Below are 69748 nucleotides of genomic sequence, written 5' to 3' on the forward strand. Positions count from 1 at the left end.
TGAGAAGCTCAGCCATCCGTGAGGAACTCGGATTAGGAGACCTCGGGGAAGACCCAGGACTAGGTGGAGAGATTATATCTCAACACTGGCCTGGGAACGCCTCGGGATCCCCCCGTCAGCGCTGGTCAATTTGGCCCGGGAAAGGGAAGTCTGGGGCCCCCTGCTTGAGCTGCTCCCCCCGCGACCCGACCCCGGATAAGCGGATGACGATGAGGATGAGGACTAATATATTATATTATATTAGTAATATTCTATAAGTAATATTATATATACTAATATATTATATTATATTAGTAATATTCTATAAGTATTATTATACTAATATATTATATTATATTAGTAATATTACATGGTTAATCAATGCATTTTTTGGCAGTACTATATTGTGTACATAGCTATTATATATTGTACATAACATATGGCCATATCAACCAGTTGTGGCACATAATTCCTATTTCCTTCTTATTCGTTTTCTTTCAGGACTTCGTTGAGTCCACTGCCACCAGCCCCCCCCACCTGTCGCTCATGCTCCTCCACCCCAGGCACCTCTGCCAAGAGGAGAGTGCCAGGGGGCAGGCGAGGCATGAGGAGAGCGAGGCAAAGTTGGCGGAATGGTGGAGAAGATGTGATTCTCCACCATTCTCTCAAAAGCTGAGAGAGAGTGTGTGTGTGTATTTTTAGGTGTGTGTGTGTATTTTTAGGTGTGCGTGTGTGTGTATTTTTAGATGTGTGTGTGTGTATTTTTAGATGTGTGGTTCAGTGTTTCTTATTTAAATAAAGTGTTTCTTCTAAAGTGTTCTTGTTCATAACCGATTATTATCTAAGGGTGCACTCACACTAGGCCATCTGGCCGTGGCCGTGGCCGTTTTAGCACCTAACCGTGCTCAAATCTGCCAGTGTGAGTGTGGCCAGTCTGGCCAGGCCGGGCCAATTTGGCCACTTGGGAGAGGTGTGCTGCTACGGCACGGGCCGCTACGGTACAGATGCTAATGAGCCGACACGCGCTACGCAACCTGAGCTGGATGACGTATAGTCAATGCGACGACCACGGACATAATAAAGGCGACGAGCCTTCTTTCCCATTAAACGGTAAACATCGCGTCAAGCGGTTCAACTGTTGGTGTGTTCTCTGTGTTGTTGTCCATTGTTGTTAAAACTCTGACTGGCGGCAGACTTTATTATGGTCCATGCAGCGGACGCTTGGTGATGACGTGTTACGACGTGATGACGTATGTACAAGAGCCTTCCGTGGCCAGGCCACAGCTGCGACGGCCAACGGCCACGGCCAGATGGCCTAGTGTGAGTGCAGGCCAGAGAACAATGGGGCCATTTGAGCATGGTTAGGTGTGAAAACGGCCAACGGCCACGGCCAGATGGCCTAGTGTGAGTGCACCCTAATACCACCTTTAACATGTAGCTAAGTGACATTCAAAATAAAGGTATATTACGAGGGACAAATAGTATTATTTTTTTTTTAACACTTAATTTAAACATGCCAATTACAAAATATAAATACCATTTCAGGTTAAACATCTTTACAATGGGTCTTGCTCGTTGCCCGAGACAATGGCAGCCAGTCTGTCTCTTGTAACATTACCAGGGGTCTGGTTATCTGCTAGGGGGCACGGGGAGGCCATGATGACGTCACAGGGTAGGGTTGTCCCATTTGGTAGGGGATCGGTTAGGGGTAGCAATGAGGGGTAGCAATGAGCATGAGCAATGAGGGTTAGGGTTGAGATGTAGGGTTGAGACAGTGAGCAAAGAAACGGGATTGGGCCTAGGATGGATGATAGCACACAGGGTGACTCTGAGAGTAGGATGGATGATAGCACACAGGGTGGCTCTGAGAGTAGGATGGATGATAGCACACAGGGTGGCTCTGAGAGTAGGATGGATGATAGCACACAGGGTGGCTCTGAGAGTAGGATGGATGATAGCACACAGGGTGGCTCTGAGAGTAGGATGGATGATAGCACACAGGGTGACTCTGAGAGTAGGATGGATGATAGCACACAGGGTGGCTCTGAGAGTAGGATGGATGATAGCACACAGGGTGGCTCTGAGAGTAGGATGGATGATAGCACACAGGGTGGCTCTGAGAGTAGGATGGATGATAGCACACAGGGTGGCTCTGAGAGTAGGATGGATCTAAGCACACAGGCCACAACTAAAACAAGCGTTCTGAGCCAAGGAAGGACGTGACCACGGGCCCTGGACATGAACCAGCCATGGACCCCTACCAACACGCAAATACACGCACTAGCACACCGAATTTGGTCGCACATTCTAACTCCTGCAATCCACAATAAAAAATGTTGAGATGGATGGTATTTTTTTCAAAAATAATATATATATATATATATATATATATACATATATATATATCAAGGGCTCCCCCTTTGGCCAGGGCCCCGGACATGTGCCCACTTAGCCCTTGCGGTAATCCGTGATTGCCGAGCCGGAGCAGAAACTCAAAGGAGAAGTTACTAGCCATAGCGTTGATGTCAGAGTAGCAAGTATTGATATTTATGCATGTTTCCTAAATCTTTGATGACATATTATGTTTTATTATATTATTTTATCCCTCATTCGATTTAAATGGTATTAGGTCAGCCTCAAATCAACATATTGAGCGTATAATTCTGGATTATACAAGCCAGTGGAAACATGTTCAGACGATGGGAACACCAGTTGAGCACTAAGCCATATCGAATGACACACCAAGCTCTTCAGATATTCATGTGTTGACCAGAGGAACTGAACATGTATTCAATTTAACTTTTATCAATAAGAAATTGTAAATGAAACATGTTCATGCGATAATCTCCCATTTCCAAATTGCAAATCAGTATTTTGAAGATTTTGACCAGATTTAAATTTTTGAACTTTAGACGTGATCATGGTTTGTATTTCTAAACCAGTGACCACATTAGGGTCAGTACAAATTGAAGTGCATCTTTAGATAATTTGACTTGTGTCTACAGCTGTGGAAATGACTGGTTTACAAGGAGAAAAGGCAAATTTTATGCAACATATTTATTGTATTAATGGTTATACTGTATACGCTGCATGTTAGATTCAAGAGCTACAATTTGAGCGTGATTTGTTAAGGAATGCCATTTCCTTCCATTAGCTGTTAGTGGGTGAAAGTGTGAATATCTGTTCCTAGTTGACAATAAAGCCCACTGTATGAGACCACTAAGATTTTAGTATGATCCTGGCTCATTACTGACCAATCAGGGCATCTCTTTCCTGACTGGCGAGAGGAATTCATTTTGCCTGTCTGTCACATTATCTTTACAACTCTTAAATCAGACCCACTAAACCATTTGACGCGAAAAATTGACAAAGTTGCGTGCAAATAATAAAAGTAAAAATGAACTTATCCTACACAAATATGTAGGATTTCACAAAATTTATTATGCATGGTGTATATATATGAAGATATTAAAAAGTGTAACTATAGCTATAACTTCTTAGAAAGAAAAATATTTCTTTCTAAGATAAAAAATAAATCGGTCTCATTCCCGATTGGTTAGGGGGATCCAACCTGCCTGTCCATCACGTTTGTGCACACAGCCTTATCATAACTCCACCACATGTGTGTGATTGCAACACTTCTAAATCGCGCAGAAAATAATATTTTTTTTTGCATTTCATTCTTTCTAAACCACGCCCTCTTGTGCTCTCTAACTTTTAAATACGACCCACAACAACTTTTGAGGGGAATTTATAGACATAATGTTACGTGCAAATAATAAAACTAGAAAATGACAGATCATGCACAAATAGGTAGATTCACATTAAATATCATTCATATCAGTATATTTGAAGTTAGTAAAAAATTATAACAATACCTTCTTAGAGCAAAAGTGATTGCCACAGATCTGTCTTATTTTCGATAACCTCAGTCCATAAATAATAGGGTTAAAGAGTCCTTGGATGGTTACCAAGTACAGCGATAAAACAATACGTATTATCCTGGGAACACTTGTCACATTGAATCTACTCTGAAATATTTCAAAACAACACCCAAAAGAGAAATTGATCAGGGAGGCGATGTGGGGGGTGCAGGTACTGACTGCTTTCTGTCTGGTCTCTTTAGAACCAACAACACAAACCCTGAGGATCTTGGTGTAGGAGAACAGGATGGGGATGAGAGGAACTAATACACTCAGAAATATTCCATAAAGCCCATAGATATTATTTAGTGTGGTATCAGAACACGCCAGCAAGACAACATCGTAGTTGAAGCAAAATAGCCGGTCTATGACATTCCCACAGAGCTTTAGACGGAGATTCAGACAAAGAGTTATTAGGAACTTGATAAAAGAGTACAGCCATACGAGAGCGATCAACAGAGCCACCTTGTTAGAGGTCAGCCGAGCCTTATAATGCAGAGGACAGCAGATAGCAAGGTACCTATCATAGGACATCACAGCCAGGTTACAAAACTCCACCGATGCATACGTGTACAAGCAGTAGATCTGAAGGAAACACATGGATCTAGATATGGTGTGACTGTCTGAGGTGATCTGCAGCAGGAGGAATGGAAATAGACCAGCACTACCATACAGCTGATTAACCAACAGGCTACACAGAAACACATACATAGGCTCATGTAGGCTCCTCTTCATACAAATAGTTACAATGAGAAAAGCATTTGCAACCACAATCACAATGTACAGCATCAAAACAATCACAAAATATAAGTACTTCAGATAGCCCATGTCCAGGTAGGCAGTCAGTATGAAATATGGAATCTGGCTTGAATTGACCATGATAACTTTCACTCTCAGAAGAGATTTATCACAGGAGATTAGCCTTTGTTCCGGTTTAAGGACAAATGTTCGTGTGGTTATCAATGAGAAGAATATTCCTACATTAATTCCTTCAAGCTGAAAAAAAAGACTCATATCTGATAACGTCTCTCATCTTGGACATCAGAGGACACTTTCCATGTGAACATTTAGTGTGATCCCAACACCTGACTGCCACACACTTACCACTCCCTCTCTGAGCCTAGAACATGACCTCCACATCGTTAAAACTGTTTCAAATGAAAGAGGGAAGATGTAATAGACATTGTGGCCTCTGGTTTAACCAGGACCTCCAGTCCGTCAGACTGAGCTAAGGCTCTCCTCTGCTCCTATAAAGCTTCTCTCAGCCCCAGAAACCATGGGAGCAGGACCTCTGACATCATCAACCAGGGACCAACTGGAACCTGCTACATCTTTTACACGTGCATTGGTGCATAACTTCTTTATTAACTTTTATATTACAGCAATTACTCTTAAAAAACTATATTTAACACAGCTGTGTTCGACTTCAAGTGTTATCATTGATTCTAAGTTATACGTATGATTTTATGATAAATATACCTCTAAAAAATAGCTATATTTGTTCGCTCTGGGCGTTAACCTTAAAGGAGCATTTCACCGGTGGAGGCATGAATATGTATTGAAATTGGGTCCTATATGTAGTCGAATAATAAAATAAAATTCAAATTTGGTGCCGTCTTGACCGAGAAAAGGCAGAAAGTGACTTTTTGGCGCTTCTGGATTGAAGACAACTCCCACCATGCACCACGATGCACAGCTTCGCTGGCCACTCCCACTGATCTAGATCTCCGCCTATCGGACACCTCGCTGTTCCTGATACCGCAAGACTGCTTGAAAATCATTTCACACACATTTCTAGTGAAGGGGTATTAGTTGGTGAACTCAGTGAATTACCGGATTCGCCGGCCCCGTCTGGACGGTTGGCCGAACGGACAAGACTTATGCGGTTTCACCAAAAAATCGGCTTCGTGTGGACGGGGCCTTAGAAGGCGAACACACGTTCACCAAGACGGGGAGACAGCGCCAGGCGACTTACGCCACTATCTGCCAATGGATCGTGGATGCCTGGGCTGATATAACAGTCTCAACTGTGGTCCGAGCTTTCACGAAGGCAGGAATAATCACTGAACTGCCAGTCAACAGCAGCGACACTGACTCGGATAATGACGAGAGGGATCCGGGCATGTTGGAGGCCGTACTCGCCCAACTGTTCAATTCGGACACTGAAGAAGAAGAGTTCGAGGGATTCGTGGACGGGGAATGAACGGGAAAAAGTGAGCTTTACGCGTTATACGTATCTGAACAATGTTGAGTTATGCACTAACGTTTGAATTAGCGGTATCAGACTGTGTTTCTTTTACGTGTTTACAACTGAACAAGGCTGGGAGATGTTGTTAATATGCACATTAACGTTTGAACATCGTTACCATAGGAGTGAACAGAGTTGTCAGAACGCTTAATAAAGTTTGACTTTATCTGACTGTTTTGTTGACATTCCCTTTAGCACAGCTCCATCTAGCCGATGCATAACGCAACCCCAGTCAAACGTTTGACTGCAGTATCTTCTATTCTATGCGCTTTATAATCCGGTGCGCCTACATGAACAGTTCTAAAATTGGCCATTCATTGAAGATGCGCCTTATAATCCGGTGCGCCTTATAGTGCGGAAAATACGGTAGTCCTTGTTTGTATTTCTTTTGAAATGGTGAACTTTTGCATGGTGCCATCTCCTATGTCAGATCCAGTACCCTCCGCCATTGTACTTCAGATTTATCAACAGCCTCTGTTTATTAGCTTAGCTTCAGACGCTGTGGATGTTAGTTTCTGCTGGTGAAGTCCCACCCACTGGCACTGCTCTAATAGGTCTGTAGCGTCAGTGGGTCCCACCCCCTAGAGGGGGACTAGTGGTTGTAGTCTTACGAGAATCATCCCCTCTTACACTTCCTATTTTCTTGTACGCAAAAATCGTCATATTGCGTCATTGTAAACAGGAAGTGTTGGAGATTGAAACGGATCTCTCCAGTCTCTCCAGAAAATAAGGGAATGATGCTCGACGATTAAAAAATATGAGTGGGTTTCTAACGATACAAAGCTTAAGTGAAATGGGTGAAGTTGCCCTTTAACTGACTAACCCTAACCTTCATCCTCTCCCTAACCTTATGCTAATGTTATTGCTAATTATATTTCAAACCTGGTGTTTGACATGCTATAGGTCCATGACCTGGTGTTGAACATGCTATCAGTCCATGACCTGGTGTTGAACATGCTATCAGTCCATGACCTGGTGTTGAACATGCTATTGATCCATGACCTGGTGTTGAACATGCCACAGGTCCATGGGAATCATCATGCGATTTAAATGGTAGACGGTCAGCATAAACTCAACATATTAGTTGTATAATTCTGGATTATACAAGCCAGTGGAAGCATGTTTAGACGGAGGGACCAACAATGGAGCACTAAGCCATATCGAATGACACACCAAGCTTGACAGATATTAATTTGTTGACCAGAGGAACATGTAAAAAATGTTTGTTCAGTTCAACCTTTATCAATAAGAAATTGTAAATGAAACAAGTTCATGTGATAATGTCTCATTTCCAAATTGCAAATCAAGATTTTGAAGTTCTTCAAAATATACATATTTAAAAACAGGGATTTGTGTGGTTTATGGTTTTTGATCCAGGCAAACATATGAAATCAGCTAACATCTTGGTTTGTGTCTCCAATCCAGTGACAACAGAAGGGTCAGTACTATTTGGAGTGGATCTATAGTAAGTTTGACTTGTGCCTACCGCTGTGAAAAACACTGGTTTACTAGGAGAAAAGGGTAAAATATAAGACAACATGAACAATATTGTATTTATTTTATTAATACATGGTTAATCAGGTTGTAGTTCAGTTTCCAAAGCTACAATTTCAGCCTGACTATTTAAGGAATGCCATAGCCATCCATTAGCCCTTAGTGGATGAAATTGTGTTTTTTTTGTTCTAGTTGACATTAACGGCTATGAGACCATTACCATTTAAGACTGATACGGGCTAATTTACGGGCATCTCTTTCCTGATTTGCTAGAGGCATTTATTTTGCCTGTCTATCATATTCTCTTTACAACTCTTAAATCTGACCTACTACACCTTTTAAGGCAAAATCATGGACATAAAGTTGCGTGAAACTAATTGCAAATAATAAATGTACAAAAGTGACCTATCCTACACAAATATGTGGGATTCACATTAAGTATCATTCTGATCAATATATGTGAAGTTATGACAAACCAATAACTATAACTTCTTGCAGCAAAACTGATTTCTACACATCTGTCTTATTTTAGATAACCTCAGCCCATAAATGATAGGGTTAAAGATTGGTTGGATGGTGAGAAAGTACAGCGATAAAACGATACGTATTATCCTGGGAACACCGGTCATATTGAATCTACTCTGAAATATTTCAAAACAACACCCAAAAGAGAAATTGATCAGGGAGGCGATGTGGGGGCTGCAGGTACTGACTGCTTTCTGTCTGGTCTCTTTAGAACCAATGGCACAAACCCTGAGGATCTTGGTGTAGGAGAACAGGATGGGGATCAATGGAACAAAAATTGTCAGAAATGTTGTAACAATTCCCCAAATATTATTTACTGTGGTGTCAGAACACGCGAGTTTGGTCACATAGTAGTTCTGACAGTATAGTCGGCCCATGACGTTCCCACAGAGTTTTAAACGGAAAGTCAGAAATAGAGAAATTAGGAACTTGATAAGAGAGTACAGCCATACGAGAGCGATGAGCAGAGCCACCTTGTTAGAGGTCAGCCGAGCCTTATAATGCAGAGGACAGCAGATAGCAAGGTACCTATCATAGGACATCACAGCCAGGTTACTAAACTCCACAGATACATAGGTGTACAAGCAGTAGATCTGAAGGAAACATATGGATCTAGATATGGTGTGAGTGTCTGAGGTGATCTGCAGCAGGAGGAATGGAAATAGACCAGCACTACCATACAGCTGATTAACCAACAGGCTACACAGAAACACATACATAGGCTCATGTAGGCTCCTCTTCATACAAATAGTTACAATGAGCAAAGCATTCGCAACCACAATCACAATGTACAGCATCAAAACAATCACAAAATATAAGTACTTCAGATAGCCCATGCCCAGGTATTCAGTCAGTATGAAATATGGAAACTGGCTTGAATTGACCATGATAACTTACTGAGTTAATCACAAAAGATTGGTATTTTACATTCATTCCTTCAAACTGAAAAATAAGGCCCATATCTGATAACGTCTCTCATCTTGGACATCAGAGGACACTTTCTATCAGTGTGATCCCAACACCTGACTGCCACACGCTTACCACTCCCTCTCTGAGCCTAGAACATGACCTCACATCTTTAAACCTGTTTCAAATGACAGAGGGAAGATGTAGCAGACATTGTGGCCTCTGGTCTAACCAGGACCTCCAGTCCATCAGACTGAGCTAAGGCTCTCCTCTGCTCCTATAAAGCTTCTCTCAGCCCCAGGAACCATGGGAGCAGGACCTCTGACATCATCAACCAGGGACCAACTGGAACCTGCTACATATTTTACACGTGCACATTTGTGGCTTGTGGTGATAAATCAGAATGACCTACATCTCACGCCTGGGGAACATCAAAAGATGAAATATTGTTTCTGTACTATTTGATCCTTGTTTTTGTAAATTCTTAACTACTTTACCAAAGACTATAATAATAACTTCTGATAGTACTAAAAACTACTTCTTATTGTACATAATCACATATTGAACATATAAAGATATAATTAATTTGCTGCTCTTCTCGATGTGTTATTGGAGGAAACAATGGAACCCTCCTCTTCCTCGTTTACAGCCCCCACATCTCTGTGGAACCCTCCTCTTCCTCGTTTACAGCCCCACCTCTCTGTGGAACCCTCCTCTTCCTCGTTTACAGCCTCACCTCTCTGTGGAACCCTCCTCTTCCTCGTTTACAGCCCCACCTCTCTGTGGAACCCTCCTCTTCCTCGTTTACAGCCCCACCTCTCTGTGGAACCCTCCTCTTCCTCGTTTACAGACCCCACCTCTCTGGGGAACCCTCCTCTTCCTCGTTTACAGCCCCACCTCTCTGTGGAACCCTCCTCTTCCTTGGTGGTACTGGGGGTCTCACTGCAGTGTGGTGGTATTGGTACTGGGGGTCTCACTGCAGTGTGGTGGTACTGGGGGTCTCACTGCAGTGTGGTGGTGGTGGTACTGGGGGTCTCACTGCAGTGTGGTGGTATTGGTACTGGGGGTCTCACTGCAGTGTGGTGGTGGTACTGGGGGTCTCACTGCAGTGTGGTGGTGGTACTGGGGGTCTCACTGCAGTGTGGTGGTGGTGGTACTGGGGGTCTCACTGCAGTGTGGTGGTGGTGGTACTGGGGGTCTCACTGCAGTGTGGTGGTGGTGGTACTGGGGGTCTCACTGCAGTGTGGTGGTATTGGTACTGGGGGTCTCACTGCAGTGTGGTGGTATTGGTACTGGGGGTCTCACTGCAGTGTGGTGGTGGTGGTACTGGGGGTCTCACTGCAGTGTGGTGGTGGTACTGGGGGTCTCACTGCAGTGTGGTGGTATTGGTACTGGTGGTCTCACTGCAGTGTGGTGGTATTGGTACTGGGGGTCTCACTGCAGTGTGGTGGTGGTGGTACTGGGGGTCTCACTGCAGTGTGGTGGTATTGGTACTGGGGGTCTCACTGCAGTGTGGTTGTATTGGTACTGGGGGTCTCACTGCAGTGTGGTGGTGGTACTGGGGGTCTCACTGCAGTGTGGTGGTGGTGGTACTGGGGGTCTCACTGCAGTGTGGTAGTATTGGTACTGGGGGTCTCACTGCAGTGTGGTGGTATTGGTACTGGGGGTCTCACTGCAGTGTGGTGGTATTGGTACTGGGGGTCTCACTGCAGTGTGGTGGTATTGGTACTGGGGGTCTCACTGCAGTGTGGTGGTATTGGTACTGGGGGTCTCACTGCAGTGTGGTGGTATTGGTACTGGGGGTCTCACTGCAGTGTGGTGGTGGTACTGGGGGTCTCACTGCAGTGTGGTGGGGGTGGTACTGGGGGTCTCACTGCAGTGTGGTGGTGGTGGTACTGGGGGTCTCACTGCAGTGGTGGTGGTGGTACTGGGGGTCTCACTGCAGTGTGGTGGTATTGGTACTGGGGGTCTCACTGCAGTGTGGTGGTATTGGTACTGGGGGTCTCACTGCAGTGTGGTGGGGGTGGTACTGGGGGTCTCACTGCAGTGTGGTGGTATTGGTACTGGGGGTCTCACTGCAGTGTGGTGGTATTGGTACTGGGGGTCTCACTGCAGTGTGGTGGTATTGGTACTGGGGGTCTCACTGCAGTGTGGTGGTATTGGTACTGGGGGTCTCACTGCAGTGTGGTGGTGGTGGTACTGGGGGTCTCACTGCAGTGTGGTGGTATTGGTACTGGGGGTCTCACTGCAGTGTGGTGGTGGTGGTACTGGGGGTCTCACTGCAGTGTGGTGGTATTGGTACTGGGGGTCTCACTGCAGTGTGGTGGTATTGGTACTGGGGGTCTCACTGCAGTGTGGTGGTGGTGGTACTGGGAGTCTCACTGCAGTGTGGTGGTGGTGGTACTGGGGGTCTCACTGCAGTGTGGTGGTGGTGGTACTGGGGGTCTCACTGCAGTGTGGTGGTGGTGGTACTGGGGGTCTCACTGCAGTGTGGTGGTGGTACTGGGGGTCTCACTGCAGTGTGGTGGTATTGGTACTGGGGGTCTCACTGCAGTGTGGTGGTGGTGGTACTGGGGGTCTCACTGCAGTGTGGTGGTATTGGTACTGGGGGTCTCACTGCAGTGTGGTGGTATTGGTACTGGGGGTCTCACTGCAGTGTGGTGGTATTGGTACTGGGGGTCTCACTGCAGTGTGGTGGTGGTGGTACTGGGGGTCTCACTGCAGTGTGGTGGTATTGGTACTGGGGGTCTCACTGCAGTGTGGTGGTATTGGTACTGGGGGTCTCACTGCAGTGTGGTGGTGGTGGTACTGGGGGTCTCACTGCAGTGTGGTGGTATTGGTACTGGGGGTCTCACTGCAGTGTGGTGGTATTGGTACTGGGGGTCTCACTGCAGTGTGCTGCAGGGTTCCTGTGCGGGGCCATGGTTCCTGATAAGGACGGGGTGAGTGCGGCCGTGGTGGTGGCAGAGATGAGCTCCTACCTGCAGACCAAGCAGCTCAGCCTCACCCAGCAGCTGCACTCCATCTACCAGAGGTACGCACCACACGGTGTGTGTAATGGTGGGCGTTGTGTAACTGTGTGTAACGGTGGGCGTTGTGTAACTGTGTGTAACGGTGGGCGTTGTGTAACTGTGTGTAACGGTGGGCGTTGTGTAACTGTGTGTAATGGTGGGTGTTGTGTAACTCTGTGTGTAACGGTGGGCGTTGTGTAACTGTGTGTAACGGTGGGCGTTGTGTAACTGTGTGTAATGGTGGGCGTTGTGTAACTGTGTGTAACGGTGGGCGTTGTGTAACTGTGTGTGTAACGGTGGGCGTTGTGTAACTGTGTGTAACGGTGGGCGTTGTGTAACTCTGTGTGTAATGGTGGGTGTTGTGTAACTCTGTGTGTAATGGTGGGCGTTGTGTAACTCTGTGTGTAACGGTGGGTGTTGTGTAACTCTGTGTGTAATGGTGGGTGTTGTGTAACTGTGTGTAACGGTGGGCGTTGTGTAACTCTGTGTGTAACGGTGGGCGTTGTGTAACTCTGTGTGTAACGGTGGGCGTTGTGTAACTGTGTGTAATGGTGGGTGTTGTGTAACTGTGTGTAATGGTGGGCGTTGTGTAACTGTGTGTAATGGTGGGTGTTGTGTAACTGTGTGTAATGGTGGGCGTTGTGTAACTCTGTGTGTAACGGTGGGCGTTGTGTAACTCTGTGTGTAATGGTGGGCGTTGTGTAACTGTGTGTAATGGTGGGCGTTGTGTAACAGTGTGTAATGGTGGGCGTTGTGTAACTCTGTGTGTAATGGTGGGCGTTGTGTAACTGTGTGTAATGGTGGGCGTTGTGTAACTCTGTGTGTAATGGTGGGCGTTGTGTAACTCTGTGTGTAATGGTGGGCGTTGTGTAACTCTGTGTGTAATGGTGGGCGTTGTGTAACTCTGTGTGTAATGGTGGGCGTTGTGTAACTCTGTGTGTAATGGTGGGTGTTGTGTAACAGTGTGTAATGGTGGGCGTTGTGTAACTCTGTGTGTAATGGTGGGCGTTGTGTAACTGTGTGTAATGGTGGGCGTTGTGTAACTCTGTGTGTAATGGTGGGCGTTGTGTAACTCTGTGTGTAATGGTGGGCGTTGTGTAACTCTGTGTGTAATGGTGGGCGTTGTGTAACTCTGTGTGTAATGGTGGGCGTTGTGTAACTCTGTGTGTAATGGTGGGTGTTGTGTAACAGTGTGTGCAGAGTGTCTAACAGTGTGTGTTGTGTAACAGTGTGTGCAGAGTGTCTAACAGTGTGTGTTGTGTCACAGTGTGTGTAGTGTGCGTTACCTGCTGCCTCTCTCTCCAGGTACGGGTTCCACGTGTCCAGGACGTCCTACCTGCTGTGTGACCACGCCCCGACCGTTCTCCGCATCTTCAGTCGGATCCGGAGCTACGAGGACGGCTCGTACCCGCGCTCCTGCGCCGGTCACCGGGTCGTCTGCGTCCGGGATGTTACCGTGGGTTACGACAGCAGCCAACCAGACCACAGATGTGTAAGCGTCTCCTCATGGCTGTAGTTTGGAATTTAAATGGTTCTGTAGTTTGAAAGTAGTGTTATGTTTCCTCCAGCTGGATATAGCTGATATAGTGTTACGATTTCTGTAGTTTCATTCTAATATTATGCTTTCTGTAGTTTAATTCTAGTGGTATGCTTTCTGTAGTTTAATTCTAGTGGTATGCTTTCTGTAGTTTAATTCTAGTGGTATGCTTTCTGTAGTTTCATTCTAGTGGTATGCTTTCTGTAGTTTAATTCTAGTGGTATGCTTTCTGTAGTTTAATTCTAGTGGTATGCTTTCTGTAGTTTAATTCTAGTGGTATGCTTTCTGTAGTTTAATTCTAGTGTTATGCTTTCTGTAGTTTATTTCTAGTGTTATGCTTTCTGTAGTTTAATCCTAGTGTTATGTTTTCTGTAGTTTATTTCTAATATTATGCTTCCTATAGTTGAATTCTAGTGGTATGCTTTCTGTAGTTTAATTCTAGTGTTTTGCTTTCTGTAGTTTATTTCTAGTGTTATGCTTTCTGTAGTTTAATTCTAGTGGTATGCTTTCTGTAGTTTAATCCTAGTGTTATGCTTTCTGTAGTTTATTTCTAATATTATGCTTTCTGTAGTTTAATTCTAGTGGTATGCTTTCTGTAGTTTAATTCTAGTTGTATGCTTTCTGTAGTTTAATTCTAGTGGTATGCTTTCTGTAGTTTAATCCTAGTGTTATGCTTTCTGTAGTTTATTTCTAATATTATGCTTTCTGTAGTTTAATTCTAGTGGTATGCTTTCTGTAGTTTATTTCTAGTGTTATGCTTTCTGTAGTTTAATTCTAGTGGTATGCTTTCTGTAGTTTAATTCTAGTGTTATGCGTTCTGTAGTTTAATTCTAGTGGTATGCTTTCTGTAGTTTAATTCTAGTGGTATGCTTTATGTAGTTTAATTCTAGTTCTATGTTTTCTGTATTCCTGTCTTTTGTTTTTTTCCTGTAGTTGATTTGATGTTGAAGGCTGCTTTTTTCTTTTAAGACATGTATAAAGACATTATCTCTTATATTCTCAAATGGCTGATCCATTTTGAACCTGTTTTTTCCTTTATAACTAGGATAGGAATTTATTTTCTTTACATCCTGACGGCAATCTTTAACCACTTAGTCTTCGGGCCATTTTTGGCCATTTTTTTGTTTTTGCACTGGGCCTACTCTAGAGAGCACTGCTCCTTCATAGTATGACCTCTAATCACATGCTTGGTCTCTTTGGAAAGCTGAGAACCTGTAGAATTTGATGACATTCTAAGAATAACTGTATAATGTACTCTCACAGTGCTGGGAAGACTACAATATTGTTTTTCCTGCCGGCCGGTTACACACAACTCCAAAACCAAGCTGATTGTAGTACCCTGGGTAACTCCATATCCCTTGGAAACACTACTGAGCCCTAGCCCTAGGTCTTGTGATGCTTTGTTTAAAAGCAGATCAACAAAGCATAAAAGATGAAGCCTCCAGCTCCTTTTATGTAATGATATGTCCATTCGTTCTGGTCAGGGTCCTTTTGTAGACTCCAAAAAAGACCTTTGGCTACCCAAAATGCATACTGTAAACAAAAGTGAACCCAAACATGTAGAAGCATAATCTTGGTCTCAAATGAAAGGTTACCCTCTGGGCTTTCTTTTGAACCATTTAGATAGCATACCAGATGTTCTGATATGTAATGAGGCAGGTATAATCACACAAAAATAAAAAATTTAGCTATCCAACTCTGGGGAAGAGCCTGCTAGTTTACGCACGCCCCTTGCGCATTTGTTTGCTCAACCACACGTGAGACGTTGATTGACATGCTGGATATCATCAGAAAGGTATTTTCATTGTCTATTAGGATATCTAAGGCCCGTCCCCGACCTTTGCTGTCTGCTGGTGTAGCTGTCAATCAAAGTATACATGCCCCGTTTTGATAGTGATCGCCTCATTGGCTTGTAAGGCTTGTAAACAAGGAAGTATTGATCTTACAGACATGTGGGAGGGCTCTATGTCACCGAGAGACCTTGGCGAACACAGTGGATTCAATGAATCAGACGACATTAGCGGAATTTAAACCCTGAATCGCAGTTTTCTACAAAACAACATAGTAGCGTTTCGGTTTTCTATTTTTCGGCTGCTTTGTATAAGATGGCTTGTGCATATACACAGTGTAATTACACTAAAATAATATTGATATCCGGTTTCTGCGGACTCTTATGAACATTTCAAGACCCAACATGAAGTATCAACTCATTGCTAAGGATATCCACAACGACGATAAAGTTAGAATGCACCAAGGGAGGAGGAAGGTGAGGGGGGCTATTTTGACCTAAGACACTAGGATATTTTTGATCTATATTTGCTAAACATATTTATTCCACCATATGGTTGACATTGGATGACATTCCTGAGATTCTAAGCTTTCAAACGGTGTATGACATGACCATAACACTCAACTGTATGATGCCGAAAATTGACCCAGCATGTTGCAGGGGAAGGGCTGGTGTAATGAAAACTTGCCCGCCGGCGGGATTTGTTAAGTGGTTAAGTCAACCTCTGGGAGCGGTCTGGTCGAGCGTAGCTTCAGGCCAGATAGACCTAACCCTGTCGTCTTCCATTCCAGACGCTTCCAGTCACGAAGAGCAGCCAGATGATAAGCTTCACTTTAGCTAACGGTATCCGAGCAACGCTGAGGACCAGTGGAACCGAGCCCAAGATCAAATACTACTCCGAGTTCTGCGCTGAGCCCGGAGAAAGGTGAGCCGTCTGTCACTAGTGCGGTCATTACAGTTATAAACCGTTCACTATTACACCTATTACAGTTCTCTAGGACACGTTTAACAGTTCACTAGTACACGATGAACCGTTCCCTAGGTTAAACAGCTCACTAGGACACAATATACAGTTCACTAGGACACGATAAACTGCTCACCATTACAGTTATTACAGTTCACTAGGACGCAATATACAGTTCACTAGGACATGATAAACAGTTTGGCTTATTTCTGGTCCGAGGGTTAATATTTTCCTGACCCCTCTCTCTCACTTCTTTCTCTCGGCCCTCTCTCTCACCCCTCTCTCTCACCCCCCCCCCCTGCAGGGTGCTGTCTTGTTTGGAGGCGGAACTCGAGGAGGTGACTCGAGTTCTGGTGGCGGAACTCCTGGAGCCTGAGAAGAACCTCCTGATTGGCCGATTAGCCTGATCGTATCTCTCTCTGTCTCTGTCTCTCTATGTCTGTGTGTGTGTCTGTCTGTGTGTCTCTGTGTCTCTCCCCTCCCTGTGAGGCTGAAGGATTATAATAGCACTGGGCTCATAGAGCAGGTAAACCTTCAGGGTCCTGATGTAGTCACAGAGCCCTCCTCCACCTCCTTCAGGGTCCTGATGTAGTCACAGAGCCCTCCTCCACCTCCTTCAGGGTCCTGATGTAGTCACAGAGCCCTCCTCCACCTCCTTCAGGGTCCTGATGTAGTCAGAGTCCCTCTCCCTCCTCCACCTCCTTCAGGGTCCTGATGTAGTCACAGAGCCCTCCTCCACCTCCTTCAGGGTCCTGATGTAGTCACAGAGCCCTCCTCCACCTCCTTCAGGGTCCTGATGTAGTCAGAGTCCCTCCTCCACCTCCTCATGGTGGTGTTGTGTTTGCCGTAGCGCTGCTCTAGCTGTCCCTCTAGTTCCCCTCCTGCCTCAGACTGTCTGAAAGGCTTATTTATTTTTCTATGTACATATCTAAAGCACAAGGCGAGCGCTGGGCTGTTGTTTAGATCGCTGGTCAATGTGGGGTCTTACCCTAATACAGAAAATATGCATCAATGTGTACTCGTAAAAAATGTAACTAGTTCCATTTGGTCCTTTGTTGATGATGTCAGAGGTCCTGCTCCCATGGTTCCTGGGGCTGAGAGAAGCTTTATAGGAGCAGAGGAGAGCCTTAGCTCAGTCTGACGGACTGGAGGTTCTGGTGAGACCAGAGGCCACAATGTCTGCTACATCTTCCCTCTGTCATTTGAAACAGTTTTAAAGATGTGAGGTCATGTTCTAGGCTCAGAGAGGGAGTGGTAAGTGTGTGGCAGTCAGGTGTTGGGATCACACTAAATGATCTGATGGAAAGTGTCTTCAGAAATATGATGGGGGTCTTGTTTGTAACTTGAAGTGATCAATGTAGGGACATTCTTCTAAAGACAACAAGACGAATAATACTCCTATAACAGGAACGAATGCTCAATAATCTCCTGTGATGAACTTCTTCTGAGAGTGAAAGGTATCATGGTCAATTCAAGCCAGATTCCATATTTCATACTGACTGCCTACCTGGACATGGGCTATCTGAAGTACTTATATTTTGTGATTGTTTTGATGTTGTACATTGTGATTGTGGTTGCGAATGCTTTGCTCATTGTAACTATTTGTATGAGCCTATGTATGTGTTTCTGTGTAGCCTGTTGGTTAATGAACTGTATGGTAGTGCTGGTCTATTTCCATTCCTCCTGCTGCAGATCACCTCAGACACTCACACCATATCTAGATCCATATGTTTCCTTCAGATCTACTGCTTGTACACCTATGCCACTGTGGAGTTTAGTAACCTGGCTGTGATGTCCTATGATAGGTACCTTGCTATCTGCTGTCCTCTGCATTATAAGGCTCGGCTGACCTCTAACAAGGTGGCTCTGCTCATCGTTCTCGTATGGCTGTACTCTCTTATCAAGTTCCTAGTTTCTACTTTTCTGACTTTCCGTTTAAAACTCTGTGGGAACGTCATAGACCGACTATACTGTCAGATCTACTATGTGACCAAACTCGCGTGTTCTGACACCACAGTAAACAATGTCTGGGGTCTTTTTGCATCATTTGTGACCATTGGGGTTCCATTGATCCCCATCCTGTTCTCCTACACCAAGATCCTCAGGGTTTGTGTCGTTGGTTCTAAAGAGACCAGACAGAAAGCAGTCAGTACCTGCACCCCCCACATCGCCTCCTTACTGATCTGTTCCCAGGATATTGCGTATTGTTTTATCGCTGTACTTTGTAACAATCCAAGGACTCTTTAACCCTATAATTTATGGACTGAGGTTATCTAAAATAAGACAGATTTGTAGAAATCAGTTTTTCCATAAGAAGATATAGTTATCTCTTTTTGATATCTACATATGTATTAGATGTATAATACCTAATCCTAACCCCTACATATTTAGGTCATTTTTTACTTTTATTATTTGCAACAAGTCGCACATAACTTTATTCATGTGATTTCCCCTTAAAAGGTGTAGTAGGTTAAATTTAAGAGTTGTTAAGAGAATGTGATAGACAGGCAAGATGAATTCCTCTAGCCAATCAGGAAAGAGACGCCTTTATTGGTTAAAAATGAGCCAGGATAATTCTTTTTTTTGTATAATTCTTTTTGTTTGATTTAAGTTGTTTTTTTAAGAACAAGCAAATAAACAAAATAGACAAGAAATAAGAGAAAAAAAAAGCACAAGTGTATATGTTGTTCACTGTTTGATAAAATGCAGAAAATAATCAGTAATTTGATTGCATGTTCACACACACACACACACACACACACACACACACACACACACACACACACACACACACACACACACACACACACACACACACTGTAGTTCCCCACCTTTCCTAGCGATGCCACAAGCATTATTTCTCACAGTGCCTCATAAATGTGTTTCCATAGTTCATTAAATTGTTTTGTTCTATTGATATCCTCAAACAATGTATTTTCTATGGTTAAACAATATTTCATAAGTTCTTTCCTGCTCTTTAATGTAGGTGCCTCTGCTTCTTTCCATTTTTTTTAAGATGAGCTTCTTATAAACAAGGGAAGAAAACCTAATCTGCCATCCCTTAGGGTACCTTACACCCTCGGGATTCTGAAAAATACACAGCTGAGCTGAAAACTGCAGTTTTGTTTTACAAATACTTGATGTCCATTCTTGGATTTCCTTCCATCTTTTGTTCACTTTCATACAATGCCAAAAGGGGTGCATGTGGGAGTCTAGAGAGCCACACTTCACAAACTGGTCAGAGGAGTCCGAATAAAACGTGTGTGATTTATCTCTAGTGCAGTATATTCTGGTCATCAATTTATATTGCATTAACCTAAGATTTTCATTTGTGGTAATTTTATTGGTGAGATACAAGCATTTCTTCTGTTTTATGTTGGCTTCTTTGAATTGGAGATTACTAAAAGATAGTGGAAGGCCTTCGGCATTCCTTACATAGTGACGCTCAAGTGGTAGCATTTGAATCCGAACAACTTTAAAGAAAGAATAAAACTTAAGAAGAACAATAGTTCAGCACTGCATGCAGCACTCCACTGATTAATGATGATGAGACTTTTAGTTAAATACAGCTGTGTGAAATATCTGTTTTCAGCATTAATAGCTGTAATAAAATGTTAATAAAGAAGTTATGCCTCAATGTGTGCGTCTAAAAGATGTAGCTGGTTCCATTGGGTCCTTTGTTGATGATGTCAGAGGTCCTGCTCCCATGGTTTCTGGTGTTGAGAGATGCTTTAAGGAGGAGAGGTGAGCCTTAGCTCAGTCTGATGGACTGGAGGTCCTGGTTAAAGCAGAAACTGTTAAAACAGTTTTATCGATGTGAAGTCATGTTCTAGGCTCAGAGAGGGAGTGGTAAGTGTGTGGCGGTTACTTAATGTATCCACACTTATTGTACGCACTTGTTGTACTTATTCATAGTACTTAATTGTGTAGCATATGCAGTAGCTGCTATCACTGCTGTATACAGGGAATTGGTTAGCCTAGAGATTGTTAGTACTTGCACTAGGTTCTGTGAACATCTTTACTGCACCGACAGCGATATATTGTTTCACCTTTTATGACAAATGTACTTATTGTAACTAAGTCACTTTGTATTAAAGCGTCTGCTAAATGCCCTAAATGTAAATGTGTGGGGATCACACTAAATGTTCCGATGGAAAGTGTCTTCTGATGTCCGAGATGAGAAACGTTATTATCAGATATGAGACTTATTTTTAGTTTGAAGAGAATCATGTAGGGACAATCTTCGAAAAGACAACAAGACAAATAATATTCCTAAAACAGGAACATAGACCAATCTCCTGTGACAAACTTCTTCTGAGAGTGAAAGGTATCATGGTCAATTCAAGCCAGTTTCCATATTTCATACTGACTGCCTACCTTGACATGGGCTATCTAAAATACTTATATTTTGTGATTGTTTTGATGCTGTACATTGTGATTGTGGTTGCGAATGCTTTGCTCATTGTAACTATTTGCATGAAGAGGAGCCTACATGAGCCTATGTATGTGTTTCTGTGTAGCCTGTTGGTTAATCAGCTGTATGGTAGCACTGGTCTATTTCCATTCCTCCTGCTGCAGATCACCTCAGACAGTCACACCATATCTAGATCCATGTGTTTCCTTCAGATCTACTGCTTGTATACGTATGCATCTGTGGAGTTTAGTAACCTGGCTGTGATGTCCTATGATAGGTACCTTGCTATCTGCTGTCCTCTGCATTATAAGGCTCGGCTGACCTCTAACAAGGTGGCTCTGTTGATCGCTCTCATATGGCTGTACTCTCTTATCAAGTTCATAATACCCCTTTATCTGAATCTTCGTTTAACGCTGTGTGGGAACGTCACAGATCGGCTTTACTGTCATAATTACCACGTGGTCAAACTGGCATGTTCTGTTACCACAGTTAACAATATCTACGGACTTTTTGCAACATTTCTGACCGTTTTTGTTCCATTGATCCCCATCCTCTTCTCCTACACCAAGATCCTCAGGGTTTGTGTCGTTGGTTCTAAAGAGACCAGACAGAAAGCAGTCAGTACCTGCAGCCCCCACATCGCCTCCCTGATCAATTTCTCTTTTGGGTGTTGTTTTGAAATATTTCAGAGTAGATTCAATATGACCGGTGTTCCCAGGATAATACGTATCGTTTTATCGCTGTACTTTCTCACTATCCAACCAATCTTTAACCCTATCATTTATGGGCTGAGGTTATCTAAAATAAGACAGATGTGTAGAAATCAGTTTTGCTGTCAGAAGTTAAAGTTATAACTCTTTAATAACTTCACATATATTGATATGAATAATACTTAATGTGAATCCTGCATATCTGTGTAGGATAGGTAATTTTTTACTTTTATTATTTGCAACTAGTCGCACATAACTTTATTCATGTGATTTCCCCTTAAAAGGAAGTAGGTCAGATTTAAGAGTTGAAAAGAGAATGTGATAGACAGGCAAGATGAATTCCTCTAGCCAATCAGGAAAGAGATGCCTTGATCGGTCAAAAATTTGCCAGGATCATTCTAAAATCGTAATGGTCTCATGCAGAGGCCTATGTGGTCTACTACGAACCAATTTTCACACTTTCACCCACTAAGAGCTAATGGACGGCAATGGTTTTCCTTAAATAGTCACCCTCAAATTGAAGCTTTTGAAACTTAACTACAACAACTTTTACCATGAATTAATAAAATAAATACAATATTGTTCATGTTGTCTTTTATTTGCCCTTCTTTCCCAGTAAACCAGTGGTTTCCACAGCTGTAGAGACAAGTCAAACTGTCTAAAGGTCCACTCCACATAGTACTGACCCTTCTGTGGTCACTGGTTTAGAAACACAAACCATGATGTTAGCTGATTTCATCTAGTTGGATCCAAAACTATTCCCTGCAGGTTTTAAATCAGTATGTTTTAAAGTACTTCCAAATCCCGATTTACAATTTGGAAATCAATATTGTATGAACTTGTTTCATTACAATTTCTTTTTTGTGATCAATGATTTATTGTTTTTCAAATGGAGGGGGGTGGGGGGGGGGGGGGTACAGACATATCAAAAGTCATATGTTAAATTAAGAAAAGTAGAAAAGAAAAAGAAAGAAGAAAAAATATCAGGTTGGTAAGACAATACATAAAGCAACAAAAACATGTTCAGCAGGTAAATCACAACAAAGATTGCCTAGTTCTTGCTGTCGTCTTCCCTATCCCAAGAGATCATCTTGGATGAGAAAGAGTACCAAGCTTGGACAGTCATTGGTCGGGCCTTATTAAGTCTGACAGTTGTGTCTTCAAGATTGACAATGTTGACCAGGCTATGGATCCAGAATGATTTCATTCACATATCTGGAGTAAACCAGTTGTTCAAAATTGTTTTATATAAATCAATAGCAAATTCAGTTCAAAATGATATTCGCAGGGTTTACCTCTGCAAAGATCAGAATTATCATTAAGCAGACAAAAAACAGGATTAGGAACATAAAAATTATCAAGTATATCCGCTAAAACTGAGTTTGCATCAAACCAGAACTTAGAGATAACCGGACAATCCCAAAACATGTATTTACACTTTCTTATTGATAAAGGTTGAACTGAAAACAAATTATTTTTACATGTTCCTCTGATCAGCAAATAAATCCCTGTCAAGCTTGGTGTTTCATTCAATATAGCTTGGTGCTTCATTGGTCTTCCCATCAACTGAACATGTTTCCTCTGGCTTGTATAATCCAGAATTTTGTGCCCAAGATGTTGAGTTCAAGCTGACCTACAACCATTTAAATCGCATGATGATTCCCACGGACATATAGCATGTTCAACACCAGGTCATGGATCAATAGCATGTTCAACACCAGGTCATGGAGCTATAGCATGTTAAACACCAGGTAATGGACCTATAGCATGATCAACACCAGGTCATGGACATAAAGCAATCTTCAAGATACGATTGTGTTGATTTGTTAAATGTCTGAACAAAGGTTAACCATTACAAATTTAAAGTTTGAAGCCTAAGTAGTTGAAGTGTCAGAGAATGGGTTTCTCTGTGCTCCCATTGACTTCCAAGATAAAAAATAATATTTTAAAGTAGAATATCTTAAACGGTTAAAAATATTTTTACATTTCCATTTTGAATGGAAGTGCACGATTCCAAGCTAGTCTGTTCATTAAAAAACTGGTTTGGTGTCTCTCTGTGTACATTTGTGGAAAGAGAAAGGTCCCAAACTTTGAAGAGAATACGAAAGAAAGAAAGAAAGAAAGAAAGAAAGAAAGAAAGAAAGAAAGAAAGAAAGAAAGAAAGAAAGAATACACCTTAAGAAGAACAATAGTTGAGCGCTGCATTCAGCACTCCCGTAATTAATGATAAGACTTTTAGTTAAATACAGCTCTGTTAAATATCTGTTTTCAATAGTAATAGCTTAATTAAAAAGTTAATAAAGAAGTTATGCACCAATGTGTACGTCTAAAATATGTAGCGGGTTCCATTGGGTCCTTTGTTGTTGATGTCAGAGGTCCGGCTCCCATGGTTACTGCTATTGAGAGAAGCTTTATAGGAGCAGAGGAGAACCTTAGCTCAGTCTAACGGTCCGGAGGTCCTCGTTGAAGCAGAAACAGTTGAAACAGTTTTAAAGATGTGAGGTCATGTTCTAGGCTCAGAGAGGGAACCGTGTGGCGGTTACTTAATGTACACACTTATTGTACGCACTTGATGTACCTTGTACTTATTCATTACATCCATCACATTACTTAATTGTGTAGCATATGTAGTAGCTGCTATCACTGCTGTATAAAGGGAATGGGTTAGCCTAGAGATTGTTAGTACTTGCACTTGGATCTATGAACATCTTTACTGCACCGACAGCGATATATTGTTTCACTTCTTATGACAAATGTACTTATTGTAAGTCGCTTTGTATTAAAGCGTCTGCGAAATGCCCTAAATGTAAATGTGTGGGGATCACACTAAGTGTTCCGATGGAAAGTGTCTTCGGATGTCCAAGATGAGAAACGTGATCAGATATGAGACTTATTTTTAGTTTGAAGAAAATAATGTAGGGACAATCTTCAAAAAGACAACAACACGAATAATATTCCTAAAACAGGAACATATACCAATCTCCTGTGACAAACTTCTTCTGAGAGTGAAAGGTATCATGGTCAATTCAAGCCAGTTTCCATATTTCATACTGACTGCCTACCTGGACATGGGCTATCTGAAGTACTTATATTTTGTGATTGTTTTGATGCTGTACATTGTGATTGTGGTTGCAAATGCTTTTCTCATTCTAACTATTTGTATGAAGAGGAGCCTACATGAGCCTATGTATGTGTTTCTGTGTAGCCTGTTGGTTAATCAGCTGTATGGTAGTGCTGGTCTATTTCCATTCCTCCTGCTGCAGATCACCTCAGACAGTCACACCATATCTAGATCCATGTGTTTCCTTCAGATCTACTGCTTGTACACCTATGTATCTGTGGAGTTTTGTAACCTGGCTGTGATGTCCTATGATAGGTATCTTGCTATCTGCTGTCCTCTGCATTATAAGGCTCGGCTGACCTCTAACAAGGTGGCTCTGTTGATCGCTCTCATATGGCTGTACTCTCTTATCAAGTTCCTAGTTACTCTTTGTCTGAATCTTCGTTTAACACTATGTGGGAATGTCACTGACCGGTTGTACTGTAATAACTACTATGTGGTCAAACTGGCATGTTCTGTTACCACAGTTAACAATATCTACTGACTTTTTGGAACATTTCTGACCGTTTTTGTTCCATTGTTCCCCATCCTGTTCTCCTACACCAAGATCCTCAGGGTTTGCGTCGTTGGTTCTAAAGAGACCAGACAGAAAGCAGTCAGTACCTGCACCCCCCACATCGCCTCCCTGATCAATTTCTCTTTTGGGTGTTGTTTTGAAATATTTCAGAGTAGATTCAATATGACCGGTGTTCCCAGGATAATACGTATCGTTTTATCGCTGTACTTTCTCACCATCCAACCAATCTTTAACCCTATCATTTATGGGCTGAGGTTATCTAAAATAAGACAGATGTGTAGAAATCAGTTTTGCTGTCAGAAGTTATAGCTATAACTTTGTAATAACTTCACATATATTGATATGAATAATACTTAATGTGAATCCTGCATATCTGTGCAGGATAGGTAATTTTTTACTTTTATTATTTGCAACTAGTTGCACATAACTTTATTCACGTGATTTCCCCTTTAAAGGAATTAGGTCAGATTTAAGAGTTGAAAAGAAAATGTGATAGACAGGCAAGATGAATTCCTCTAGCCAATCAGGAAAGAGATGCCTTTATTGGTCAAAAATTGGCCAGGATCATTCTAAAATCTTAATGGTCTCATGCAGAGGCCTATGTGGTCTACTACGAACCGATTTTCACACTTCCACCCACTAAGAGCTAATGGACGGCAATGGCATTCATTAAATAGTCTCCCTCCAATTGAAGCTTTTGAAACTTAACTACAACAACTTTAACCATGCATTAATACAATTAATACAATATTGTTCATGTTGTCTTATATTTTCCCTTCTTTCCCAGTAAACAAGTGTTTTCTACAGCTGTATACACAAGTCAAACTGTCTAAAGGTCCACTCCAAATTGTATTGACCCTTCTGTGGTCACTGGTTTAGAAACACAAATCTTTATGTTGCCTGATTTCATCTAGTTGCCTGGATCAAAACCTATTCCCTGGTTTTAAAGCGGTATGTTTGGAACTTCAAATTCCTGATTTGCAATTTGGAAATGGGGACTTTTTTGCGTAAACTTGTTTAATTTACAATTTCTTTTTGACAAACGTTGAACTGAACAAAAAACATTTTACATGTTCCTCTGATCAACAAATGAATCTCTGAAGAGCTTGGCATGTAATTCGATATGGTTTAGTGCTTCATTGGGGGTCCCATCGGCTGAACATATTTGGCCTGTTAAGCACCTTGAGACTGCAATGGTGATTAAGGGCTACACAAATAAAATTGAATTGAATTGAATGAACATGTTTCCACTGGCTCTTATAATCCAAGCTGACCTGCTACCATTTAAATCACTTGATGATTCCCATGGACCTATAGCATGTTCAAAAGCAGGTCATAGTCCAATAGCATGTTCAACCCCAGGTAATGGACCTATAGCATGTTCAACACCAGGTCATGGATCTATAGCAATCTTGATGATACAAGTTTGATGATTTGTTCAATGTTTGAACGAAGGCTAACCGTTAACATTTTTAAGTTTGAAGACTAAGAACTTCAAGTCTCAGATAATGGACTTTGCTGTCCTCCCATTGACTTCCATTGTAAAAAAATATATATTTTCACGTAGAATATCTTAAAGTTAAAAATACTTAAACTTTTTGAATGGAAGCATGCGATACCAAGCTAATCTGATCATTAGTCCCTCTGTGAAACTTTGTGGAAGGAGAAAGGTCAAAAAGTTCGAAGAGAATAAGAAAGGAAGAAAAAAAGAAGAAAGAAAGAAAGAAAGAAAGAAAGAAAGAATGAAAGAATGAATGAATGAATGAATGAATGAATGAATGAATGAATGAATGAATGAATGAAAGAAAGAAAGAAAGAAAGAAAGAAAGAAAGAAAGAAAGAAAGAAAGAAAGAAAGAAAGAAAGAAAGAAAGAAAGAAAGAAAGAAAGAAAGAAAGAATACAATTTAAGAAGAACCAAAGTTGAGCACTGCATTACTCACTTAATTAATGATAAGACTTATACTTAAATACAGCTTTGTTAATTATCTGTTTTTAATATTGATAGGTGTAATAAAAAAGAAAATAAATAAGTTATGCACCAATGTGCATGCCTAAAAGATGTAGCAGGTTCCAGTTGGTCCTTTGTTGATGATGTCAGAGGTCCTGCTCCCATGGTTCCTGGGGCTGAGAGAAGCTTTATAGGAGCAGAGAAGAGCCTTAGCTCAGTCTGATGGACTGGAGGTTCTGGTTAGACCAGAGGCCACAATGTCTGCTACATCTTCCCTCTGTCATTTGAAACAGTTTTAAAGATGTGAGGTCATGTTCTAGGCTCAGAGAGGGAGTGGTAAGTGTGTGGCAGTCAGGTGTTGGGATAACACCAAATGATCTGATGGAAAGTGTCTTCAGAAATAAGATGGGGGTCTTGTTTGTAGTTTGAAGTGATCGATGTAGGGATATTCTTCTAAAAGACAACAAGGCGAATAATATTTATATTGCAGGAATGGATGCTCAATAATCTCCTGTGATGAACTTCTTCTGAGAGTGAAAGGCATCATGGTCAATTCAAGCCAGTTTCCATATTTCCTACTGACTGAATACCTGGACATGGGCTATCTGAAGTACTTATATTTTGTGATTCTTTTGATGCTGTACATTGTGATTGTGGTTGCAAATGCTTTTCTCATTGTAACTATTTGTATGAAAAGAAGCCTACATGAGCCTATGTATGTGTTTCTGTGTAGCCTGTTGGTTAATGAACTGTATGGTAGTGCTGGTCTATTTCCATTCCTCCTGCTGCAGATCACCTCAGACACTCACACCATATCTAGATCCATATGTTTCCTTCAGATCTACTGCTTGTACACCTATGCCACTGTGGAGTTTAGTAACCTGGCTGTGATGTCCTATGATAGGTACCTTGCTATCTGCTGTCCTCTGCATTATAAGGCTCGGCTGACCTCTAACAAGGTGGCTCTGCTCATCGTTCTCGTATGGCTGTACTCTCTTATCAAGTTCCTAGTTTCTACTTTTCTGACTTTCCGTTTAAAACTCTGTGGGAACGTCATAGACCGACTATACTGTCAGATCTACTATGTGACCAAACTCGCGTGTTCTGACACCACAGTAAACAATGTCTGGGGTCTTTTTGCATCATTTGTGACCATTGGGGTTCCATTGATCCCCATCCTGTTCTCCTACACCAAGATCCTCAGGGTTTGCGTCGTTGGTTCTAAAGAGACCAGACAGAAAGCAGTCAGTACCTGCACCCCCCACATCGCCTCCCTACTGATCTTCACCTTTGGGTGTGGATTTGAAATATTTCAGAGTAGATATAATATGACCAGTGTTCCAAGGATATTGCGTATTGTTTTATCGCTTTACTTTGTAACAATCCAAGGACTCTTTAACCCTATAATTTATGGACTCAGGTTATCTAAAATAAGACAGATTTGTAGAAATCTGTTTTTCCGAAAGAAGATATAGGTATCACTTTTTGATGTCTTCATATACGTATATTCGATGTATAATACCTAATGGGAATCCTACATAATTGTGTAGGATAGGTCACTTTTTTACTTTCATTCTTTGCAACTATTCGCACATAACTTTATGTCTATGATTTCCCCTTAAAAGGTGTAGTAGGTTCGATTTAAGAGTTTTAAAGAGAATGTGATAGACAGGCAAGATGAGGAGATGCCTCGATTGGTCAAAAATGAGCCAGGATCATTCTAAAATCGTAATGGTCTCATACAGAGGGTTTTGTGGTCATTTACGAACAGATGTCCACTCTTTCACCCACTAAGAGCTAATGGACGGCAATGGCATTCCTTAAATAGTCACGCTCATATTGTATCATTTGATTCTGAACTGATTCTGAACAACTTTAACCATGCATTAATAAAATATAAACAATAATGTTCATGTTGTCTTGTATTTGCCCTTTTTCCCAGTAAACCAGTGGTTTCCACAGCTGTAGAGACAAGTCAAACATACTAAAGATCCACTTCAACTAGTACTGACCCTTCTGTGGTCAATGGTTTAGAAACACAAACCATGATGTAAGCTGATTTCATCTAGTTGCCTGGATCCAAAACTATTCCCTGGTTTGTTTTGAAGAACTTCAAAATCCTGATTTGCAATTTTAGAAATGGGACAATATTGCATAAATGTGTTTCATTCTTATTGATAAAGGTTGAACTGACCACAAAACATTTTTAAATATTCCTCTGATCAACAAATGAATCTCTTTCAAGCTTGGTGTGTCATTTAAAATGGCTTAGTGTTTCCACTGGATTAATTTACAATATCTTATTGATAAAGGTTGAACTGAACACAAAACATGTTGAGATATTCCTCTGGTTCATGCCCTAATACCATTCAAATCGCATGGTTATTCCCATGGACCTATAGTATGCTCAACACCAGGTCATGGACCTATAGCATGTTCAACACCAGGTCATGGATCTATAGTATGCTCAACACCAGGTCATGGACCTATAGTATGCTCAACACCAGGTCATGGACCTATAGTATGCTCAACACCAGGTCATGGACCTATAGCATGATCAACACCAGGTCATGGACCTATAGAATGCTCAACACCAGGTCATGGACCTATAGTATGCTCAACACCAGGTCATGAACCTATAGCATGATCAACACTAGGTCATGGATCTATAGTATGCTCAACACCAGGTCTGAAGTATTATGAGCCTCAGCATAGGCGTGGGCCTGGGGTTAGGGTTAATGTTAGGGTTAGGGTGAATAGAGAAAAGAAGAAAAAAATTATTAATGAATGCCTTAGTTAACATGAACACCACTGCCTCAGTTGACATGTACACCAAGAGTAAAGATGAACACCATTAGTAAATGATTACTGGACCATTTGTTAATTGTTAGTGATTGCTTCTTAACTGCATAATGTTATTTGATGGTTCAATGTACATAAGTTACAAATGCACTGTACTGAATCATATAATTAGCATAACATGCCAACAAAAATTATTGGAAATTGCATAAATGGAAATTCTGGCTTCTCTGACATTACCCTACAGCCAGTAACTCCTCTTTTGAGATTCTGCTCTCGGTCGGAACGCTTTGTTTAGTTGTGGCCTGTGTGTAATGATCCACTATTCTCAGAGTCACAGTTTAGTAGATTAAGGGTTAATAGGAGTCGAGTCATGGTAGTTTATTGTAGTTTATAATTGTAGTGTAACTAATTAATATAGTACATATTAATACTTAATCAGTACATAAGAGCTATATCACTACAAAAATAAAATACAGAACTTTACTTTGTGCAATCCCTCCTCACAACATCCCAAAAGATTGCCTGCCTCACTAACTTCCCCGCTGGATTACCGCGTCCACTGGGATTTCCTCCATGCGGTCAGAAAAAGAAACAGAGAAAACTTCATTTTAATTTTAATTTTGGGGCGTGCAACGTGCGCACCCTTCTTGACAATGACTCCAAAGAACGGCCAGAAAGACTCACAGCCTTCGTAGCAAGAGAACTGCAAAGGTTCAATGTTGACATTGCAGCCTTATCCGAGACCAGAATGGCGGAAGAAAGGAAACTGAGAGAGGAAAAGGGAGGATATAACTTATTTTGGAAGGGCAGGCCTGCTGGTGAACCAAGGTTTGCTTTGCCATCAAAAGCAACCTGGTAAGGCAACTCAATGAACTGCCCCAGGGCATCAGCGAGCGCCTTATGACAGTCCGGCTAAAGCTGGAAAGCAACCGGAAGGCCACTGTTGTGAGTGCATATGCTCCCACTCTGGACTCACAAGATGTCATCAAAGAAGCCTTCTATGCCAGCCTAGATAACATCTTGTCAGCCATCACAAAAGAAGACATAATCATCCTCCTTGGGGACTTCAATGCCAGAGTGGGTCGGGATTATACAACATAGAGTGGCACCTTGGGAAAAGAGGGAGGAGGGAATATCAACTCCATGCGCCCTCGATCCAAGCATTGGCATCTGATCGACTACGTCATTGTTCGAGCCAGGGACAGACGTGATTTACATCTCACAAGAGCAATGACCAGTACGGATGGACGTTGAGAGTGTGGTGAGGTGTGAGGAGATACCATCAGACCTCAGGGATGCACTGATTGTCATCCTTTTCAAGAAAGGTGACAAAGCAGATTGTGGAAACTACAGGGGAATCTCACTCCTATTTACCAACGGGAAGATCATCACCCGCATTCTTTTTAAGAGATTCCTCCCTCTATCAGAGGAAGTCCTCCCTGAAACACAGTGTGGCTTCCGTTCTGCCTGTGGCACAACTGACATGATCTTCACAACCAGACAGCTACAAGAAAAAACAAATCACTATGTATGGCCTTCATAGATCTAACAAAAGCCTTTGATTCAGTAACCGCCAGGCCGTTTGGACAATCCTATCCAAGTGTGGATGCCCAGAAAAGTATATCAGGACATCACAACATGTCAGCAGCTGTCCTCTGCAATGGCTCTGAGACTGAACCTTTCAAGGTTGAAACTGGAGTCAAACAAGGCTGCATTATTGCCCCAACCCTTTTCACAGTCTTTATAGCAGCCATCCTCCACCTCATTGGTAACAATCTACCCACCGGTTTCCAGTCTTCAGAACAGATGGCAAACTGCTCAACCTAAACAGATTAAAGCCAAATCAAAGCTCTCCCTCTCTTGGAGCTGCGATATATGCATATGACAATGCTATTGTGGCCCACACAGAAGAAGATCTACAGATCACATTGAATGCTTTTGCTTGGGCTAACAAGCTCCTTGGACTGACCCTGAACATCAAAAAGACCCAGGTTCTCCATCAGCCTCCACCAGACAATAACAATTGCAAATGAATGCCTTGTGAATGTGGACCACTTCCATATCTGGGTAGCCACCTCTCCTAAAAAGCAGACATTGACGGTGAAGTACAAAATAAAATCTGCTGTGTAAGTGGAGCTTTTGCAAAGCTCTGCAAAAGGGTCTGTGAGAATCCAGATCGCTTGCTAGGACTAATTTGTTTGTATATGGAGCAATCACCTTCCCGCACTCCTCTATGGTGCAGAGACATGGACAACATACAGCAGGCATCTAAGATCTTTGGAGTCCTACCATCAGAGACACCTCAGAAAAATCCTGCGTGTCAGCTGGGATGAGAAGCGGACAAACATCAGCATCCTGGACGATGCAAACATACACAGCATCACCACCACTATCACAAAGCATCGGCTGCGATGGACAGGCCATGTCATATGGGTGCCCGATACTCGCCTCCCAAAGCAGATACTCTACTCCTAGCTTTCAATTGGCCACCGTGCACCTGGAGGCCAGAAAAACATCACAAGGACAACATTAGGACAAACCTCAAACTGCACTACACAGATCCACCTGGAGAAACGGCCTGAGAGGGAAGGTGCCACTTTCTATGAGGACCAACTTCGACAGGCGGCAAAACTCAAGCAGCAGCAAAGGAAGGAGGGGTTCACCACAAAACAGAACCCCCCAATCCCTCCCCCTTGCACCTCACATCCATGCCCACACTGCAGTAGAGCATGTGGCTCCAGAATTGGCCTCTTTGGTATAGTCCATGCTGAGACCGAGGAGCTGCATGACCAACGCTTAGATGAAGTGTTGAAGGTCATCAAGGCGGTGGGGCTCAAGCTCAAGCGATTCTTAGGCATGGTGAATTATTTAGCCAAGTTCATCCCAGAGCTATCAACAGTGGCCCATCCACTGTATGAGCTACTGAGGGGAGATACAGAGTGGACGTGGGGTGCTGCACACTGTGAAGCTTTCAGAAATCTAAAGAATGCATTAGCCACTGCCCCGGTACTTACCTTCTATGATGCCAACAAGCCCACCATCGTGTCAGCAGATGCCAGCAGCTACGGGCTGGGGGGCGTCCTGCTCCAGCAGCATAGAGAGAGCTGGAAACCTGTGGACTACTGCTCCAGACGATTGAGTGATGTGGAGAAACGGTACGCCCAGATCGGGAAGGAGTGCCTTGCCAGCGTTTGGGCCTGTGAACGCTTCGACAAGTACCTGTATGGACCGGACAGTTTTAGACTGGTGGCCGATCACAAACCACTGGTACCCCTCATGAACAGCAAGGATCTGGACTGCGTGCCAATAAGGTGCCAGAGGCTGCTGATGAGACTGATGCGGTTCAACGCCACTGCAGAGCATGCACCTGGTAAGACATTAGCAGTGGCAGATGCACTGTCTAGGGGCCCAGAGCAGTGTCAGGGGGATGGGGTCTGTCATGAGGAGGTAGCAGCACACATTGAGGCTGTTATGGACCAGGTCCCAGCCACACCAATGATAGGCAGCTCCAGTGCCCAGTGAGCTCCCATCCAGGCCATCGCAGAAAATTGCTATAGATCTGCGCGAGTACAAGAAGCACAACTACTTAGTAGTGTCAGATTATTACTCCAGATATCTAGACATTTTGAATCTGCCTACAATTCCTACCCAATTACAATTTACTATTTACAATTTACACCATGTTGTACCTAAGATGAAAGCCACATTTGCACGTTTCGGTATCCCCGAAGTGATAGTGAATGATAATGGGCCCCAGCTAGCTTCAGCAGAGATGAGGGAGTTCAGTGAAGACTATGATTTTGTACATATCACATCAAGCCCTAGCTACCCCTAGAGTAACGGGCAGGAAGAGAGGGCAGTTCAGATAGCTAAGTCTATATTGGGACAGAAAGACCCCCTCCTGGCACTAATCACATACAGAGCCACACCCACCTTGTCGACAGGAATCAGTCCAGCAGAACTGTTGATGGGCAGGAAAATTAGGACCACCTTGCCCATCTTGCAGGACAATCTGGGACCTAACTGGTCCAACGAGGACGGGATCAGGAAGGCTGACGCTGCAGCCAAGCAGCGGCAGGCCTATTTCTACAACCGCAGCAATGGAGTCAAGGTCCTACCACCCCTGAGCCCGGGGGACTCCACACTAATGAAACTGGATGGACAGAAACAGCGGACAACGCCTGCCGTTGTTCATAGCTCTAGCTCCACTCCAAGGTCCTATAGCGTGGAGACCGCACAAGGTGAGCGCTACAGGAGGAACAGACGCCACCTGCAGTCTCCGCCTGTCAGTGAGAGTTCTGACCAGGTGACTCCAGAGGTCACGGATACTGACAGTGGGGACACACAGGGTGCGGGGTCACAATAAACTCCCACACGACCACAAGGGACTGAGATCGTCACTCGTTCTGGCAGAGTGAGCAAGCCTCCGGTCAAACTGAAGTGGTGAACAGGGACTGTGGGGCTGTTTTGGGGGAAAGACTCAGGGTCAAGAGACTTTGCAGTATGGACTTTTGGGGAGAGAAAAAAGAAAAGAAAAAGAAAGGGAAATGTTTGAGCAATGAATGATTTGTTTGATTAATGAATGATTTTTGTTGCAGAAAAATTCACTTTCATTATTTCTGATTTACATTAACAGAAAATGCACTTTTGCTATTTCTGATTTACATTAATAGGAAATTGTTTATTGTTTATTGTTTATTGTGGATCCCCATTAGTTGTCGCAGAAGTGGCAGACTAGTCTTCCTGGGGTCCAATTAAAATCAGAACATACAAACAATTAATCATCACTCAAATACAGTAAAAGTAGTGACAAAACTACAAATACATAGCAACAGTCAAACAAACAAACATAATTCATTGAGCGCCAAGCCAAGTCAGAGTCCCGAGTTCATATTTAACATAAATAAAAATAGGATTTAATTTGCCTCTTGAATTCCCTCTTCACAGGTATAACACGAATGTGCGAAGGGAGTATATTCCACAAAGAAATGGACCTATAGAAGGATGTCCTCCTCATTGCATTACTCCTACAGTGTGGGAGCACAACTAGCCCTGCTGTTGCAGATCTAGTACCGTATGAATGAGCATCAGAGCAAAAAACTATTTCATTAAAAAGAGCTCTAGGAACATGAGTGGAAATTACATTCTTAATAAATATCAAGGACCTAATGGATAACCTAACAAGAGCTTTAGGCCACTTGAGATCAGAATGCATCTGATCTACATTTGATCTGTAAGATCTATCAAGGGCAAGTCTAGCAGCCCGGTTTTGTACAGTTTGTAGTTTGCTTAGGTCAGTCTTAGAGGCAGAGGCCCAAATAACAGAACAATAGTCGAGATGGCATAATACTAATGTTTGAACAACCTGTCTCCGTAAAGTAGCTGGTAAGTAGGTGGCACATTTCCGGACCGTAGCAATGCTCCTACTCATCTTGGCAACTATCTGCCTAACATGATCAGTCCAGGACAGAGTGTTACAAATAGAAAGTCCCAGAAGCTTTAACTTGCTCTCCTGCTTGACTGGCTGACTAGAAATCTGCAGATCAAGCATAGGCTGACTGGCTACATTATGCCGAGATCCAAAGACAATGCTGACAGTTTTTGATAGATTTAAAACAAGTCTATTTGCAGTAACCCAATTGACCACTGCTTTCAGATCTTGTGACAGAACGGACTTAAGTTTACAGCATGAAGATGCAGAATAGTACAGTGTAGAATCGTCAGCGTATAAAACCAAAGTGGATTCTTGAATAACAAGCGGGAGATCATTCGTAAAAATTGAAAATAAGAGCGGACCCAAACAACTTCCTTGCGGCACACCACAGTCTATGTTAATGCTGTTGGACAGAGTACCATTCAAGAAAACCTGTTGAGTTCTGAAAGATAAATAATTTTCAAACCAAGAGATTGCCATAGGTCCAAAACCATAATGCGTGAGTTTTTCAATCAACAACTTATGGTCAATTAGGTCAAATGCAGCGCTGAAGTCCAACATGACAGCACCAGATAACAATGAATTGTCAATCCCCCTTAACCAATCGTCAGTCATTTTTACCAAGGCTGTGCAGGTGGAATGACCCTCTCTGTAGGCATGTTGTGCATTACTTATCAAATCATTCTTAGACATATAATCATGAATTTGGTTACATACAATCCTTTCTAAAATTTTACTCAAAACAGGTAGGATTGTTATAGGTCTACAGTTAGGACCACTGAATGTTGATTTGGTATCTTTTGGTATGGGAATAATTTTTCCTTCTTTCCAGATTTTAGGACAGGTTCCATTAGATAGACAGGAATTAAATATGTGACATACAGGAAGAGCTATATAATCAACAGCTATTCTGAGTAATTTACCATCAATACAATCTATACCAGCAGAGTCTTTAGAAATGGATCGTAACAATTTTTCAACCTCCTTGATTTCAACCGAATTGAACTCAAAAGTACACTGTTTGCCTTTCATTATGAGATCATCAATGAGCAGACACGATTTGTTCTTTACATTTGTACAAAAGCCCCCCCTCAAATTTTCTCCAAACTTTTTCCACAAAATACTTATTTAGGTAATTTGACATATCCTTAGGCTTAGAAATAAATACACCATAATCAGTTTCAATGAAGGATGCAGAAGCATTAGTACTCCGACCGATAATATCATTCATCACTTTCCATAATTTCTTACTGTCATGTTGGGCTCTATCAATCCTTTGCTGATACAATTCTCTCTTTTTTTCTCTGTTCACCTTCGTAACTAGATTCCGTATTTTACAATATGCACTTTTATCATTGACTGAACCAGAGGCAATAAAGCATATTTTTAGCTCATTTCTTTGTTTCATTAAGTTCTTTAACTCCTCATCAATCCAGGGAGCTCCATTAGGCTTGACAGTGAATTTCTTAAGTGGTGCATGTTTGTTTACAATGGGTACGAACAAATCCATAAAAATATTTAACGATTTTTCAGCATCAGGTTCAACACAGACTTTAGACCATTGAGCATACTTGACATCTTCTAAGAAAGCATTGTTGCTGAAATTCTTATATGACCTAGCACAGATTATCTTTGACTTTGCTTTTGGAATCTTTGACTTTCTGGACACAGCAACCAGGTCATGGTCACTGAAGCCAACTAACAATGACATTACCTTGGAACACCTGTCAGGCACATTTGTATAAATATGATCTATACAGGAGGATGATTGAGCTCCATCTCAAAATGCACTTGTTCAGAAAAGACAAGACAGTAGGAATGTTATGTTTTGTTACAGTATGAATAGAGATGGTAATTTTTATTAGACAACATTAAGGTCTGATGGTTGTATACAGTCACGTTTCAATAAGAAATATTGTTCACATACAGAAGTGTTAATTGTTTACTTGACGCTAGAAGTTCATGTGAATTGATAAGGGCAACATCTTTAAGGGGGGAGAGGTAATGACAGGTAGTGACCACTGGCGGTCAGTGTCATAGCCTAGGGCATTGTTCTGTGCCAAGTAGAAGAAGAAGGATACACATTAATGCATTGCGTTGTTCCGTTTGGCAGTTCTGGATTAAACCGAACACTGAGAAGAACTCACATGTAGTCGTGTCCAAATATATATGCCTGTTAGTAGTTAGCTACAGACATTACAATAACTACTTCATATACTACACAATAACTACTTCATATAGTTTATATTAACTACTTCATATAGTATATATCAACTGCTTCATGAAGTACATGATAACTACTTTATATAGTACATAATAACCACTTCATATAGTCCATATTGAATACTTGATATAGTCCATAATAACTAATTCATATTTTAATTAACTACTTAATTTAGTACATAATATCTACTTCATATATTGAATAATAACTACTTCATGTAGTACATTTTAACTACTTCATATAGTACAAAATAACTACTTCATATATTTGATAATGACTACTTCATATAGTACATATTAACTACTTCATATAGTACACACTAACTACTTTGTATATTTGATAATGACTACTTCATATAGTACATATTAACTACTTCATATAGTCCTAATTACTTCATATATTTTTGATTAACTACTTCTTGTCGTACATGCTGACTACTTCAGTCAATCTGGAGATGTGTTCAATAGAAGGCACATTTGGTGAACGAGGAACGAGGAAGAGGAGGGTTCCACAGAGAGGTGGGGCTGTAAACGAGGAAGAGGAGGGTTCCACAGAAAGGTGGGGCTGTAAACGAGGAAGAGGAGGGTTCCACAGAGAGGTGGGGCTGTAAACGAGGAAGAGGAGGGTTCCACAGAGAGGTGGGGCTGTAAACGAGGAAGAGGAGGGTTCCACAGAGAGGTGGGGTCTGTAAACGAGAAAGAGGAGGGTTCCACAGAGAGGTGGGGACTGTAAACGAGGAAGAGGAGGGTTCCACAGAGAGGTGGGGTCTGTAAACGAGGAAGAGGAGGGTTCCACAGAGAGGTGGGGACTGTAAACGAGGAAGAGGAGGGTTCCACAGACAGAGCCCTGGGGAACGCCTCCATTGCATATACATCTTTATAAGTTCAATATGAACAAGTCATTATTTACACCAAATATTTTTTCAGCACTATCAGATTCATTATAATTGTTGGGAATTGTCATAATTGTTAGAATTTAGAAAGACAAGGATCAAATAGAGCAATATTTCATCCTTGATGTTCCCCAGGCGTGAGATGTAGGTCATACTGTTTTATCACAACCAGCCACCAATGTGCACGTGTAAATTAATAGCCTGTTCCATTTGGTCCTTTGTTGATGATGTCAGAGGTCCTGCTCCCATGGTTCCTGGGGCTGAGAGAAGCTTTATAGGAGCAAAGGAGAGCCTTAGCTCAGTCTGATGGACTGGAGGTCCTGGTTAGACCAGAGGCCACAATGTCTGCTACATCTGTGAGATGTGAGGTCATGTTCTAGGCTCAGAGAGGGAGTGGTAAGTGTGTGGCGGTCAGGTGTGGGGATCACACCAAATGTTCTGATGGAAAGTGTCTTCAGAAATAAGATATGGGTCTTGTTTGTAACTTGAAGTGATCGATGTAGGTATATTCTTCTAAAAGACAACAAGGCGAATAACATTCCTAAAAAAGGAACGAATGCTCAATAATCTCCTGTGATGAACTTCTTCTGAGAGTGAAAAGTATCATGGTCAATTCAAGCCAGATTCCATATTTCATACTGACTGCCTACCTGGACATGGGCTATCTGAAGTACTTATATTTTGTGATTGTTTTGATTCTGTACATTGTGATTGTGGTTGCAAATGCTTTTCTCATTGTAACTATTTGCATGAAAAGGAGCCTACATGAGCCTATGTATGTGTTTCTGTGTAGCCTGTTGGTTAATGAACTGTATGGTAGTGCTGGTCTATTTCCATTCCTCCTGCTGCAGATCACCTCAGACACTCACACCATATCTAGATCCATATGTTTCCTTCAGATCTACTGCTTGTACACCTATGCCACTGTGGAGTTTAGTAACCTGGCTGTGATGTCCTATGATAGGTACCTTGCTATCTGCTGTCCTCTGCATTATAAGGCTCGGCTGACCTCTAACAAGGTGGCTCTGTTGATCGCTCTCGTATGGCTGTACTCTCTTATCAAGTTCCTAGTTTCTACTTTTCTGACTTTCCGTTTAAAACTCTGTGGGAATGTCGTAGACCGGATGTACTGTCAAATCTACTATGTGACCAAACTCGCGTGTTCTGATACCACGGTAAACAATGTCTGGGGACTTTTTGCATCATTTGTGACCATTGGGGTTCCATTGATCCCCATCGTGTTCTCCTACACCAAGATCCTGAGGGTTTGTGTCAATGGTTCTAAAGAGACCAGACAGAAAGCAGTCAGTACCTGCACCCCCCACATCGCCTCCTTACTGATCTTCACCTTTGGTTGTGGATTTGAAACATTTCAGAGTAGATATAATATGACCGGTGTTCCCAGGATATTGCGTATTGTTTTATCGCTGTACTTTGTAACAATCCAAGGACTCTTCAACCCTATCATTTATGGACTGAGGTTATCTAAAATAAGACAGATTTGCAGAAATTTGTTTTTCTGTAAGAAGATATAGATATCACTTTTTGATGTCTTCATATATATTCGATGTATAATACCTAATGTGAATCCTACATAATTGTGTAGGATAGGTCATTCTTTACTTTTATTCTTTGCAAATAGTCGCGCATAACTTTATGTCTATGATTTCCCCTTAAAAGGTGTAGTAGGTTCGATTTAAGAGTTTTAAAGAGAATGTGATAGACAGGCAAGATGAAGAGATGCCTTGATTGTCAAAAATGGATCATTCTAAAATCGTAATGGTCTCATACAGAGGCCTTTGTGGTCAACTAGGAACAGATGTACACACTTTCACCCACTAAGAGCTAATGGACGGCAATGGCATTCCTTAAATAGTCACGCTCAAATTGTATCATTTGCATCTGAACTGCAACAACTTTAACCATGCATTAATAAAATAAATACAATATTGTTCATGTTGTCTTATATTTGCCCTTCTTCCCCAGTAAACCAGAGGTTTCCACAGCTGTAGAGACAAGTCAAACATACTAAAGATCCACTTCAACGAGTACTGACCCTTCTGTGGTCACTGGTTTAGAAACACAAACCATGATGTAAGCTTGGATCTAGTTGCCCGGAACCAAAACTATTCCCTGGTTTGTTTTTAAGAACTTCAAAATCCTGATTTGCAATTTTGGAAATGGGACATAATTGCATAAACGTGTTTCATTCTTATTAATCATCATCATCATCCTTTTATTATTAGACTCAAGGTCCATTTAAAAACATACAATACAATAAATAGACAACACACACATAAATAAGAATAAAAACATAAGTATTATGTATTATATATTAATAAAGGTTGAACTGACCACAACACTTTTTTAAGTATTCCTCTGATCAACAAATTAATCTCTTTCAAGCTTGGTGTGTCATTTAAAATGGCTTAGTGTTTCCACTGGCTTCATTTGCAATATCATATTGATAAAGGTTGAACTGAACACAAAACATTTTTGAAATATTCCTCTGGTTCATGCCCTAATACCATTCAAATCGCATGGTCATTCCCATGGACCTATAGTATGTTCAACACCAGGTCATGGATCTATAGTATGCTCAACACCAGGTCATGGACCTATAGTATGCTCAACACCAGGTCTGAAGTATTATGAGCCTCAGCATAGGCGTGGGCCTGGGGTTAGGGTTAATGTTAGGGTTAGTTGGTTAGGGTGAATAGAGTGTAGAAGAAATAATGTATTAATGAATGCCTTAGTTAACATGAACACCACTGCCTCAGTTGACATGTACACTAAGAGTATACATGAACACCATTAGTAAATTATTACTGGACCATTTGTTGATTGTTAGTGCTTGCTTCTTAACTGCATAATGTTATTTGATGGTTCAATCTACAATAAGTAACAAATGTAATGCACTGAATCATACGATTTGCATAATATGTCATCAAAGATTTAGGAAACGTGCATAAATGGAAATACTGGCTTCTCTGACACCAACACTAAAGCCAGTAACTCCTCCTTTGAGTTTCTGCGCTCGGTCTGAACTCTTAGTTGTGGCCTGTGTGTAATGATCCACTATTCTCAGAGTCACCCTGTGTGTAATGATCCACTATTCTCAGAGTCACCTGGGTTGCCAGATGTGATGCTATTTAGCAGACAAACACAGTGTGCTGCAGCCATGGAAGCAAGCAAACCAACCGGATCCACTGAGATCGGACCAGATTCGACGGATTCGACGACCTAAAAAGCCTCATCCTCTTTCTAATGCTCTGTGACCAATCCGTGCTGAAACACAAATCTTGGAGTTGCATTAGAAAGATGGAGACAACTCAGCGTCCAGAAGAGTTTCAACATTGATGCAACATGAGCTGGTTTATAATACACAAACAATAAATGAATGAGTAATGTATATGAGCTGATAGACTTACAGTGTAGGACTCTCAAAGATGTGCTCTACTTCGCTTAGCGCCCATGGTTGGCAAATGGAAAGCTTTTTTTTTCACATTGTGCACCAATATCTTGTAGCATTGGATGATTTGGATAAAAATAAGCCTGTTGAAATTTCTGTCATTTCTCCAATCAACTTTTTTTTATAATCGCTGTGTATCACTGATGATCCACTGGTGATAGGTCAGCAATTTGCTGTAAATAGGTAAACTAACAACTAATCAAAAGTCAGAATTCAAAATGGGTGAAAATCTGGTCCGGGCGTAAAGGGGGTTGAACAGCTAACTGCTGTAGGCCCATTTCAACTCCTTTCCCTTTGGGACTTCATGAGGAGCGTAAGCACGACAGAACAACTCCCTCACAGGGGAGCAGAAGTGTGGATCCACACCTCCAATGAGACGGACACAGGCTGATCTACACATCCACAGCCTTCCATGAGAGAGTTCTGGAGGACGAGAGGAGACCTCGCCCCACTGCAGGTAGACGGGGTCTGTGTGGAGAGGGTCTCCTGCTTCAAGTTTCTGGGGGTGCAGGTCAGTAAGGACCTCACCTGGCAAACCAACACGGCTGCGGTGGTCGGGAAGGCTCAGCAGAGGCTATATTTTCTAAGACTGCTGAGAAAATGCCAGGTGGGGACAAAGCTGCTGCAGAGCTTCTACCACTCTGCTGTCTAAAGTGTACTGATGTTTGGCATTACGGTGTGGTACGCAAACTGCCCAGCCAGAGACAGGAAAACCCTGCAGGGGGATATTAAGACAGCAGGAAAAATCATCGGCTGCCCCCTGCCCTCCATGGAGGACATTGCAACCTCCCAGGGGCTGAATAGGCCATCACACCCCGGAAATGGCCTCTTCCAACTCCTCCCTTCCGGTAGGAGATACAGGTCCCTTGGGAGCCGGACAAACAGGCTGAGGAATACCTGCTACCCCTGGGCAATTCGTCTACTAAACGCCTGACCCCCCCCCCTCTGGACATCTGCATATTTATTGTGCCTATTGCTGTTGTTTGTGTTTGCATTTTGCTTTTTGCACTGCTTTATTTTGCACTGTGGGTGGTGAACAATTGCACAAGTGCACAATGCACAATGACAATAAAGTCTGAAATCTGAAATCTTCACCGATCCAACAGCCAATACGCCCAGAAGCTGGTCAGAGACCTCTGTGCTTGCATTCAAATGGAAGAAACACACATTTAATTGATATTCTTTCAATAAACTTTTTCACATTTTATTGAACCGTTATACTATCAACCTTAAATCAGCAACATAGGGAGATTAAAAAGATAATCAGAATGATGAATGGCTTTGTAAAGAGGCAGGCTAGCTTATGTGCATCATATTAAGTAACGTCTGATCTAACCCTAGCCCTGAACATAACCCTGCCACCAGGACTCGACTCCTATTAACCCTTACTCTACTAAACTTATCCCCGTTCAAAACCCCTACTGACCCTGAACCAGAACCCTGTCTTAACCAGAGGGCTAGGGAGTCATGTAATGTGGCCTGTGAAGCACTTGAAGACTGAAACTGTGATTAAGGAAAATATTTAGGAAATTGACTTAACCTTATAATAAGTGTTTTAAGAGGTCACACTTACAATCGTTATGTAAGGGAACAATAAACAATGATCTCCTTGGCTTTACTTATTGCAGACAACAACATTTCTACACATCTGTCTTATTTTAGATAACCTGAGTCCATAAATGATAGGGTTAAAGAGTGGTTGGATGGTGAGAAAGTACAGTGATAAAACTATGCGCATTATCCCGGGAATGCCGCTCATATTGAATCTACTCTGAAGTATTTCAAAACAACACCCAAAAGAGAAATTGATCAGGGAGGCGATGTGGGGGATGCAGGTACTGACTGCTTTCTGTCTGGTCTCTTTAGAACCATTAAAACAAACCCTGAGGATCTTGGTGTAGGAGAACAGGATGGGGATCAATGGAACAAAAACAGTCAGAAATATTACAAAAAGTCCATAGAAATTGTTAACTGTGGTATCAAAACACGCCAGTTTGGTCACATAGTAGTTTTGACAGTATAGCCGGTCCATAACATTCCCACAGAGTTTTAGACGGAGATTCAGACAAAGAATTATTAGGAACTCGATAAAAGAGTACAGCCATACGAGAGCGATCAACAGAGCCACCTTTTTAGAGGTCAGCCGAGCCTTATAATGCAGAGGACAGCAGATAGCAAGGTACCTATCATAGGACATCACAGCCAGGTTACACAACTCCACAGTTGCATAGGTGTACAAGCAGTAGATCTGTAGGAAACACATGGATCTAGATATGGTGTGACTGTCTGAGGTGATCTGCAGCAGGAGGAATGGAAATAGACCAGCACTACCATACAGCTGATTAACCAACAGGCTACACAGAAACACATACATAGGCTCATGTAGGCTCCTCTTCATGCAAATAGTTACAATGAGCAAAGCATTCGCAACCACAATCACAATGTACAGCATCAAAACAATCACAAAATATAAGTACTTCAGATAGCCCATGTCCAGGTAGGCAGTCAGTATGAAATATGGAATATGGCTTGAATTGACCATGATAACTTTCAATCTCAGACGAAGTTTATCACAGGAGATTGGCATCCACACACTTACCACTCCACCTCTGAGCCTAGAACATGACCAACACATCTTTAAAACTGTTTCAAATGAAAGAGGGAAGATGTAGCAGACATTGTGGCCTCTGGTTTAACCAGGACCTCCAGTCCGTCAGACTGAGCTAAGGCTCTCCTCTGGTCCTATAAAGCTTCTCTCAACACCGAGAACCATGGGAGCAGGTCCTCTGACATCATCAACCAGGGAACAAATGGAACCTGAGACATTTTTTTACACGTACACATTGGTGCTTAACTTCTTTATTTGCGGTTTTCAGCTGTGAAAACCACTGGTTTACTAGGAGATATGGGCAAATATAAGACAACATTAACAATATTGTATTTCTTTTATTTATGCATGGTTAAAGATGTTGTAGTTCAGATTCAATTTGTGTGTGATTTGTTAAGGAATGCCATAGCCGTCCATTAGCTATAAGTGGGTGAAAGTGTGAACATCTGTTCCTAGTTGACCACAAAGCCCTCTGTATGAGACCATTACGAATTAAGACTGATCCTGGCTCATTCCTGACTCATTTCTGACTAATCAGGGCATCTCTTTCCTGATTGGCTAGAGGAATTCTTCTTGACAATGTATGACATTATCTTTATGACTCTTAAATCAAATCCTGTTACAACTTTTAAGGAAAAATCATGGACATAAAGACACATCAGAAGACACTTTCCATCAGAACATTTAGTGTGATCCCCATACCTGACCTCCATACACTTACTCTTCCTCTCTGCGCCTAGAACATGACCTCACATCTTCAAAACTGTTACAAATGACAGAGGGAAGATGAAGCAGACATTGTGGGCTCTTCTTCAACCAGGACCTTCAGTCCGTCAGACACCTGAGACATCTTTTACACGTACACATTGGTGCATAACTTCTTTATTAACTTCAGAGTCACAGCTATTACTTTTAAAACAGATTTTTAAACCAGCTGTATTTAAGTCTTATACTTAATTCTTAGTTGTAATTATTATTTCATGATAAATATAGTGTTAAGGGACGGACAGGACGAGGGGACCCAAACGCTGGACACAGGGAGGCAGAGACGGAGTGAAAGGAAGTGGGATTTATTGGGACAAGGGGTAGACGACAAGCTGGTGCTAGGCAAGCGGTAGAAAGGCAGGCGAGGGTTCGGTAACAGGGAGTCAGTCAGGCTCAATAATCAATATACTTATCTTAACTACTTCATATGGTACATAATACCTATATCATAGCGTTTATTGTAACTGATTAATATAGTGCATATTAATTACTTAATCAGTACATAATAGCTATATAACTACAAAAATAAAATATAGAACTATACTTTGTGCAACCACTTCTCCCAACATCCCAAAAGATTGTCTGCCTCACTACCTTCCTGGCTGGATTACCGCGTCCACTGGGACCTCCTCCATGCGGTCAGAAAAAGAAACAGAGAAAACTCCAATGAACGGCCAGAAAGACCAGAATGGCGGAAGAAGGGAAACTGAGAGAAGAAAAGATATACCTTCTTTTGGAAGGGCAGGCCTGCTGATGAACCAAGGATACACGGGGCTGGCTTTGCCATCAAAAACAACCTGGTAAGTCAACTCAATGAACTGCCCCAGGGCATCAGCGAGCGCCTTATGACAATCCGGCTAAAGCTGGAAAGCAACCGGATGGCCACTGTCGTGAGTGCATATGCTCCCACTCTGGACTCACAAGATGACATCAAAGAAGCCTTCTATGCCAGCCTAGGTAACATCTTGCCAGCCATCCCAAAAGAAGACAAAATCATCCTCCTTGGGGACTTCAATGCCAGAGTGGGTCGGTATTCTACAACATGGAGTGGCACCATGGGAAAAGAGGGGGTAGGGAATATCAACTCCATGCACCCTCGATCCAAGCATTGGCATCTAATCAACTACGTTATTGTCTGAGCCAGGGACAGACGTGATGTGCATCTCACAAGAGCAATGACCAGTACGGATGGATGTTGGACTGACCATCGTCTCATCCGTTCTTCCATGGCCATCAGACTAATGGCCAAAAGAAGAGGGAGGAAAAGCATTGCCGTCCCACCATAAACATCAAGGATCTTCAAACACCTGACACTCAAGAGCTCCTCCAAGCTGCTTTATTTGATAGCCCACCACCTGTGTACCCTGACGACATCGAAGTACATTGGAACCTGCTGAAATCCACCATCCTGACCACTGGACAGGCAGTGCTGGGTCTTAAATCTAAGAGGCACAAGGACTGGTTTGATGACAATGACCAGAAAATCGAACATCTTATTTCCAAAAAACGGCACGCGATTTGTGCATGGCAGAAGGACATCACTTGCCAAACCAAAAGGAAAGCTCACTCAACCGCTACGGCCATTGTTCAGGGCAGAATAAGGGAACTCAGAAATAAGTGGTTGACAGAAGAAGCACAAGAAATCCAACATCTGGCAGACAAAGGAGACTACAGGGGTTTCTTCAATGCCACCAAAGCAATATATGGACCCAGCGACCGGTCGAAAGACAGAATGAACATCTTGAAAACAGAGGAGGAGGTCAAGGCACGCTGGAAGGGACACTTCGAGGATCTGTTAAACCAGAGAACAACAGTTGAGGAGGAGGTCCTTAACAGTGTCCCACAATACCCAGGGAAGGAAGGCTGATCCACAGAGTCCGCTGGAGGTCTGCGATGCCATCTCAGCGATGCACAACAACTTTTTGTTGTGCGATGCATGCGACGCGCATGCTGTTAACCCTGTAGAACTATTTGTGCAACTTCCGTTGCAAAAACTGTTTTCGCTTTCGTAATATTTGTCTTGCTCTCGTTCTCGTTCTGTCTTTCGTAGCCTACCACTCTCAGTTCCACTTTTGCGCGCTACCTGAGGCTTTTCCGGCCTCCAGCGTTTCCTGCTGGAGCCCGCCACTTAAAGGTGGAGGGGCGCGGACCGGTCATAGAGCCCGTAGAGTTAAAGTCGGTGGACTGTAACCTGTAAAATCCATAGATTTAGGAGGTCCCCTAGTGGCCGTTAGCTGTAAAAATCCATAGATTAGCCGCACCGTTATATAAGCCGCAGACTTGAAAAATGGGGGAAAAGGCGCGGCTTATAGTCCGAAAATTACGGTACCTCATATAGTTCATAATAAATACTTCATAAAGTACATAATAACTACTTCATATAGTACACAATAACTACTTCATATAGTACACAATAACTACTTCATATAGTTTATATTGACTGCTTCATATAGTACATATTAACTTCTTCATATCAACTGCTTCATGAAGTACATGACGATAACTTTATATAGTACATAATAAACACTTCATATAGAACATGTTGAATACTTGATACAGTCCATAATAACTACTTCATATAGTTGAATGAAGTACTTCCTGTAGTACATAATGTCTACTTCATATATTTGATAATAACAACTTAATGTAGTACATATTAACGACTTCATATAGTAAATATTAACTACTTCAAATATTTGATAATGACCACTTCATATAGTATAGATAAATTACTTCATATAGTACATAATAACTACTTCATATATTTGATAATGACTACTTCATATAGTACATATTAACTACTTCATATAGTACATATTAACTACTTCATATAGTACACACTAACTACTTCATTTATTTTTTAATAACTTTTTGTCAATCTGGAGATGTGTTTAATAGAGGTGGGGTCTGTAAACGAGGAAGAGGAGGGTTCCACAGAGAGGTGGGGCTGTAAACGAGGAAGAGGAGGGTTCCAAGGAGAGGTGGGGTCTGTAAACGAGGAAGAGGAGGGTTCCACAGAGAGGTGGGGGCTGTAAACGCGGAAGAGGAGGGTTCCACAGAGAGGTGGGGTCTGTAAACGAGGAAGAGGAGGGTTCCCCAGAGAGGTGGGGTCTGTAAACGAGGAAGAGGAGGGTTCCACAGAGAGGTGGGGTCTGTAAACGAGGAAGAGGAGGGTTCCACAGAGAGGTGGGGCTGTAAACGAGGAAGAGGAGGGTTCCAAGGAGAGGTGGGGCTGTAAACGAGGAAGAGGAGGGTTCCACAGAGAGGTGGGGCTGTAAACGAGGAAGAGGAGGGTTCCACAGAGAGGTGGGGTCTGTAAACGAGGAAGAGGAGGGTTCCACAGAGAGGTGGGGCTGTAAACGAGGAAGAGGAGGGTTCCACAGAGAGGTGGGGTCTGTAAACGAGGAAGAGGAGGGTTCCACAGAGAGGTGGGGTCTGTAAACGAGGAAGAGGAGGGTTCCACAGAGATGTGGGGTCTGTAAACGAGGAAGAGGAGGGTTCCACAGAGAGGTGGGGTCTGTAAACGAGGAAGAGGAGGGTTCCACAGAGAGGTGGGGGCTGTAAACGAGGAAGAGGAGGGTTCCACAGAGAGGTGGGGTCTGTAAACGAGGAAGAGGAGGGTTCCACAGAGAGGTGGGGTCTGTAAACGAGAAAGAGGAGGGTTCCACAGAGAGGTGGGGGCTGTAAACGAGGAAGAGGAGGGTTCCACAGAGAGGTGGGGTCTGTAAACGAGGAAGAGGAGGGTTCCACAGAGAGGTGGGGTCTGTAAACGAGGAAGAGGAGGGTTCCACAGAGAGGTGGGGCTGTAAACGAGGAAGAGGAGGGTTCCAAGGAGAGGTGGGGCTGTAAACGAGGAAGAGGAGGGTTCCACAGAGAGGTGGGGCTGTAAACGAGGAAGAGGAGGGTTCCACAGAGAGGTGGGGTCTGTAAACGAGGAAGAGGAGGGTTCCACAGAGAGGTGGGGCTGTAAACGAGGAAGAGGAGGGTTCCACAGAGAGGTGGGGTCTGTAAACGAGGAAGAGGAGGGTTCCACAGAGAGGTGGGGTCTGTAAACGAGGAAGAGGAGGGTTCCACAGAGATGTGGGGTCTGTAAACGAGGAAGAGGAGGGTTCCACAGAGAGGTGGGGTCTGTAAACGAGGAAGAGGAGGGTTCCACAGAGAGGTGGGGGCTGTAAACGAGGAAGAGGAGGGTTCCACAGAGAGGTGGGGTCTGTAAACGAGGAAGAGGAGGGTTCCACAGAGAGGTGGGGTCTGTAAACGAGAAAGAGGAGGGTTCCACAGAGAGGTGGGGGCTGTAAACGAGGAAGAGGAGGGTTCCACAGAGAGGTGGGGTCTGTAAACGAGGAAGAGGAGGGTTCCACAGAGATGTGGGGTCTGTAAACGAGGAAGAGGAGGGTTCCACAGAGAGGTGGGGTCTGTAAACGAGGAAGAGGAGGGTTCCACAGAGAGGTGGGGGCTGTAAACGAGGAAGAGGAGGGTTCCACAGAGAGGTGGGGTCTGTAAACGAGAAAGAGGAGGGTTCCACAGAGAGGTGGGGGCTGTAAACGAGGAAGAGGAGGGTTCCACAGAGAGGTGGGGTCTGTAAACGAGAAAGAGGAGGGTTCCACAGAGAGGTGGGGGCTGTAAACGAGGAAGAGGAGGGTTCCACAGAGAGGTGGGGTCTGTAAACGAGGAAGAGGAGGGTTCCACAGAGAGGTGGGGTCTGTAAACGAGGAAGAGGAGGGTTCCACAGAGAGGTGGGGCTGTAAACGAGGAAGAGGAGGGTTCCAAGGAGAGGTGGGGCTGTAAACGAGGAAGAGGAGGGTTCCACAGAGAGGTGGGGCTGTAAACGAGGAAGAGGAGGGTTCCACAGAGAGGTGGGGTCTGTAAACGAGGAAGAGGAGGGTTCCACAGAGAGGTGGGGCTGTAAACGAGGAAGAGGAGGGTTCCACAGAGAGGTGGGGTCTGTAAACGAGGAAGAGGAGGGTTCCACAGAGAGGTGGGGTCTGTAAACGAGGAAGAGGAGGGTTCCACAGAGATGTGGGGTCTGTAAACGAGGAAGAGGAGGGTTCCACAGAGAGGTGGGGTCTGTAAACGAGGAAGAGGAGGGTTCCACAGAGAGGTGGGGGCTGTAAACGAGGAAGAGGAGGGTTCCACAGAGAGGTGGGGTCTGTAAACGAGGAAGAGGAGGGTTCCACAGAGAGGTGGGGTCTGTAAACGAGAAAGAGGAGGGTTCCACAGAGAGGTGGGGGCTGTAAACGAGGAAGAGGAGGGTTCCACAGAGAGGTGGGGTCTGTAAACGAGGAAGAGGAGGGTTCCACAGAGATGTGGGGTCTGTAAACGAGGAAGAGGAGGGTTCCACAGAGAGGTGGGGTCTGTAAACGAGGAAGAGGAGGGTTCCACAGAGAGGTGGGGGCTGTAAACGAGGAAGAGGAGGGTTCCACAGAGAGGTGGGGTCTGTAAACGAGGAAGAGGAGGGTTCCACAGAGAGGTGGGGTCTGTAAACGAGAAAGAGGAGGGTTCCACAGAGAGGTGGGGGCTGTAAACGAGGAAGAGGAGGGTTCCACAGAGAGGTGGGGACTGTAAACGAGGAAGAGGAGGGTTCCACAGAGAGGTGGGGGCTGTAAACGAGGAAGAGGAGGGTTCCACAGAGAGGTGGGGTCTGTAAACGAGAAAGAGGAGGGTTCCACAGAGAGGTGGGGTCTGTAAACGAGAAAGAGGAGGGTTCCACAGAGAGGTGGGGTCTGTAAACGAGGAAGAGGAGGGTTCCACAGAGAGGTGGGGGCTGTAAACGAGGAAGAGGAGGGTTCCACAGAGAGGTGGGGTCTGTAAACGAGAAAGAGGAGGGTTCCACAGAGAGGTGGGGCTGTAAACGAGGAAGAGGAGGGTTCCACAGAGAGGTGGGTCTGTAAACGAGGAAGAGGAGGGTTCCACAGACAGAGCCCTGGGGAACGCCTCCATTGCATATACATCTTTATAAGTTCAATATGAACAAGTCATTATTTACACCAAATATTTTTTCAGCACTATCAGATTCATTATAATTGTTGGGAATTGTCATAATTGTTAGAATTTAGAAAGACAAGGATCAAATAGAGCAATATTTCATCCTTGATGTTCCCCAGGCGTGAGATGTAGGTCATACTGTTTTATCACAACCAGCCACCAATGTGCACGTGTAAATTAATAGCCTGTTCCATTTGGTCCTTTGTTGATGATGTCAGAGGTCCTGCTCCCATGGTTCCTGGGGCTGAGAGAAGCTTTATAGGAGCAAAGGAGAGCCTTAGCTCAGTCTGATGGACTGGAGGTCCTGGTTAGACCAGAGGCCACAATGTCTGCTACATCTGTGAGATGTGAGGTCATGTTCTAGGCTCAGAGAGGGAGTGGTAAGTGTGTGGCGGTCAGGTGTGGGGATCACACCAAATGTTCTGATGGAAAGTGTCTTCAGAAATAAGATATGGGTCTTGTTTGTAACTTGAAGTGATCGATGTAGGTATATTCTTCTAAAAGACAACAAGGCGAATAACATTCCTAAAAAAGGAACGAATGCTCAATAATCTCCTGTGATGAACTTCTTCTGAGAGTGAAAAGTATCATGGTCAATTCAAGCCAGATTCCATATTTCATACTGACTGCCTACCTGGACATGGGCTATCTGAAGTACTTATATTTTGTGATTGTTTTGATTCTGTACATTGTGATTGTGGTTGCAAATGCTTTTCTCATTGTAACTATTTGTATGAAAAGGAGCCTACATGAGCCTATGTATGTGTTTCTGTGTAGCCTGTTGGTTAATGAACTGTATGGTAGTGCTGGTCTATTTCCATTCCTCCTGCTGCAGATCACCTCAGACACTCACACCATATCTAGATCCATATGTTTCCTTCAGATCTACTGCTTGTACACCTATGCCACTGTGGAGTTTAGTAACCTGGCTGTGATGTCCTATGATAGGTACCTTGCTATCTGCTGTCCTCTGCATTATAAGGCTCGGCTGACCTCTAACAAGGTGGCTCTGTTGATCGCTCTCGTATGGCTGTACTCTCTTATCAAGTTCCTAGTTTCTACTTTTCTGACTTTCCGTTTAAAACTCTGTGGGAATGTCGTAGACCGGATGTACTGTCAAATCTACTATGTGACCAAACTCGCGTGTTCTGATACCACGGTAAACAATGTCTGGGGACTTTTTGCATCATTTGTGACCATTGGGGTTCCATTGATCCCCATCGTGTTCTCCTACACCAAGATCCTGAGGGTTTGTGTCAATGGTTCTAAAGAGACCAGACAGAAAGCAGTCAGTACCTGCACCCCCCACATCGCCTCCCTACTGATCTTCACCTTTGGGTGTGGATTTGAAATATTTCAGAGTAGATATAATATGGCCAGTGTTCCCAGGATATTGCGTATTGTTTTATCGCTGTACTTTGTAACAATCCAAGGACTCTTCAACCCTATAATTTATGGACTGAGGTTATCTAAAATAAGACAGATTTGCAGAAATTTGTTTTTCTGTAAGAAGATATAGATATCACTTTTTGATGTCTTCATATATATTCGATGTATAATACCTAATGTGAATCCTACATAATTGTGTAGGATAGGTCATTCTTTACTTTTATTCTTTGCAAATAGTCGCGCATAACTTTATGTCTATGATTTCCCCTTAAAAGGTGTAGTAGGTTCGATTTAAGAGTTTTAAAGAGAATGTGATAGACAGGCAAGATGAAGAGATGCCTTGATTGTCAAAAATGGATCATACTAAAATCGTAATGGTCTCATACAGAGGCCTTTGTGGTCAACTAGGAACAGATGTCCACACTTTCACCCACTAAGAGCTAATGGACGGCAATGGCATTCCTTAAATAGTCACGCTCAAATTGTATCATTTGCATCTGAACTACAACAACTTTAACCATGCATTAATAAAATAAATACAATATTGTTCATGTTGTCTTATATTTGCCCTTCTTCCCCAGTAAACCAGAGGTTTCCACAGCTGTAGAGACAAGTCAAACATACTAAAGATCCACTTCAACTAGTACTGACCCTTCTGTGGTCACTGGTTTAGAAACACAAACCATGATGTAAGCTTGGATCTAGTTGCCCGGAACCAAAACTATTCCCTGGTTTGTTTTTAAGAACTTCAAAATCCTGATTTGCAATTTTGGAAATGGGACATAATTGCATAAACGTGTTTCATTCTTATTAATCATCATCATCATCCTTTTATTATTAGACTCAAGGTCCATTTAAAAACATACAATACAATAAATAGACAACACACACATAAATAAGAATAAAAACATAAGTATTATGTATTATATATTAATAAAGGTTGAACTGACCACAACACTTTTTTAAGTATTCCTCTGATCAACAAATTAATCTCTTTCAAGCTTGGTGTGTCATTTAAAATGGCTTAGTGTTTCCACTGGCTTCATTTGCAATATCATATTGATAAAGGTTGAACTGAACACAAAACATTTTGAAATATTCCTCTGGTTCATGCTGCCCTAATACCATTCAAATCGCATGGTCATTCCCATGGACCTATAGTATGTTCAACACCAGGTCATGGACCTATAGCATGTTCAACACCAGGTCATGGATCTATAGTATGCTCAACACCAGGTCATGGACCTATAGTATGCTCAACACCAGGTCTGAAGTATTATGAGCCTCAGCATAGGCGTGGGCCTGGGGTTAGGGTTAATGTTAGGGTTAGTTGGTTAGGGTGAATAGAGTGTAGAAGAAATAATGTATTAATGAATGCCTTAGTTAACATGAACACCACTGCCTCAGTTGACATGTACACTAAGAGTATACATGAACACCATTAGTAAATTATTACTGGACCATTTGTTGATTGTTAGTGCTTGCTTCTTAACTGCATAATGTTATTTGATGGTTCAATCTACAATAAGTAACAAATGTAATGCACTGAATCATACGATTTGCATAATATGTCATCAAAGATTTAGGAAACGTGCATAAATGGAAATACTGGCTTCTCTGACACCAACACTAAAGCCAGTAACTCCTCCTTTGAGTTTCTGCGCTCGGTCTGAACTCTTAGTTGTGGCCTGTGTGTAATGATCCACTATTCTCAGAGTCACCCTGTGTGTAATGATCCACTATTCTCAGAGTCACCTGGGTTGCCAGATGTGATGCTATTTAGCAGACAAACACAGTGTGCTGCAGCCATGGAAGCAAGCAAACCAACCGGATCCACTGAGATCGGACCAGATTCGACGTTACCTAAAAAGCCTCATCCTCTTTCTAATGCTCTGTGACCAATCCGTGCTGAAACACAAATCTTGGAGTTGCATTAGAAAGATGGAGACAACTCAGCGCCCAGAAGAGTTTCAACATTGATGCAACATGAGCTGGTTTATAATACACAAACAATAAATGAATGAGTAATGTATATGAGCTGATAGACTTACAGTGTAGGACTCTCAAAGATGTGCTCTACTTCGCTTAGCGCCCATGGTTGGCAAATGGAAAGCTTTTTTTTTCACATTGTGCACCAATATCTTGTAGCATTGGATGATTTGGATAAAAATAAGCCTGTTGAAATTCCTGTCATTTCTCCAATCAACTTTTTTTTTATAATCGCTGTGTATCACTGATGATCCACTGGTGATAGGTCAGCAATTTGCTGTAAATAGGTAAACTAACAACTAATCAAAAGTCAGAATTCAAAATGGTGTAAAATGTGGTCCGGGCGTAAAGGGGGTTGAACAGCTAGCTGCTGTAGGCCCATTCCAACTCCTTTCCCTTTGGGGCTTCATGAGGAGCGTAAGCACGACAGAACACCTCCCTCACAGGGGAGCAGAAGTGTGGGTCCACACCTCCAATGAGACGGACACAGGCTGATCTACATCCACAGCCTTCCATGAGAGAGTTCACCGACCCAACCGCAAATACGACCAGAGGCAGGTCAGAGACCTCTGTGCTTGCATTCAACAAGAAGAAACACACATTTAATTCATATTCTTTCAATCAACTTTTTCACATTTTATTGAACCGTTATACTATCAACCTTAAATCAGCAACATAGGGAGATTAAAAAGATAATCAGAATGATGAATGGCTTTGTAAAGAGGCAGGCTAGCTTATGTGCATCATATTAAGTAACGTCTGATCTAACCCTAGCCCTGAACATAACCCTGCCACCAGGACTCGACTCCTATTAACCCTTACTCTACTAAACTTATCCCCGTTCAAAACCCCTACTGACCCTGAACCAGAACCCTGTCTTAACCAGAGGGCTAGGGAGTCATGACATGTGGCCTGTGAAGCACTTGAAGACTGAAACTGTGATTAAGGACCATCTTTAGGAAATTGACTTAACCTTATAATAAGTGTTTTAAAAGGTCACACTTACAACCGTTAACTTCGGGAACAATAAACAATTATCTCCTTTGCTTTACTTTTTGCAGACAAGAACATTTCTACACATCTGTCTTATTTTGGATAACCTCAGACCATGAATGATAGGGTTAAAGACTGGTTGGATGGTGAGAAAGTACAGCGATAAAAAAACACGTATTATCCTGGGAACACCGGTCATATTGAATCTACTCTGAAATATTTCAAAACAACACCCAAAAGAGAAATTGAGCAGGGAGGCGATGTGGGGGCTGCAGGTACTGACTGCTTTCTGTCTGGTCTCTTTAGAACCAACGACACAAACCCTGAGGATCTTGGTGTAGGAGAACAGGATGGGGAACAATGGAACAAAAACGGTCAGAAACGTTCCAAAAAGTCCGTAGATATTGTTAACTGTGGTGTCAGAACACGCAAGTCTCGTCACATAGTAGTTATGACAGTAAAGCCGGTCTATGACGTTCCCACACAGTGTTAATCGAAGATTCAGACAAAGAGTTATTAGGACCTTGATAAAAGAGTAGAGCCATATGAGAGCGATCAACAGAGCCACCTTGTTAGAGGTCAGCCGAGCCTTATAATGCAGAGGACAGCAGATAGCAAGATACCTATCATAGGACATCACAGCCAGGTTACAAAACTCCACTGTTGCATAGGTGTACAAGCAGTAGATCTGAAGGAAACACATGGATCTAGATATGGTGTGACTGTCTGAGGTGATCTGCAGCAGGAGGAATGGAAATAGACCAGCACTACCATACAGCTGATTAACCAACAGGCTACACAGAAACACATACATAGGCTCATGTAGGCTCCTCTTCATACAAATAGTTAGAATGAGCAAAGCATTCGCAACCACAATCATAATGTACAGCATCAAAACAATCACAAAATATAAGTACTTCAGATAGCCCATGTCCAGGTAGGCAGTCAGTATGAAATATGGAATCTGGCTTGAATTGACCATGATACCTTTCACTCTCAGAAGGAGTTCATCACAGGAGATTGTAGAGCCTTCTTTCCTTTGAAGGAATGTTATATGTCTTTGTCTTTTTGATATCAGAAGACATTTAGTGTCCAGCACATAGTGACAGCCATGTACTTCCCCCTCTGAACCTAAAACGTGTCCATCACAGCTTTAAACTGTTTTAAAAGAGAGAAGATGTAGCAGACATTGTGGCCTCTTCTTCAACCAGGACCTCCAGTCAGTTAGACTGAGCTAAGGCTCTCCTCTGCTCCTATAAAGCTTCTCTCAACACCAGAAACCATGGGAGCAGGACCTCCGACATCATCAACAAAGGATCGTCTCTTCATTATGACAACAGTATTAGGCCTCAAACGGAGCCCTGGGGGACACCGAGGGGGGCGTTCTGTGTCTGTGCTTGTGCCTGTCTTTGTGTCTGCCTGTGTATGTGTGTGTGTGTGTGTTTGTGTGTATGTGTGTGTGTGTGTTTGAATGTGTTTGTGTGTGTGTTTGTGCCTGTCTTTGTGTCCGTCTATGAGTCTGTGTCTGTGTGTGTGTTGTGGCATCCCGCCACGGAAACCTCGGCCTGGACGGGCCCGGGGTACTGTTAAGGACTGGGTATACCACCCCCACCCACCAGCCGGCGATGAAGAGCAGCCCTTTCGGCTCCCCAATCAGGGTGATTGGGGGACACCTGGCCGAAAGCGGAGGAGCCATTTTAAAAGGAGGCACAGCACAGCACAGCACGGGTCGGGTGCAGGAAGGAAGGGCTCGTGGCAGCGAGAGAGCCTAGAGGCCCACGGAGGCCCTAGAGACCGCGACTCCTTCCTTGTTTGATTGATTTAAGTTGATTGTTGAATAAATGCCTGAAATGGCGTTAACCCTCGATAAACGTGTAGTTTGTACCTGGAACCCGGCTCATTCAAGGAGCGGGTCACCACAGTGTGTGTGTGTGTGTGTGTGTGTGTGTGTGTGTGTGTGTGTGTGTGTGTGTGAACATTCTATAGATCCATGACCTGGTGTTGAACATGCTATAGATCCATGACCTGGTGTTGAACATGCTATATGTCCATGGGAATCATCATGCAATTTAATTGGTATTAGATCAGCCTCAAATCAACACATTGAGCATATCATTTTGGATTATACAAGCCAATGACAACATGTTTAGACGGAGGGACCACGAGGGGAACATTAAGCCAAATCAAATGACACATCAAGCTCTTCAGAGATTAATTTGTTGACCAGTAAAACATGTAAAAATGTTTTGTGTTCAGTTCAACCTTTATCAATAAAATATTGGATATGAAACAAGTTTATGCAATAATGTCCCATTTCCAAATGGCAATTCAGGATTTTGAAGTTCTTCAAAATACACAGATTTAAAACCAGGGAATAGGTTTGGATCCATGCAACTAGATGAAATCAGTTTACATCATGGTCTGTGTTTCTAATCCAGTGACCACAGAAGGGTCAGTACAATTTGAAGTGGCTCTTTAGATAGTTTGACTAGGGTCTACAGCTGTGAAAAACACTCGTTTACTAGGAGAAATGGGCAAATGTAAGACAACACGAACAATATTGTATTTCTTTTATTAATGCACGGTTTAAGATGTTGTAGTTCAGATTCAAAAGCTAGACTATTACGATTTAAGACTTATCCTGGCTAATTTCTGACCAATCAGGGCATCTCTTTCCTGATTGGCTAGAGGAATTCATCTTGCCAATGTATCACATTCTCTTCACAACTCTTAAATCTGACCTACTACAGCTTTTAAGGCAAAATCATGGATATACCGTGCAACTAATTGCAAATAATAAAAGTAAAAAATGACCTATCCTACACGAATATATATGAATCGCATTAAGTATCGTTCTTATCAATATATGTGAAGTTATTACAAAACCAATAACTATAATTTCTTGCAGAAAAACTGATTCCCACACATCTGTCTTATTTTAGATAACCTCAGTCCATAAATGATAGGGTTAAAGATTGGTTGGATGGCGAGAAAGTACAGCGATAAAACGATACGTATTATCCTGGGAACACCGGTCATATTGAATCTACTCTGAAATATTTCAAAACAACACCCAAAAGAGAAATTGATCAGGGAGGCGATGTGGGGGCTGCAGGTACTGACTGCTTTCTGTCTGGTCTCTTTAGAACCAATGGCACAAACCCTGAGGATCTTGGTGTAGGAGAACAGGATGGGGATCAATGGAACAAAAATGGTCAGAAATGTTGTAACAATTCCCCAAATATTATTTACTGTGGTGTCAGAACACGCAAGTTTGGTCACATAGTAGTTCTGACAGTATAGTCGGCCCATGACGTTCCCACAGAGTTTTAAATGGAAAGTCAGAAATAGAGAAACTAGGAACTTGATAAGAGAGTACAGCCATACGAGAGCGATGAACAGAGCCACCTTGTTAGAGGTCAGCCGAGCCTTATAATGCAGAGGACAGCAGATAGCAAGGTACCTATCATAGGACATCACAGCCAGGTTACTAAACTCCACAGATGCATACGTATACAAGCAGTAGATCTGAAGGAAACACATGGATCTAGATATGGTGTGACTGTCTGAGGTGATCTGCAGCAGGAGGAATGGAAATAGACCAGCACTACCATACAGTTCATTAACCAACAGGCTACACAGAAACACATACATAGGCTCATGTAGGCTCCTCTTCATACAAATAGTTACAATGAGCAAAGCATTCGCAACCACAATCACAATGTACAGCATCAAAACAATCACAAAATATAAGTACTTCAGATAGCCCATGTCCAGGTATTCAGTCAGTATGAAATATGGAATCTGGCTTGAATTGACCATGATACCTTTCACTCTCAGAAGAAGTTCATCACAGGAGATTGTAGAGCCTTCTTTCCTTTGAAGGAATGTTCTATGTCTTTGTCTTTTGGATATCAGAAGACATGTAGTGTCCAGCACATATTGGCAGCCATGTACTTCCCCCTCTGAACCTAAAATGTGTCCATCACAGCTTTAAACTGTTTTAAAAGAGAGAAGATGTAGCAGACATTGTGGCCTCTTCTTCAACCAGGACCTCCAGTCAGTTAGACTGAGCTAAGGCTCTCCTCTGCCCCTATAAAGCTTCTCTCAACACCAGAAACCATTGGAGCAGGACCTCTGACATCATCAACAAAGGACCATCTCTTCATTATGACAACAGTATTAGGCCTCAAACAGAGCCCTGGGGGACACCGAGGGGGGCGTTCTGCACTATGGATTCGTTGAGCTCTGCTCAACAACAGGAATCATGGGAGCTGATTCCTGGCACCAACGGCTATAATGCAAGCATCTGCTTGCTACACATTTACTTAATGTCGTTAGAACACATGGTTCTGTAGTGACAAAACACATGGTTCTGTAGTTAGAACTCACATGGTTCTTTTGTTAGATCACATACGGTTCTGTTGTTAGAACATATGGTTCTGTAGTTAGAACAAATGGTTCTGTAGTTAGAACTCACATGGTTCTGTTAGAACACATACGGTTCTGTAGTTAGAACACATGGTTCTGTAGTAAGAGTAATTCAAGTTCTCAAAGTGAATCCATTCCAAACCACTGTGACTAACTAGGTCTAGGATCCTTCCAAATTAGGATTCTTCCTATGGCCTCGATACCTGTCTGGTTGCCGTGGTAATTGAGAGGGTATTAGCTAGCGTTTAGAACTCTGAATTCTGGTTCACAATTCATCTGTATAAAGTTCATAGATCATAGAGATACAGAAGTGAGATCATAAAGACACAGTGGTGAGGTTTTATACAGTAGTGAGGTCACATTGATACAGTAATTAGCGCTTAGAGATACAGTAGTGAGGCAATATACAGTAGTGAGGTCAAATACAGTAGTGAGGTCATAGAGATACAGTAGTTAGGTCATAGACAGTAGTGAGGTCATATACATTAGAGAGGTCATAGAGATACAGTAGTAAGGTCATAGAGATACAGTAGTGAGGTAATATACAGTAGTGAGGTCATTGACATATAGAACTGAGGTCATAGTGAGACATTAATGAGGTCGTATAGATACAGTAGAGGTCAGAGATACAGTAGTGAGGTCATATAGATACAGTAGTGAGGTCATATAGATACAGTAGTGAGGTCATAGAGATACAGTAGTGAGGTCATAGAGATACAGTAGTGAGGTCCTAGAGATACAGTAGTGAGGTCATATAGATACAGTAGTGAGCTCATATAGATACAGTAGTGAGCTCATATAGATACAGTAGTAAGGTCATAGAGATACAGTAGTGAGGTCATATAGATACAGTAGTGAGGTCATATAGATACAGTAGTAAGGTCATAGAGATACAGTAGTGAGGTCATATAGATACAGTAGTGAGGTCATAGAGATACAGTAGTGAGGTCATATAGATACAGTAGTGAGGTCATAGAGATACAGTAGTGAGGTCATATAGATACAGTAGTGAGGTCATATATATACAGTAGTGAGGTCATATAGATACAGTAGATGTCATAGAGATACAGTAGTGAGGTCATATAGATACAGTAGTGAGGTCATATAGATACAGTAGTGAGGTCATATAGATACAGTAGTGAGGTCATATAGATACAGTAGAGGTCATATAGATACAGTAGTGAGGTCATAGAGATACAGTAGTGAGCTCATATAGATACAGTAGTGAGGTCATATAGATACAGTAGTAAGGTCATAGATACAGTAGTGAGGTCATAGAGATACAGTAGTGAGGTCATATAGATACAGTAGTAAGGTCATAGATACAGTAGTGAGGTCATAGAGATACAGTAGTGAGGTCATATAGATACAGTCTAGGCCTATCTGTGTCTGGGTGTGCGTCTGTGTTTCTATCAGTTTGTTTGTGTATCGGCCTCTCTTGTGTGTGTGTGTGTGTGTGTGTATATGTGTGTGTGTGTGCTTGTCTTTGTGTCTGTCTATGAGGTTGTGTGTATGTGTGTGTATATGTGTGCGTGTGTATGTATGCGTGTGTGTCTGTGTGTGCTTTGCCTCTTTGTGTCTGTCTGTTTGTGTTTGTATGTGTGTGTGTGTGTATGTTTGTGTGTGTGTGTGTATGTACAGTATATGTGTGTATGTGTGTGAGTGCGTGTGTGTGTTGGTGTATGTGTGTGTTTGTTTTTGCCTGTCTTTGTGTGTGTGTGTGTGTGTGTGTGTGTGTATATGTGTGTGTGTGTGTGTGTGTGTGTGTGTGTGTGTGTGTGTGTGTGCATGTGTCTATGTGTGCATGTATTTGATTTATTTTGAATAAAAGACACATCCAAGGGATATAAGAAGAACATGACAAAGGGCTTATTTCCTTATTTCACTTATTTCCACCATGGGCCCTGATGATACAAAACAGGACATACATCCACATAAAACAAAAAATTTAACATCATAAAAAATAGACTATGAGAGGCTAAACATAAAATAATCTTCCCTAACCCTTACTTTCTGTATTAAAGTGCAAAGTACATACATAGACCATCACCAACAGACAACAGCTCACATGGAGGACGACATGTTAGCGTCACAAGGGATTTAAATTCACCATGAGCCAGGATTTTACCTTTTCTCTGAAACAATGATAGTTGTCTATGCTCTTAATTTCCAAAGGTAATTTATTCCAGTTCACCACACTTTATATTTGAGAGTACACTGTATATATATATGTGTGTGTGTGTGTGTGTGTGTGTGTGTGTGTGTGTGTGTGTGTGTGTGTGTGTGTGTGTGTGTGTGTGTGTGTGTGTGTGCGCGCGCGTGCGCGCGTGCGATTAGCTGGACCTTGCGGGCCCCTGGAGGTCTGGCCCCGGGCCCCTGGAGGTCTGGCCCTGGGGCCCCCAGAGGCCCCTCACTGTTTGGCCGAGGATCTGGGGCGGTCTCCGGTGACCTCTAATGACCTCCAGCGACCTCTAGTGACCTCCTCGCCCAGTAGGAACTAATACAACAGCACTGTTATTGTAAACATGTTATTCTTTCCCGGTTTGTCCCGAACCCAATTATATTCCTGGTCGGCTGAACATGCATGTGACAGGGGCACGCACACACACACTCCTGTACACACTTACACTCATCCCCGCCCCCCACACACACAAAGAATGGAATAAGTGTGGTTTTAGATATCGAACATAGCAGTCCCTAACCCCGATCTCATGAGAACATGAGAATATATTTAAGATTTTTTAACTGAAGCTGTCAAAGAAAAGTCTGTGAATAAGCAAAAACAACTACAAACATTAAAGAGTGATAGTACAGCAGGCTAGCTCATTCAATATCTAGATTAAATTAATGCCACCTCAATGTGCATACCGTGAATTAATGTTTATCCAGTACATGAATGTGCTTACTGAACGGGGGGGTGTTCACAATTAATGATGTTCATTCATGTACACACACTACATTAATGTGTACACTGTACATGTGTCCGACCAGTTCATTCATGTATACACAGTACATTAATGTGTACACTGTACATGTGTCCGACCAGTTCATTCATGTATACACAGTACATTAATGTGTACGCTGTACATGTGTCCGACCAGTTCATTCATGTATACACAGTACATTAATGTGTATGCTGTACATGTGTCCTAACAGTTCATTCATGTATACACAGTACATTAATGTGTATGCTGTACATGAATGTCCTAACAGTTCATTCATGTATACACAGTACATTAATGTACTGTACAGGAAACACACTTGCACCATTAATTCAATCGATTGTCTTATGGTTCGAGCCAAAGGGAAGTTTGTAGGAAGGTCACCAAATATCACCTGGAGGTCCTGCTCTAAACATCCAAACATTGGATGGGCTGAGTTAGACCACTGGACTGCTGTTGAGCATCCTCATACTCATCTTGCACCATCCAGATCTAGATCACGTGAGGTTAGCGCGAGTGGGCCAGTATACCAGTACACTACTGGAATAGACCGGTTTAAGGCTTAATGTATCTTATTACATTTTGGAAAGATGACTAGAAGTGATAAAGAAGTATACGCTGATGTCGGCCAGGAGGGCTGCTCGGAGGCGGTCTCCATGGCAACCCCATGGGGTGACTCTGTAGGGCGACCTGTCGCTCTGCTCGTCGTCTCAGGGTATCTCTCTATAAAGTACTGAGCGGAGACGGACGGACAGACTGGTGCCCAGCCAGTCTCCGGTCAGCCTCCCTGGTCTGCTCTGTTGGCCGAAGGCTCCAGTTGTTACAGTATTCATTCTGCATGAATGGACAGCTACATCAGTTAGAATATATTTTGTGCATAATTCTAGTGTTTCGTCAATCATGTCTTCTGTATCATAAATGTACAGTTACCTCCATTTTTATATAAATCGTTGGACCACCGGGTGTCTGCTCCTCTCGTGTGAATCACTTTGTAAAATCTAGAATAACGGTCGTTTGTTGGAGCAGTGTGTCAGCGTGTGTGCAGCAGCGTCACAGCAGCTGATCTAACCCCTCCACCTGCTCCTCCACCTGCTCCTCCACCTGCTCCCCAGTGCCGATGATGTTCGACCCGGGGAACAACTCGGCGCTGGTGTTCACGCTGCACGGCTTCAACGCCACCCAGGCCAACCGCCAGCTGTTGTTTGCGGTGAGCCTGCTGCTGTACGGAGCCACTGTGCTGGCCAACCTGACGGTGGTGCTGATCGTGGTGGTGGAGAAGAGCCTCCACGAGCCCATGTACGTGTTCCTCTGCAACCTGTGCGTGAACGGCGTCTACGGCGCGTCCGGGTTCTACCCCAAGCTGCTCCACGACCTGCTGGCCGACTCCCAGCTCATCTCGTACGGCGGCTGCCTGACGCAGATCTTCACCGTCTACTCCTACGTGTTCTGCGAGTACACCAACCTGGCGGTGATGGCGTACGACCGCTACGTGGCCATCTGCCGCCCGCTGCAGTACCACCTGATCATGACGTGGCGCCGCGTGGCCCAGCTGCTGCTGCTCACCTGGAGCTGGGCGCTGCTGGAGAGCGGGGTGGGCGTGCTCCTCACCAGCCGGCTGCCCCTCTGCAGCCTGCACATCGACAAGATCCTCTGCACCAACTGGGTGGTGGTGAAGCTGTCGTGCGTCGACACCAGCGCCAACAACCTCTACGGCTTCCTGCTGATGACGGTGCACGTGCTGCAGGCGCTGCTGATCGCCGTCTCCTACGCCAACATCATCCAGGCCTCGCGGACCTCCAAGACCAACCGCCGCAAGTTCTTCCAGACGTGTCTGCCGCACATCACCACGCTCACCGTGTTCACGCTGTCGCTGATGTTCGACACGTTGTTCTCCCGCTACGGCAACACGTCCAACCTCGCGGCGCTTAGCAACCTGATGGCGGCCGAGTTCCTGGTGGTCCCGCCCCTCGTCAACCCTCTGGTCTACGGGATGAACCTGCGGCGCATCCACAGCCAGCTTCTCCGGGGGCTGGGGGGCAGCAAGGTGCGGCCCCTCACCTGAGACACGGCCTCTACAGAGAACCATCCGAACCACGGGGACAGACTCAGGGAGGCCACCGCTGGTCAGACCGTACACACCCACAGCTGGTGACAACATCGGGGGAACACAGACGCACACCCAGACACAGATAGGCCTAGACTGTATCTATATGACCTCATAAGTCGAAATAATGTCTTGTGCTGCATACATGTAGTTCTCATAGTAACATGTATTTATTCTGCATCAATGTACAAATACATCAGTTAGAATATATTTTGTGCATAAATCTAGTGTTTCATACATCATAAGCATGTCGTCTGTATCATAAATGTACAGTTACATAATGATGACAATGATTCTGTTTCATAAGTCCTAGGCATATCCCCTGCAGCTTGAGTCTGCAGTCCTCAGTGACCGGAGCGCGGGGTAGGGTCTCACAGTGTGTAGAGTCACCACAACATGACACACTGGATGGGTGATGAAAGAGCCTTCTTGGACATTGTAAAGATGTGTTCTGCATCGATGTGACGGGGGGATTTGGCCATCAGACACGATGTAAGCCTGCTTTATATCCAGAAGGCCTGGAGGCAGCTGAAGATAACTGGGGGACATCTCGGTACTGTTTATTAAATGAGTTGAATTGAGAACAGTCGAGTTCATTGTGGCTTCATTTGGTTTTATTTGAGGAGCACCAGCATTCCGCCATCGGCTCTTACATTCAGTCTAGTCCACAACACTTGTCTTATATTATATAATGTCTAATCTGTATCAAATCATAACTTCCCTAGTCCAGCCACACTTTGGTACGTCCACTAAGACCCCACATTGACCAGCGATCTAAACAACAGCCCAGCGCTCGCCTTGTGCTTTAGATATGTACATAGAAAAATAAATAAGCCTTTCAGACAGTCTGAGGCAGGAGGGGAACTAGAGGGACAGCTAGAGCAGCGCTACGGCAAACACAACACCACCATGAGGAGGTGGAGGAGGGACTCTGACTACATCAGGACCCTGAAGGAGGTGGAGGAGGGCTCTGTGACTACATCAGGACCCTGAAGGAGGTGGAGGAGGGCTCTGTGACTACATCAGGACCCTGAAGGAGGTGGAGGAGGGAGAGGGACTCTGACTACATCAGGACCCTGAAGGAGGTGGAGGAGGGCTCTGTGACTACATCAGGACCCTGAAGGAGGTGGAGGAGGGCTCTGTGACTACATCAGGACCCTGAAGGAGGTGGAGGAGGGCTCTGTGACTACATCAGGACCCTGAAGGTTTACCTGCTCTATGAGCCCAGTGCTATTATAATCCTTCAGCCTCACAGGGAGGGGAGAGACACAGAGACACACAGACAGACACACACACAGACATAGAGAGACAGAGACAGAGAGAGATACGATCAGGCTAATCGGCCAATCAGGAGGTTCTTCTCAGGCTCCAGGAGTTCCGCCACCAGAACTCGAGTCACCTCCTCGAGTTCCGCCTCCAAACGAGACACCACCCTGCAGGGGGGGGGGGGGGGGGGGGGTGGGGGTGAGAGAGAGGGGTGAGAGAGAGGGCCGAGAGAAAGAAGTGAGAGAGAGGGGTCAGGAAAATATTAACCCTCGGACCAGAAATAAGCCAAACTGTTTATCGTGTCCTAGTGAACTGTATATTGTGTCCTAGTGAGCTGTTTAACCTAGGGAACGGTTCATCGTGTACTAGTGAACTGTTAAACGTGTCCTAGAGAACTGTAATAGGTGTAATAGTGAACGGTTTATAACTGTAATGACTGCACTAGTGACAGACGGCTCACCTTTCTCCGGGCTCAGCGCAGAACTCGGAGTAGTATTTGATCTTGGGCTCGGTGCCACTGGTCCTCAGCGTTGCTCGGATACCGTTAGCTAAAGTGAAGCTTATCATCTGGCTGCTCTTCGTGACTGGAAGCGTCTGGAATGGAAGACGACAGGGTTAGGTCTATCTGGCCTGAAGCTACGCTCGACCAGACCGCTCCCAGAGGTTGACTTAACCACTTAACAAATCCCGCCGGCGGGCAAGTTTTCATTACACCAACCCTTCCCCTGCAACATGCTGGGTCAATTTTCGGCATCATACAGTTGAGTGTTATAGTCATGTCATACACCGTTTGAAAGCTTAGAATCTCAGGAATGTCATCCAATGTCAACCATATGGTGGAATAAATATGTTTAGCGAATATAGATCAAAAATATCCTAGTGTCTTAGGTCAAAATAGCCCCCCTCACCTTCCTCCTCCCTTGGTGCATTCTTTCTAACTTTATCGTCGTTGTGGATATCCTTAGCAATGAGTTGATACTTCATGTTGGGTCTTGAAATGTTCATAAGAGTCCGCAGAAACCGAATATCAATATTATTTTAGTGCAATTACACTGTGTATATGCACAAGCCATCTTATACAAAGCAGCCGAAAAATAGAAAACCGAAACGCTACTATGTTTTTTTGTAGAAAACTGCGATTCAGGGTTTAAATTCCGCTAATGTCGTTTGATTCATTGAATCCACTGTGTTCGCCAAGGTCTCTCGTGACATAGAGCCCTCCCACATGTCTGTAAGATCAATACTTCCTTGTTTACAAGCCTTACAAGCCAATGAGGCGATCACTATCAAAACGGGGCATGTATACTTTGATTGACAGCTACACCAGCAGACAGCAAAGGTCGGGGACAGGCCTTAGATATCCTAATAGCCAATGAAAATACCTTTCTGATGATATCCAGCATGTCAATCAACGTCTCACGTGTGGTTGAGCAAACAAATGCGCAAGGGGCGTGCGTAAACTAGCAGGCTCTTCCCCAGAGTTGGATAGCTAAAAATTTTATTTTTGTGTGATTATACCTGCCTCATTACATATCAGAACATCTGGTATGCTATCTAAATGGTTCAAAAGAAAGCCCAGAGGGTAACCTTTCATTTGAGACCAAGATTATGCTTCTACATGTTTGGGTTCACTTTTGTTTACAGTATGCATTTTGGGTAGCCAAAGGTCTTTTTTGGAGTCTACAAAAGGACCCTGACCAGAACGAATGGACATATCAATACATAAAAGGAGCTGGAGGCTTCATCTTTTATGCTTTGTTGATCTGCTTTTAAACAAAGCATCACAAGACCTAGGGCTAGGGCTCAGTAGTGTTTCCAAGGGATATGGAGTTACCCAGGGTACTACAATCAGCTTGGTTTTGGAGTTGTGTGTAACCGGCCGGCAGGAAAAACAATATTGTAGTCTTCCCAGCACTGTGAGAGTACATTATACAGTTATTCTTATAATGTCATCAAATTCTACAGGTTCTCAGCTTTCCAAAGAGACCAAGCATGTGATTAGAGGTCATACTATGAAGGAGCAGTGCTCTCTAGAGTAGGCCCAGTGCAAAAACAAAAAAATTGCCAAAAATGGCCCGAAGACTAAGTGGTTAAAGATTGCCGTCAGGATGTAAAGAAAATAAATTCCTGTCCTAGGTATAAAGGAAAAAACAGGTTCAAAATGGATCAGCCATTTGAGAATATAAGAGATAATGTCTTTATACATGTCTTAAAAGAAAAAAGCAGCCTTCAACATCAAATCAACTACAGGAAAAAAACAAAAGACAGGAATACAGAAAACATAGAACTAGAATTAAACTACAGAAAGCATACCACTAGAATTAAACTACAGAAAGCATACCACTAGAATTAAACTACAGAAAGCATACCACTAGAATTAAACTACAGAAAGCATAACACTAGAAATAAACTACAGAAAGCATACCACTAGAATTAAACTACAGAAAGCATAATATTAGAAATAAACTACAGAAAGCATAACACTAGGATTAAACTACAGAAAGCATACCACTAGAATTAAACTACAGAACGCATAACACTAGAATTAAACTACAGAAAGCATACCACTAGAATTAAACTACAGAAAGCATACCACTAGAATTAAACTACAGAAAGCATAACACTAGAATTAAACTACAGAAAGCATAATATTAGAAATAAACTACAGAAAGCATAACACTAGGATTAAACTACAGAAAGCATACCACTAGAATTAAACTACAGAAAGCATAACACTAGAATTAAACTACAGAAAGCATAATATTAGAAATAAACTACAGAAAGCAAAACACTAGAATTAAACTACAGAAAGCATACCACTAGAATTCAACTACAGAAAGCATAATATTAGAAATAAACTACAGAAAGCATAACACTAGGATTAAACTACAGAAAGCATACCACTAGAATTAAACTACAGAACGCATAACACTAGAATTAAACTACAGAAAGCATACCACTAGAATTAAACTACAGAAAGCATACCACTAGAATTAAACTACAGAAAGCATAATATTAGAAATAAACTACAGAAAGCATAACACTAGGATTAAACTACAGAAAGCATACCACTAGAATTAAACTACAGAAAGCATACCACTAGAATTAAACTACAGAAAGCATAATATTAGAAATAAACTACAGAAAGCAAAACACTAGAATTAAACTACAGAAAGCATACCACTAGAATTAAACTACAGAAAGCATACCACTAGAATTAAACTACAGAAAGCATACCACTAGAATTCAACTATAGGAAGCATAATATTAGAAATAAACTACAGAAAGCATAACACTAGGATTAAACTACAGAAAGCATAACACTAGAAATAAACTACAGAAAGCATACCACTAGAATTAAACTA

At 42.9% G+C, this 69748-nt stretch overlaps 13 protein-coding genes and 1 pseudogene across 16 annotated transcripts in view; 8 read left to right on the top strand and 6 right to left on the bottom strand.

Annotated features, from left to right (window-relative positions):
• Positions 1 to 3523: 3523 nt before the first annotated feature.
• On the bottom strand, positions 3524 to 4818 carry LOC132475142 (olfactory receptor 11A1-like). Its single transcript, XM_060076139.1, has one exon. It carries the CDS (start codon positions 4779 to 4781, stop codon positions 3846 to 3848), a length of 936 nt encoding a protein of 311 aa, XP_059932122.1. The 5' UTR covers positions 4782 to 4818; the 3' UTR covers positions 3524 to 3845.
• Positions 4819 to 8126: 3308 nt separating this feature from the next.
• On the bottom strand, positions 8127 to 9056 carry LOC132475294 (olfactory receptor 52D1-like). The gene has a single exon (XM_060076336.1). It carries the CDS (start codon positions 9054 to 9056, stop codon positions 8127 to 8129), a length of 930 nt encoding a protein of 309 aa, XP_059932319.1.
• A 2866-nt stretch (positions 9057 to 11922) lies between these two features.
• LOC132474856 (glucose 1,6-bisphosphate synthase-like) lies at positions 11923 to 17357 on the top strand. 3 transcript variants are annotated; one of them, XR_009529748.1, is made up of 5 exons: positions 11923 to 12109; positions 13392 to 13578; positions 16204 to 16337; positions 16681 to 17095; positions 17138 to 17357. XR_009529748.1 is itself a non-coding variant. In XM_060075742.1 (4 exons), the coding sequence occupies exons 1-4, from the start codon at positions 11997 to 11999 to the stop codon at positions 16781 to 16783; spliced, it is 537 nt and encodes a 178-aa protein (XP_059931725.1). In that variant the 5' UTR covers positions 11923 to 11996; the 3' UTR covers positions 16784 to 17357. The 3 variants fall into 3 exon arrangements, 1 of the variants encoding a protein (XP_059931725.1); XR_009529749.1 differs by having other exon boundaries at positions 16681 to 16967; positions 17010 to 17357; XM_060075742.1 differs by having other exon boundaries at positions 16681 to 17357.
• Positions 17358 to 17838: 481 nt separating this feature from the next.
• On the top strand, positions 17839 to 18699 carry LOC132474809 (putative gustatory receptor clone PTE03). The gene is given in 3 exon segments (XM_060075678.1): positions 17839 to 17968; positions 17971 to 18556; positions 18558 to 18699. Coding segments are annotated over 3 exon segments (858 nt in total).
• A 1451-nt stretch (positions 18700 to 20150) lies between these two features.
• LOC132474843 (olfactory receptor 52D1-like) lies at positions 20151 to 22048 on the top strand. The gene has a single exon (XM_060075730.1). The coding sequence runs from the start codon at positions 20709 to 20711 to the stop codon at positions 21642 to 21644; it is 936 nt and encodes a 311-aa protein (XP_059931713.1). The 5' UTR covers positions 20151 to 20708; the 3' UTR covers positions 21645 to 22048.
• A 2067-nt stretch (positions 22049 to 24115) lies between these two features.
• LOC132474900 (olfactory receptor 1D2-like) lies at positions 24116 to 26303 on the top strand (annotated as a pseudogene).
• Positions 26304 to 27325: 1022 nt separating this feature from the next.
• On the top strand, positions 27326 to 28562 carry LOC132474810 (putative gustatory receptor clone PTE03). The gene has a single exon (XM_060075679.1). The coding sequence runs from the start codon at positions 27633 to 27635 to the stop codon at positions 28560 to 28562; it is 930 nt and encodes a 309-aa protein (XP_059931662.1). The 5' UTR covers positions 27326 to 27632.
• Positions 28563 to 39029: 10467 nt separating this feature from the next.
• Positions 39030 to 40116, top strand: LOC132475282 (olfactory receptor 4E2-like). Its single transcript, XM_060076320.1, has one exon. The coding sequence runs from the start codon at positions 39045 to 39047 to the stop codon at positions 39972 to 39974; it is 930 nt and encodes a 309-aa protein (XP_059932303.1). The 5' UTR covers positions 39030 to 39044; the 3' UTR covers positions 39975 to 40116.
• A 3015-nt stretch (positions 40117 to 43131) lies between these two features.
• LOC132475259 (olfactory receptor 4B13-like) lies at positions 43132 to 44598 on the bottom strand. Its single transcript, XM_060076291.1, has one exon. It carries the CDS (start codon positions 44544 to 44546, stop codon positions 43527 to 43529), a length of 1020 nt encoding a protein of 339 aa, XP_059932274.1. The 5' UTR covers positions 44547 to 44598; the 3' UTR covers positions 43132 to 43526.
• A 7242-nt stretch (positions 44599 to 51840) lies between these two features.
• Positions 51841 to 52900, top strand: LOC132475315 (olfactory receptor 4E2-like). Its single transcript, XM_060076422.1, has one exon. The coding sequence runs from the start codon at positions 51859 to 51861 to the stop codon at positions 52786 to 52788; it is 930 nt and encodes a 309-aa protein (XP_059932405.1). The 5' UTR covers positions 51841 to 51858; the 3' UTR covers positions 52789 to 52900.
• A 2703-nt stretch (positions 52901 to 55603) lies between these two features.
• LOC132474803 (olfactory receptor 11A1-like) lies at positions 55604 to 57171 on the bottom strand. Its single transcript, XM_060075675.1, has one exon. It carries the CDS (start codon positions 56620 to 56622, stop codon positions 55696 to 55698), a length of 927 nt encoding a protein of 308 aa, XP_059931658.1. The 5' UTR covers positions 56623 to 57171; the 3' UTR covers positions 55604 to 55695.
• A 725-nt stretch (positions 57172 to 57896) lies between these two features.
• Positions 57897 to 59692, bottom strand: LOC132475043 (olfactory receptor 4E2-like). Its single transcript, XM_060076010.1, has one exon. It carries the CDS (start codon positions 59460 to 59462, stop codon positions 58533 to 58535), a length of 930 nt encoding a protein of 309 aa, XP_059931993.1. The 5' UTR covers positions 59463 to 59692; the 3' UTR covers positions 57897 to 58532.
• Positions 59693 to 63809: 4117 nt separating this feature from the next.
• On the top strand, positions 63810 to 65149 carry LOC132474686 (olfactory receptor 4E1-like). The gene has a single exon (XM_060075518.1). The coding sequence runs from the start codon at positions 64131 to 64133 to the stop codon at positions 65073 to 65075; it is 945 nt and encodes a 314-aa protein (XP_059931501.1). The 5' UTR covers positions 63810 to 64130; the 3' UTR covers positions 65076 to 65149.
• Positions 65150 to 65709: 560 nt separating this feature from the next.
• Positions 65710 to 69748, bottom strand: part of LOC132474313 (glucose 1,6-bisphosphate synthase-like) — a 19447-nt gene continuing 15408 nt past the window's right edge. Inside the window, exons 13-16 of one of the 2 annotated variants that reach the window (XM_060074928.1) lie at positions 66844 to 66977; positions 66264 to 66550; positions 66136 to 66221; positions 65710 to 66093 (exon numbers count right to left, since the gene is read on the bottom strand). In XM_060074928.1, the coding sequence (XP_059930911.1) occupies positions 66448 to 66550; positions 66844 to 66977 (237 nt within the window). In that variant the 3' untranslated portion in view covers positions 65710 to 66093; positions 66136 to 66221; positions 66264 to 66447. Of the gene's footprint in view, positions 66222 to 66263; positions 66551 to 66843; positions 66978 to 69748 lie in introns of both variants that reach the window. The other variant, XM_060074927.1, reaches the window with a different exon arrangement.

Source organism: Gadus macrocephalus, chromosome 16 (assembly GCF_031168955.1).
Source record: "Gadus macrocephalus chromosome 16, ASM3116895v1".
NCBI lineage: Eukaryota > Metazoa > Chordata > Actinopteri > Gadiformes > Gadidae > Gadus > Gadus macrocephalus.

Excerpts from the sequence above, each read along its gene's own strand:
- LOC132474843 (XM_060075730.1), top strand. The coding sequence starts at position 20,709 with ATGGTCAATTCAAGCCAGTTTCCATATTTCATACTGACTGCCTACCTT.
- LOC132475282 (XM_060076320.1), top strand. The coding sequence starts at position 39,045 with ATGGTCAATTCAAGCCAGATTCCATATTTCATACTGACTGCCTACCTG.
- LOC132474803 (XM_060075675.1), bottom strand. The coding sequence starts at position 56,622 with ATGGTCAATTCAAGCCAGATTCCATATTTCATACTGACTGCCTACCTG.
- LOC132475315 (XM_060076422.1), top strand. The coding sequence starts at position 51,859 with ATGGTCAATTCAAGCCAGATTCCATATTTCATACTGACTGCCTACCTG.
- LOC132474856 (XM_060075742.1), top strand. The coding sequence starts at position 11,997 with ATGGTTCCTGATAAGGACGGGGTGAGTGCGGCCGTGGTGGTGGCAGAG. Across the intron at positions 13,579-16,203 it reads GCCAACCAGACCACAGATGT|ACGCTTCCAGTCACGAAGAG; the intron begins GTAAGCGTCTCC and ends CTTCCATTCCAG. Across the intron at positions 16,338-16,680 it reads TGCGCTGAGCCCGGAGAAAG|GGTGCTGTCTTGTTTGGAGG; the intron begins GTGAGCCGTCTG and ends CCCCCCCTGCAG.
- LOC132474810 (XM_060075679.1), top strand. The coding sequence starts at position 27,633 with ATGGTCAATTCAAGCCAGTTTCCATATTTCCTACTGACTGAATACCTG.
- LOC132475294 (XM_060076336.1), bottom strand. The coding sequence starts at position 9,056 with ATGGTCAATTCAAGCCAGTTTCCATATTTCATACTGACTGAATACCTG.
- LOC132474686 (XM_060075518.1), top strand. The coding sequence starts at position 64,131 with ATGATGTTCGACCCGGGGAACAACTCGGCGCTGGTGTTCACGCTGCAC.
- LOC132475259 (XM_060076291.1), bottom strand. The coding sequence starts at position 44,546 with ATGTGTTGGTCATGTTCTAGGCTCAGAGGTGGAGTGGTAAGTGTGTGG.
- LOC132475043 (XM_060076010.1), bottom strand. The coding sequence starts at position 59,462 with ATGGTCAATTCAAGCCAGATTCCATATTTCATACTGACTGAATACCTG.
- LOC132475142 (XM_060076139.1), bottom strand. The coding sequence starts at position 4,781 with ATGGTCAATTCAAGCCAGATTCCATATTTCATACTGACTGCCTACCTG.